The 72,089-nt window shown below is 35.2% G+C and overlaps 1 long non-coding RNA gene across 1 annotated transcript; it reads left to right on the forward strand.

Moving 5' to 3' along the window:
- The first annotated feature begins 13,408 nt into the window (after positions 1-13,408).
- LOC123479343 (uncharacterized) lies at positions 13,409-34,662 on the forward strand. The gene is made up of 3 exons (XR_006654931.2): positions 13,409-13,494; positions 33,109-33,257; positions 34,162-34,662. It is a non-coding gene; the product is annotated as an uncharacterized lncRNA (long non-coding RNA).
- The last annotated feature ends 37,427 nt before the right edge of the window (positions 34,663-72,089 follow it).

The raw sequence follows: 72,089 nt of genomic DNA on the forward strand, positions 1-72,089 counted from the left end.
CATGTGCCGGGATAGGAAGATTGAATGATCTAATGTGAAGAGCCACACTTCCTGGAGTTCAAGGTCTGTAGAATTACCAGGAAAGAGCTGGTGTCTTACAGACTGAATCCATGCGGCAAGCCTCACACCCTAGGCTCTATCTCCTGCTCCAGGAGGAGGATTGATGATGGTATTTAAGATCCCTCTGCTCTAGCATTTTTAAGACTCTTACAGTGCTCAGGTATTGGTTTAGTTTCCTTTACAGGTATGATTTGTATTGTTCTACTGCTTCTAGACTGGGACGGCTCAGTGTCTTATCTCTGTGATGTTTATATTTATTCATTCCAGTTAAGTCTTTTGATATTTTATGAGGATTTTGTTCTATAGTAGGTTTTAATACGTTTATTTCCCTAAAACTTGATCGATTTAGGTACTGCTTTATTATTTTGCCACTTTCATTTGTCTTTTGCACTTTTTTATTTAGGAAGTAGTATCCACCTAGTTTATTATGGAAGTTGAAGTACACTTGCTGACAAGAGACAATTAATTTAGTATGCCTTCATAGTACCTGTTATTTAACCAGAGAAATTAATATTTGGAATAAGATGTGGTTTTCTTTTCAATCAGCAGTTCTCTGTAATGTTTCCACTGCATAAATGTAATGTGCTTTAAAAATAGATTAGAATTGACAACAATTAGTCACATGTCTGAATTTTTGACATGAAAATAAAAATGGGCTCCTGTGCACAGGAAGTCCAAAATTCATCTCTCTTTCCCCTAAGGTTTTCTTTCCTCTATCAGTTACCAATTTAATATAATATTGTTGACTTAACCATGATGTATTTCAAGCTGAAGGCAGAATGAATTTTGCATTAATAAATTGTTTTGAGATGAATTCAAAGAGTATTTCATTATATAAGAAGGTTAGCTATAAAACATGTTTGGTGGTCTTTCCATCATTACTACCTGTGGCCCATTTGTGGAGATGGCATTTATCAGTATGACAGGGAATATTAAGCAAGTGATAGACAGTTATTAGCTGAAGTCCTGATATATTTACACCCTGGGAAAATGCACTTGGTATTTTCTTGCTGGCAACTGGTCTGCTGTTCATAATTTGATGGAAAATTGATTAATCACACATTTAACTCAATGCAAGATCTTCTGCACTGTAATAAATTATGGCCATTAATCAATAAGTACAAAGTAATTCCAAGAGTCTGGAGACATGCTGGTTTCTAATAGAAAAACTTGCACTTAGGCCTTCCTGCCAGTGACCACTTCATCTGAGGTATTTTGCACCTGCCTCAATCCAATTAGATGACATAATTAATGAACCTCAATGCTCTTGATAATTTGTTATACAAAAAAAAGAATGTTTTGGCACATCCATTAAAACCTGATGTACAACATTTGCAGAAAAGGAAAAAAATGGTGAATCAAGGCAACAGAAGAGCTTATGCTGAGAATCTTGGTGTTCAAGTGTAAATGTGGGAAGCCACATTCTTATTTCATGTTGGGTAAATATTCAATTGCATTTGTTTTAAAAAATCTAATTTTTTTCCATTTAAAAAAAGTGAACTTGGCCTGTGTGCAAAGTTTCATGCCATCTTGTTTCTTTTATGACAAATTAAATGGTATGATTAGAATAAGTATTCAGGAAGTATTGTTTTAGAGGCAATCTAATAAATGTTCCCTTGGTTAAGTATCAGTTACAGTTTTACATATCACAGTCATTCTGCACCTGTTTTATGCAGCTAACAATAGGCCTCTCAATAGATTTTAGTGAGAGAAAGGCTGGGAAGATAAAAAGAAAGCCAGTTGGCAGCTAATTCTGTCACTAAGAAACACCAGGACTAGGTTGTATTTAGAGACTTTGAAAAACAATTAGCTGTGGATTATAGGACTAAAGGCCTTTCCTAACTGTACCTGGAAAATACTTTGCCCATTTAATGCCTTCTAAGCTGTCACTGAGCTTGAACTTCAGTCCCAGTGATTAATGAAAAGCTGCAGGGCACAGCTAGAAGCTAAAGTCTCAATTATGAAAAAGCAGTAACTAGTTTAATGTGCTGATGCTTTTATACTTAAAGTGACAGCTATGAAAAATGGCAATATTTCCAATCATGCTTTAATAATTTATCATTAATTTATTGGCATGTCCAATGTGCTTTACTCCCACTGTTTCTTTTCTTTTTTTTTTCCTCTTCTGTTTCTTTTCTGTTTTTTCTCTTTCTGGGCTCCTGACATTGCCTTGCTGAAGAACACAATATGGCCTGGTTCCTTAAAAGCAGACCTTTCTTTTTGGAAGCTAGTGACTACAACCATAAAGTTTCATGTCTGTCTGTCTGTATCATCTATCTATCTATTATCTATCCATCTAATATCTCATCTATCTGTCACTTCTCTATCATCTCTCTATCATCTATGTATTTTCTAATTATAGCAATAGAATTTTGAAAAGAGCATAGCCTAGTGACCTCTGTCTACTTACAGGTTACTAACTGCCCCCTTAAATCCCGACAGACACCTTGAATTATATGCTTTTGGTTGTAATAGAAACTAGACAAGGGTGGGTGGAGGAATCAGTTTAAGTCTACCCATGCCAAAAGAAATCAATCCAGATGTGCAGACAGTGGACAAGTATAACCAAATTACAGAGCAGTAAACGAGGTAGATGAAAGACAGATTACATTTGTTTTGCAAGCAGTGTTACCAAATATTTTACAAAATTATTTAGGTTTAATGTTATATTTTTAATTTCAGAAGTAAATTGTTTAATCAACAGCCGTAGTCATTCCCTTGATATAATTTTTTAGATATTAGACTGTTTCCTATAATATGTTCATGGTATCTGACATAGCACTTGATGAGTAGACAAGAAAAGAAAATGAATAAAGTCACATATGTAGGCTGCTTATTAATTTCCATTACTTAAACTTCTGAAGTATTTTTTGAATATCCACTGTACACTCAAACATAAAATACAAAGTAAGTGAGCCTTCAAGAAACTTTCAAATCACAATTATATTTATGACTCTTTCAAAATGAGATCATAATACAACATTATCAAGTTTTATACAAGATCTGCATTGATTGTGACATATTTTCCAGTCTCCTCACATAAAATAAAGGAACAAATAAATATATGTAGTAGTAGTAGTAGTAGTTAAATTGCAACTGTCTATGATCTTCTGAATTTGGCTTTAAAAAATAGGTTAGTGATAGTTATGATATACTAGTAAATAGTATAGATAATATTATGAAATTACTTAGATTTATTTATTGTCAAGAGTTTTTTGTCCTTAATTTTTGAAAATCTGTAGTTATTAAATATATCTATCTATTTTATGGTAAAAATATTTATATGTCATAAGAAGATATATGACTTTTCAAAAAACATAGGAATTATTTTGGGAGCTATTATAATTAAAAAATATATTTCTTATAATCAGACAGTGAGGAACATATTTGTTTCTTTAATTACCACCAATCACGCTAGGTACCAGACTTCCAAGGCTTCAGATCACAAATTGGTAAATAAGTATAAGTGAGGTCATAAAACTCAAGTTTCAAAGCAGGTGGCAGTTTTGATAGTAAAATATTAAAGGAGACCCTTTTAACTAAAATGGGTTTAATGTACTTCCTACTTGTCTGTCCTGGTGGAAGTTCCGTTTTGACCTAGATGGCAGAGGTACTGCCCACCAGAGCTATGGATCTCGGTGTTTGATGAGCTTGTTAGATGTTATTAAGTCCAGTGACAGGAGTGGTACACATTGCTATTTCTTTGGTAAATAAGGAAGTATATTTGATCTGCTCCTGTAATCAAAGCAGATAGATGAAACCTCTTTATAGAACCCAGCTGATCAGAACTGTAAAAGTAAAACTGGACACTGGACACAATAAGCTATATACATTTCTTTAGATAAAAGACCAGAAGCAGAATTTCCTTTTGGGGGCAAGGATATTTAATGCCTTTTGAAAAAATAATTCAATAATATAATCACAAGAAAAAACTGTATCTCTTTTGGGCAATTATATTTAGTCATATTAAGAAGTACCTAGCAGTGTTTAATTTTATGTGGCATTGGGTATGTGTGGTATATGATTATTTTTCTCCATGAAAGTTTAAGAGAATATGAGCATCCATTTATTCCATTAAATACTACTCTAAGTCTATATAAATAACTTATTAGTAAGACTATCACTGCTCTTACTCTACACTAAACAGTACACTATCTCGCATGCTTCTGTGGATTTTTCTTTTTTTAATGGCCTAATTTTCATGCTATTTAACTTGTCTAATAATTACTTTCCAAAAAATTTCAAATTACTTTTCAGAATTATTCTAAAGTTTAAAGCTGATCATACCCTTTGTTATTATTATTCAGATCCATTCACTCAGCAAAATTTGGCTGGGAGCTTTGGTAAGTCATCGTTCCCCATCCTTTTCTCCAAACTTCTGTAAATTGACTAGCACACACTGGAAGGTGCCCTGGGTGCTGCCCTGTTACTCTTTGTATATGTGGATCCAGGCATCTGTCCACAGATATTTTCTTACTTATATATGTAGTTGCACACACACCATTCAACACATAAATACAAATACATCCCACACACGTATACAAACTTGCACACATATATACACACAAAACCGTAACACCTCTGTTTTGAATATGACTAGAATTTCAGTTCTTTAAGCAAGCCTATGAAACTTTTTTCCTTCTATTATAGTCTTCGCCTACAGAACTTAAAGTAAAAATATAAAAAGGTGACAATTCTCTGAATAGCTTCATTGCTTCCCCTTTGAGAAAAGGGAAGAAAGCATAGTAACAAGATAAATATCCCTCAGGTGGCAGGAAAAAGCTCTGGTTCTTTGGCCAAGGATGTCATGATCTTATCATGGGAATTTAGGAAGTTTTGGAATTTTCAATTAAACTGCTCCATCTAGGGGTAGTTTCCCCAAAGCTATGGGGGCATGTTGCCCAGATTTGTTTTCTCCCAGGTCAGACAAGGTTAAGATGTGGAAGCAGTGCCAGCAGCTTGGCCTATTAGATCCAGCTGTAAGATTTATCTTCTGCATCTGTCTTGTGGGGGCCACTCCACCAATTCTTTATGTTGATAGATAGTTCTTAACATAGCAGTTTTCCCCTGGGGTCTATCTAAACAATTATTGTAAGCTTCAATTTTAGAACATTTTTAGTTGACATCTTCTCAACATTTTATGTGGTCTGTATATGTGAATTTATGGCCTTTTTTATAATAATATAATGATAATGATGATAATGATTATGATCAGGGTGATTGTATGATTGCTGACATTGAGCACTGTTTCAATATATTTACATACATTACTTTATTAAACTAATAATAATGTTTAATAATGTATTAAACTAGTATATTAGTTTAATACATTTTTACTCCAACCCTATGAGTTAGTTATTATCCCTTTTAAATAGATGGGGAAACTGATGTATTAAGAGTTTAAATATCTTGCCTGGGTTTATATAACTGGTAAATGATAGAGATGGAACTTGCACCTAGGCAGTCTTTGCCCAGATTTTCCACTCTTAACTGCTATGAGATTACACATGTATATATATATATATATATATATATGTATATATCATATAATCTATATTATATGATATATATAATCTTCAAACTAGTATGAATAATTTTATATTTTACAACATGGGTAAAACATAACAGAAATGAGATCATTACAAAGTAGTTGCTATGATGAGGTGTCTAGCAACTGAAACTATTTTTTTTTGTATTTTAAAAACATTTTTTTATTGTTGTTCAAGTACAGTTTTCTGCCTTTTCCCCCCACCCCACCCCACCACCCTAGCCCTCCCTGCCTCCCTCCGCTGTTTCCACCCCCCTTTGTTATTGTCCATGTGTCCTTTATGATTGATTGTTCCTGTAAACCCTTCACCCTTTTCCCCATTATCCCCTCCCCTCTCCTCTCTGATCACTGTCAGCTTGTTCTCAATTTCAGTGTCTTTGGCTATACTTTGCTTGTTTGTTCATTCTGTTGATTAGGTTCCTGTTAATGGTGAGATCATATGGTATTTGTCCCTCACCGCCTGGCTTATTTCACTTAGCCTAATGCTCTCCAGTTCCATCCATACTGGTTGCAAAGGGTAAGAGCTCCTTCTTTCTTTCTGCTGCATAATATTCCATTGTGTAAATGTACCATAGTTTTTTGATCCATTCATTTATTGATGGGCACTTGGGTTGCTTCCAGCACTTGGCTATTGTAAATTGTGCTGTTATAAACATTGGTGTGCATAGGTTCTTTTGGATTGGTGTTTCAGGGTTCTTAGGATATAATACTAGCAGTGGAATTGCTGGGTCAAAAGCAACTGAAACTTTTATACAAAACTCTGTCCAATCATAGTCTTTCCTTTCCACACATAACCCACTTAGCATAAATTCCCCATCTCTTTCTGTTTTTTAGGATCACATTATTTATTTTTCATTTAACATCACATGCCCAATTCCTTGTCTCTTGATTACAATAGAATGGAGAGGGGAAACTCATCAAGAATTTCATGAAAATGTGTTTTGGGATCTGCTCAGACTCTGGAGGCCACCATGCTTTCATTTCTGTACATCCATTGGATTCCCCTCACTGTTCTTTATCCTATTTCTTCTGCCTCATCAAACTACATCACTTGTACATGAACATACTACTTTGGAAACTAGCTGTTTATACCTGTGTAAAATATTATGTCCTTCTGGACACCCATTATCTCAAATTTCTAATCAGCTGCATGCCTAATTTTTGGAAATTTTCACATGTTTGAGTTTTGTCATTTCATTCTTGGTTCTGGTACAGCAATTTTTTTCTCTTGCTTTTAGATCTCTGAGCTAGATGCCAAATCTCCACAAATTTATACACCACCTAATAGTTTAGTATATACATGTAACAAGCTTTAATTTGAATATTTATTTTTTTAATTTTATTGGTTCTAGGGAGAGGGGAAGGGTGGGAGAAAGGAGGGAGAGAATCGTCAATGCGAGAAACACTGACCAGTTGCCTCCAGCATACGCCCCGACCAGGGATCGAACAGCACCCGACAAACTGAGCCACACCAGCCAGGGCTAATTTGAATATTTTATACAGTTGTTTCATCAGCCAATTTGATATGTTCTCATCTTAAAAAATTGTCTCATCTTCATGTTTTATTCCATTGTTTTACTTTTCATATACTTAAGAAATTTAAAACTCTGGAACATAATCAACAGAAGAAAAAAGCAAACAAAATATAACCACAGACATTGAGGTTAAGAACAATCTAACAATAGCCAGGGGGGAGTGGGGAGGGGACAATGAGGAGAGGGGATTACAGGAACTACTATAAAGGACACATGGACAAAATCAAGGGGGATGGTGGAGGTGGAGGAGGAAGGGGGGTTCAGCTGGGGTGGGGTGGAGGGATGGGGAGAAAAGGCATACAACTGTAATTGAATAAGAATAAATTTTTTTAAAAAAGACTAGTATGTAAGAAAACATTGTAACATTTTAAATATAGTATGTTCAGTAATAGAAAACAGTCACATTCCTTAAAAATTTCATATTTTCCAAAATTTCTATCTTAAAAATTCATTTAGGAGGGGAAAAAGGAGGTAGGAAATTGGAAGTTTTATACCTATAGTAAGATGACTATATTACCTACATAATTTAGAATAGTAAAATAGCTTGTATTATAGAAAACTAAAATAATCAGAAAATCAAATCTGGAAAGTAAAAGAATGTCAAAGTACATCTGGACAGGACCAAAGTCAACGGGTGTATACACCACCGAAACAAAAGCGGACCGCTGCACGGCCCACAACTGTCGCAAGTGGACCGAAAGGCAGTGCTGAGAAGGTGCTTAGCACAATGAGTCAGATGTTTACTCCTCTGCGAAGGAAAACAGCTTGTTTAAAAAAATTGCTCTCAACATTACTTGATGATTGCCATTACATTATAACCAATTGTGGTCCATATTGCATTTCTTAATTAATTGATTTAACATTTTAGAAAATGATTGCTGTTGGTTTTTCACAGTGTAATAGAGCCAGCCCTTATTAGTTTGCAAGTTGATTGCTACATTTTCAGGAAATCTAAGAACCAATTGTTAAATTTAGCCATTGTTAAAATTTAAATGATATAAACTTGCAAATAAATCAAGTAGTAAATGTTAAAGATTCACCACTTCTTGATTAGTTGCTACATTTTACTATTACCTATTTCTTGAGTTTATTTATTTGTATTGCATCTGTATGGTGGAAATACTATAGAATGGTGTGCTACTGCACATCTCTCCAACTCCACGGTCACTGATATCACATTGCTCACTTGAAAGTGGCTAATATAAAAGTATTTACACCACAGAGATTGATAAACCCTGCAGATGAAAGCATCCTCAAATCCACCCACTGCACCACCATCTAGAACTGGTTGTTAAACATTGCCCAGCACACCATGGGCTTTCATACAAATTGAATTCATATAATTATATTTTATCTTAGTTTGAAATTGATATTTTCAACTTGCATAATAAACATTAAGAGGAGGTTTGTTAAACTCTAAGGTCAATAATGTTTTATTTTTAAAATAAAAAGCAATAATTAGAATTAATAGATATACTTAATGCCTATGGTCAATCAACTAATAGGTTCGTAGTCAGCAGAAAATGCTGAGTTCTGTGACATTCACTGCAGTGGAGGCTCCATTAGAAACAACTGCATGTAAGTGTTCAGTTTTATCGCTTAATCTTATTTAGCTGTTTCTATTATATCACATAAAGAATTCATTCTGGAGGATTTCTCCCAAACATAAATGTCCAATAGAGTTTGCTTTTCCTTAGCTGTTGGACAGTTTTATCTCACACAAGCTATGAATTTTGTCACCTTTAATTTGACAGTCAAAGCTTAAAGACAAATATCCAACTCCCTTGAACAACTGCCCCAAACCTCTGATCTATATTTTCATGTATCAAGTGTAACCTGGCTTTAGTTTACTCTTCTATCTTTATTTTCCATTCTATGCTCTTTACTTATAGTGGACATATATGAAACTGTCTGAATTGTATCCGTAGATGGGAACTTCCCTTTCTCCACAGCTTCATGGATCTACCTAACTAGGCATAAACCACTCTCTTGGCCACAGGTGATTGAGACCTGACATAACCTGGGCAAAATGAGTCTCCTTTCTTTGGTTTGGGCCTGGGGAGGAGGGAGGAATGTCTATCTCTCTTAAAGGAACTCTAGTGAAATTAAAAGTTGGTGCATTTGATGACGACCTGTGCTACCTGAACCAAGAACAAAGGGAGGCAGTCAATTGTGAGAGAGCAGCATGGGGCAGATGCCTGGCAAGCCCACAGTTAAGACATGCCGACAGAATGTGCTGAGCACGTTTGTTTTGCGTCCATTTGGTCCTGAGGCAGCACTACATCCCTGTCCTTAAATTCTCTAGGCCGTCCTCAAATCCTCATGACAAATTCTGTTTTAAGTTGTTACTTCTAGTTGCTTTCTTTTATTTGGAAGCAGAAAGATTTCTGGCAACATGATAAATTTTATTCTGTTATACATATTTTTAGACACTCTGCTTACTGGTAATGAAGTAGGTATAAGTAAGTAAAATATTTATAATCAGTGCTATATTAGTCTAATATTTTATATAAAAGAAGTTTTCCAAGTGATATTAAGGGAAGTAAGTGCCTTAGGAAGACAAACCTAGGTATTTCTCAGTGAAGTGCATGAAAAAATTCTATTTTGCTATTACAATAAACAGGAAAATGTTTTTGTAATTTGGCTTTGTGAATCAAAACCTTACAAATTCCACCTCATCCCTACTCCCATAACTCCCCCCGTATGTTCTGATGTGTTGTATTGGTTTTCTATTGCTGCCATAACAAAATTACTGCAAACTTAGTGCATTGAAACAACAGAAGTTATTATTTTGAAGTTCTGTGGGTCAGAAGTCTGTTATAAATTCCACCAGACTAAAATAGAAGTGTTGGCAGGCTGTGTTCCTTTCTGGTGGCTGTAGGGGAGAATCTGTTACTTGCTCATTCAGGTTGTTGAATTCAGTTCATTGCCAATACAGACCTGAGATCCCAGTTTCTTTGCAGGCTGTCAACTGAGAAGTGTTCCCAATTCCGAGAAGCCATCTGCATTCTTTGGCTCATCACCCTCTTCTCTCTATCTTTACAGTCAGCAAAAGCATGTGGACTCCTTCTTACAATGCATCCCTCTGACCCACTCTCCTACCTCCCTCTTCTGTTTTTAGGCTTATGTGAGTAGATTGGGTTCCCTGGGATCTTGCCATCTCAAACTCCTTCACCTCACCCACATCAGCAAAAATATCTTTTGTCATGTAACATATTGACACATAACATATTCACAGGTTCTAAAGCCTCAGTCATGGACATCATTGGGAGGGGCCGTTAATTCTGCCATACTCACTGTATTTCTATTTTCCCATACCCTTGCATCATAGTGTGGATTTTTTTATTTCAGCCATATGTATACAAGATTCCCATATGTCATATCCTGGTATTGACATAATGCATCATTATGCCCAATAAAGCTGATTCTAGCAGTGTTGTGATTCCTTTACCTTATCTGCCCCTTCTGTATTTCCAGCAGTGCTTATTGGCACTAAAGTCCACCCTCTCGCCCAACCTGGAGATTATTCCTCACCACTGTTTACTAATTAGAACTTGCTAAATCTATTTGCTTCTTCATCCACCATCCTTTCAAATCTGTTCCTTCATCTTCGTGTTGTCTCAGTTGATACCCTCATCCCCTCTCTCCTGAAATATGGAAACATTCATACTATTCTCTCAGCCCTATGTTTCTTTCCCATTGTTCAATACATTCCCAGCTGTTTTTCTTTAGTATAACTCTAATCACTTCTTTTCTTAGATAGTTTGATGGCTTTTTATAAATAGTGAGAATTGTCTATGACAACTTCTATATATTTGTTTATCCTCAGCTTCCTTTTCCCTTTCTCATACTCTCAATCTATTTATAACCACTTACTGCAGTTCCCTTTTTATTTGTGCACATACTGTTGCTTTTCCCTTCAAATGATTCTTTCCCTCTTCCTGCTTCCGAAACCCTATCATTGTCTTGGTAAACTGTTGTTCCCTTGCTGAGACTTAATTTAAGCCTTCTCTGCACCCTTCGGCAGCTTTCTCATACCTTCTGCACTATGGCTGTACTTTGTAGGTATCTCATTTTAGCATTCTTTATAAGCAAGAGATATTTTACTTTTTTTTAACATGTGTATTTTCTTTGTGGATTTTACTCCTCGAGGTTAGTTAGCATGTTTTTTCATCTTTGTTTACCAAAGGTTGAACATAGTGTTCTGTACACAGATGACACACAATAGTGCCGACTGAATGGACCTACAAGAGTAATAAAATGTAAAAAACAAAATTTGGAGATACACACTTCAAATCCAAACTTTTAGCTACTTAAATCAATGTTTCTCTGGAAAACTAAACAACCCAAAATTTCGTATTTTCCTAACAGTAGAATTTTAGCACTTGAAAAGATACAACCTGTTTTGTGGATGAAGTTTGAGCACCAAATAATGTCAAGGTTCCTGAACATTTTAAAATTTCTGTATAAACAAGGCACCACCCCTAAAGGATTCAGGTATTCTCAGGAAGCCCATTTGGTAAGCTTGTTTCAGGATCATTTTTTATGCTTTTTCCATACACCAGTTATAATTAAACTATTCACAGGTGTAATTATGTGGCATAATAGAGTAGATAATGCATAAGGAACTGTGTAGAACAAGTTTTAGATTTGTACTTTTTCCAGGCTCTGTTAGAACTTCATCTGTCCCGGCCACCCAGTGAGCTGGCCAGGAAGAAACTGCCTTTTGATCTCTTTTATGAAATGACCTTTGAGGGCAAAAATAGATGAGAATAAACCTTAAAAGTTCTGTTATAAATATTCTGTTTGGCATTATGTATCTTTCCAAAATGCCAGAATAAAACACAACTGGAAAGGGTGACTTTAATGTCTCAGACATATAAAGCTAAGCCCACGATTATAATTGCTGATAATGTGCACTGGTCAAAAAACTTGCAACAGAGCCCTGCCTCCCAATTCCCTTGTCCGGGGGCCAGTGACAAGCAAGTAAGGAAACTCCTTCCACAATTGTCTACAATACCAGAGCTGTGTTTTGTTGTTTTTTTTTTTAAGAATTATTTTAGTGTCCCTTTTGCACCATAATCCTGTTTTTGCAGTCTGTGTAACCAGCCAATGCTCCCATCTGTCATTAGGAGCAACATATGTACTCAGAAGGGAGAAACAGTTCATGTTAATGATGCCAACCTGTTCTGTCCTCCTTTAATCAGAAAAGGCTTAGTGAAAGCCTGTATAAAGGCTGCAGGTGAAAACAGGCTATGTGTCCCAAATGTAATGGGTTCTGAGACTATTAAAATATATTTTTTTATTAAGACTAGACACAAGAACAGTGACTGCAGTGAAACAATGATAGATTTCTCTTGAAAAAAAAAAAAAGATGGAAGGAGGATTGTTTCCTTTTTTTCAGTGTTTAAATCTTTGAAATCAGATTAACCAGTCCACTTAACCATCACTTAGTTGTTCATTCAGCAAACACTTACTGATGACCTACTATGTGAGAGGCACAAGAGGCCAGAAATAGAACAAGGGTCTAAAACTCTCCACACTAACTGATTTATGCTTTATGTTCTTCACTTTTACAGCTCAAAGTTTCTATTATTATTACCACACACAATGGCTGAATTTTCTTTTTGTGTATTTTTTCATCTTTAACTTTTCCTAGACATGGCCTCTATTTTAGTTTATTTTTTAACCAGCCTCCTGTCACTTTTGTTTTTTGAAGAGAGGCCTACCAAATATAGACCCTGGATAGCACTATCTCAGAGAAAGCGACTTTCCTGATGGCTTTACAGGAGCGCTCTGTGGTGATCTTAACCTAGATTCCTCATCCTTGGTTACAGAACATAAAACCTGGTTACAGGGATTCTGTGGAACACCACATGCTCCATAAACCAGGGCCTGGTTACAGGGATTCTGTGGAAGGCCACATGCTCCATAACCAAGGCTGGCTCTGTAACCAATGGAGTCATGACCACATAACAAACCCTTATTGGCTGAGGTAAAGTTACCATAGAGGTAGCCTCAGTCTCACCCCAGGTTACCATAGAAGTAACCTAAGGCTCACCCCATTGGGTATACAGAAGTAAGTTACTATAGAGATAACCTTAGTACCAAGAACACATAACATACCTACCATAGTGATTGCTATGTTACAGCCTATAACAGAATTATGTGTGTAAAAAGTAAAAACACTTTATGTAACAAAGTTATATAACAATAGGCTATATATTAGAAGCTTGGACAATAAAGATTGCCTTTGGCTGTTTGCCTCTGGCCATTCACCTTCCCTCGAGAGTGGTGTCTTATTTGCAGCTCCTCAGCGCTCAGGTGGAACTCCAACAACGTTAACCACAGGTAAAATGGAAGAGTCCAGGCAAACATCATTGGAACACCCCTGTGAGGATGAAGAAAGTGTTGTCAGGCAGAAAGTTAATGTGATATTAAGGGGACAGTAAAGACCAGAAGTGTTTTACATGACTCTGCACAAGTATTTAGAGAAAAAGTAAGGCCAAAGAGCAAGTTAATCATTCAGAATATAGGAGATAAATGGAAAAAAGAAATTTTGAAATAGAATATAAACTTATGGATATACTAAAGAAAAATGTAAATACTTGAGCTAAGAAAAGATGACACCAACTTCAAGTTCTTTCTCTCTCCCCATCTCTCACCCCTCACCCTCTCTCCCTCTCTTGCTCTCTCTCGATGTGTACCAGTAAGGAAGGTTCATGCAGTTGGAGGAATGAACAACAAGTAAGGCTGAAAAAGAAATGAAGGGATAGAGCAAGAAATAGGCAAATGTAAGATAAAGGTAAAAACTCCTATTAAAAAAAAGTTAAAACATAGGACCTATGAAGTCCCTTTCCATAGAGTATAGCACATGAGTCAGCCTGGCCTATCTAAAAAAGGCTTCATGTTTTTTTAGAACACGTGCACACATGCACATAGGCGGAAGGAGCAAATTTGGAGAAAGCTTATTTAAGAAACCTATTCTATGTTTTAATTTTGAATGAAAAACTAATAATTTAACTTCCAAAAAGGTTAGATTTAATAAGTGTATAAAATTTTAGAAATATCTTAAAACATTATGAATTCTAATCTATAATATATAAAATTATTAAAAAGGAAATAACTACTTATGATTTTAATTTGCTAAGTTACTAAAAATGTCATAAATGTATTAACTCATTTATTTCTAATATTATTGACATATTCTTTATTGAGTATCAATTAAATGTCAGAGACCTTATTCATACAATTTCTAGGAATAATCAATCTGTGATGTCATTCTGTTACTGGTAGACAGTCTGCCCAGAGTGTCGGAGAGTCTCCTCATTGGCCAGGATAGTGGCAAGGGGGAGGTTCTCACACTGAGTGTGCAGAAACATAGGGATATCAATAGATAGGGCCCAAGCACAAAAAATTAGCAAGATAATTGGACAGAAAAATGCTCTCTTACAATTCCAGTACCAGATTGGGGGCATGACAAGGGGAAGGCAGGCACACGCACCACAGAAGACAAAATGGTTCAGGGACAGGTGCTAGACCAAAGAGGCCTGTCAGGTTAGCCTGGGGAAACAAGGGATTGGTTGGGAGGTGGACCCACACAAAGCATGTGAAAGTTTTGGAAGTTGATTGGTCATTTTGAGAAAGCACCTGGCCCATCCCACACATAAGCTAATATAATCCTGGGGGAAAAAAGAAGGCTCTCTCTCTTTTGCTAGTGGTTGGATTGCTCATGACCTGGACTCACAGGGAGTACTTGCCTCTTCTCTTCTTGGGCCATGTGGCCTTAGGAGCCATGCAGCCCATAGCCTCCAACAGGGAGCCTTTCTGGGTATATCTTGCCTACCTAGTGATGAACTAGCAAGTGCTTTGGTGCTCTTTCACCTGGGAACATGCGGCCATGACAGCCTGTCAGCCACATGACACATTGGCCTGCGAGCTCTTCCTCATTGCAGGAGGGAGCCTGAAATGAACAGCAGCCAAGAACAAGCTAAAGTACCTGGATGGGGACTATGACTGTTTAGAAGGCTCCAAGGGACTGTACTTTCAATTGGAGCTGGAACTCTGGACACTGGCTTTTGTCTTGTTCTTGCTGAGAAGATGGACTTCAAGACAGAAGTCCATCATTCTCCCAGATCACATACCACCTGAATAAAACCTCTTTCTTTTTGTACCAGCACCTGCCTCACAAGTTTTTCTTTTGCGGTAACAGGAAGCCAAAACTCCATTTTTTGGTTTGGTTACAATTATTCTATCTTTTATATGCATTTACATATACTACAATAATTTGTGATACCTACAGAAGTTCAATATTTAGGGTCCAGCAGAAGTAATGCCTGCTTGAGTATGGTTGGTAGGGTAACAATATGGGTGTAATAATTTATAGTTTTAATTTGAACACTTCACCTAAGATGTCATATGTTGTGCTTGAGTGTGATATTGTTATGTTACAGAATTACATGCTTATAATTTTGTAATAAAGGATTTTGTAATACAAAGGGGCATTATTTGTGCCAGACTCTGTACATCTAGGCTTTCATTTTTTGTGGCAGTAACCATATATTCTACAGAAGATACAAGTTAGCTTCTAAGTATTTATTTTTTCAAAGTGTTTGATAGGTTAAAAAAAGAACAATAGAATGTTAAAACATTTAGCACAGGCTATTTACTATTTATTACTCTATTTTGAAGCAATGGCTATTGCTAGCATTTTAGTAAATATTATTTTTTTCAATGAATACCCATATCTATTTTTTAAATTCTCACCCTAGGATCTGTTTGTTGATTTTTTTTTTTTACAGAGAGAGAGAGAGAGATTTATCAGTTGCCTTTGGTATATGCCCCAAATTGGGACTGAACTTGCAACCTAGGTGTGTACCCTGACTAGAGATCAAGCGGACATACTTTTGGTGTATGGGATGATGCTCCTACCAACAGAGTCACACAGTCAGGGCTACAAATGTTTATTTTAAAAGACCCACACCATACAATGTATGCTGTTTGGTAATATTTTCTACTCAGTATGTCATGGACATCTTTCAACAGCAAATAAAACAATGGTTGCTTATGTTCTATATTTTCAAATGTGGATTCACATTATGTTGGCAACTTTCTTCTTCCTAACTGCCATGTTCTACATGTGTCTAAATATCTCCTTAGGCATTTTGGGACTGTATCATGCATGTTTAAAATTTTGTTACATATTGCTAAAAGTTGCTCAAAAGATTGTATTAATTTATGCACTCACAAGGAATATAGGAAAGTTTCATTTTTCCTGAACTCTGGACAATTACAGTTATTTCCATTATTTTTAATCTTTGTCAATTTAATTTGAGGAGAAATGTCATTTTCCACATAAAGTTCTAATTTTTATGTCTAGTAGAAAGGCTGAACATTTTAATAAATTTATTGCTCCATTCATTATCATCATATTCCTTATTTCTATATACCATTCAACACTTCAATTATAACTCTTTTGTTTTTTACTGAGATGCTTTTCCAGTTTGTGTCAATTTGCCAGAAACTTTATATATTAACAATTTTGTCTTTCTCATATATTTCAAATGTTTTCCACAGAAAAAAAAATAAAACTTTTGTTTTCAGTGAACAAAATAAGCCCAACCACAGTACAATAGGGAAATTATTTTTTTTCAATTCAAATTAATCTGGAAGGAAAAATGTTGAGGTAGGTGTTCTACACTCTCTTTTGAAATAGATTTCTGTAACATAAAAATTTATTATTTCCAAGATGCATTGTCATTTGAGGGTGGTCAAAGACCAGTATTAATTTAATTTCTTATGCCATTGGTAAATAACAAACTGTATAAAATATTGGATATTTTAGAAGTATTTAGAAACAAAGGACATAACCAAAAGAACTGGAGTTCAACATTTGGAAGACTTAATTGTCAGTTTCATTTATGCATCTGATTTTGGATACAGAATGAAAACCTTGATCCTTAGATATCAAGGTCAGTCCCCCGATAGAAATGCCTACCAGTTGTCCTTTCTCCAGGACACCAATAATCCCTAGCAATCAGATCATTGATATCTGTTTGGTTCCTGTGCAAAATTTTACTTTGCTTCTTCCAATGAATGAAGTCTTTCCATTCTGTTTTTATCTGTTGACAGCAGAAAATATGTCTATAGTTTATTCACATAATGAATGGGGTGGGAAATTAATTCTATGGGAACTAAGATTGTTTAGTTTGTCATGAGACATCATTGACATTTACAGCTTTTTCCCTTTTGTGCTATTCCAGTACACTGTTAAAAGATTGTGTCATAAATCCAAAAGCGTATTTTGCAAAGTTCATATCTGCATTTGCTACCTTTAATATTAATAGGAGTGTATCTTTAAAGTGAGTAAATTGAGAAAGTGGCTGAAACTATAGTTTATAAAAGAAGATTAGTGGGTTTAATATGCACTGGAGAGTAAAAGAAAAATCTTATTACTGTATGGAGAAATTACCTCATAAAGAAGCTAATACAGCAGGCTAGGGAGTAATTTTTAACAAGGTTTTTATGATGCGCAAGTGTAGGCAAGTTAATGAACTTATCTTTCTAGTTATTTTCAGACTGTAACGATCCTCTTCTTTTCTGGTTCTTGTGCTTTAAAAAGTAAAATACATTTAATCACCTATAATAAAACTAATTCATTACTTTAATAAATCAAGTACAATCTTATACTGTACACTTAAATGGTCTTGCAATAATGCTGGCAACCAGGTCAGGTGCTAATGTTTAGCATGGAACCCAGCAAAAGGTAACCATGGAGCTTATTTATTATTTAAATTAAAATGTCTCATTTTGAAAATCATTTTGGGAAGATTTGACTCTCTTTCAGCTCTTGGATACAGGAAGTAGAGACAAAAGAATGAGAATTATTTTACTTTAATAATCACATACCTTTTGCAGTATGACCATTTAGTCTCTGTACTACATGCCACACAAACAATCCTGAAGAATTGTACTTTCAACAGCAAAATAGCTTGGGTTTGGGGGTTCAGTAAGTCCAGGATGCCTGTTGGTGAAAACCTTGAACAGTTAAGAATTATTTAGGAAAGCCATGTCTATATTTTTCTGTTCAAAGCAAAAGATTAACTTCTAAATTCTCACATTAATTTTTGAGAAGCTTTCTATGCTGAAACTGTGATGAACTTATGAAAATAAAGTGAAGGGAAATGTAAATGAATTTTATAAATGATGGGAAAATAAATCCCTTTGTAATATCTAACCTAAATCAGATTTATGATAACAGGCTTACCATCTATCACCCTAAATTTTAGTACATAAGGCATAAACACACACAAAGTAATATCTCATTTTAATTTTAACTTTTCTTCAATATTGGGATACTAGTAAAATGATTCGAATTGGAACGCCAGTGTAAAATCTTAGATGTGTGACACTTTCAAAGCATTACCAGGCTTAGATAAAATACTCTCTCTTAGACAGAGTAGGTGCCCACTCTCTCCTGATTGTATCAGGCTGATAACTCAACCTTCATAGCTCCATTTAGGGTCCTCATACTCTGCAGTCAAATACCGGTTGCTAGGGCCCCTTTACAGTAAAGGGTTGAATGTCACTCTGCTGGACATTTCTTATCTTCTTTTATTTTCCATCTATCTCAAAATCAATACTTTTCTTTCTCATACTTCTTCTTTGGTACTTTCTCTGCTAAATCACAGTGGGTCATATTGAATTTAGGTAATTCATGCAGAGTGCTAGTCAACTGACAGCTTAACAATTACAAATAGTAAAATGCCTACTTCTTTCTAGCATTCTTGTATGGTGCTGGCCATAGTAAATTCAGGCATGGCTGCAGGCTGATAGTGAAGGTACCATATTTTTATCAATGTTCTTTAAGGTGTCTTTAAATTATTCCATATAAGTAGTTGCCTACTCTGAGTTTGTATGAAGTTGGCTTTATTTGGTACATGTAATAAAGCTACATGTAATAAAATATACCCATGTTTTAGAGAGTTGTTTGTGTCACACAAAATAATTTGCAGAACGCTTTGTATAATTGAATATATATTGTTAATGCACACTCTATGTGCCTGTGTTTATTTCAGACAGAACAAGAATGCACTCACTGCACATAAGAGTCCACTGTATGTATGTGTTCTGTCTAGGGACTGGTTCTTGAGTTGCAGAAATTAGGTCTCTAAATCATATCCAAATAATGGTAACCACCCAACCCAGTTTTCAAAGATAATAAACTGATATAATTGTAGATTTTCTTGATGCCGAACTATTTTTTGTTATGATGAAATAATTATGCACTAATGAATTCTTCCATATTGAGGGGTTTCACTCCCAAATTAATTCTTGGTTGTTGTAAAGAGTTTGATAGATTATATGTGCATTTCCCCAAGATCTTAGTAGATCAGTCACTAGTGTGGAAAATGTCACAATAACCCAGAAGGCAGTTGGGAATACTTGATATCACTCTGGTGATTTGGTTAGATTACTGAATAGAATCTCACAGCGTGGGACTAAACTCATCACATGTAATACCCATCCTTATATTGTAAACCATTTATCTTGTCTCTTTATCTCCCCAGGTCACTCCTCTCAAAATCTTTAAAACCATTGTCCTTGTCATTCTTCTTGTGTTTTTTTAAAGAATTTATTTATTTATTTTTAGAGAGTGGGGAAGGGAAGGAGAAAGAGAGGGAAATAAACATCAATGTGTGGTTGCCTCTCACGTGCCTCCAACTGGGGACTTGGCCTGCAACCCAGGCATGTGCCCTGACTGGGAATCGAACCAGTGACCCTTTGGTTCACAGGCCGGCGCTCAGTCCACTGAGCCACACCAGCGAGGGCTCTTCTTGTGTTTTAAAAAGAATGAATACCTGTGGGATGTTCTTTTTCCTAAGTCAGACCCCCCCCCCCCACCAGATCCCATAAGGGATAATATATGCACAGTGGGAGAGCTGGAAGAAAACAGGTGGAACATTGAAGAGTTAGTAGGTGTGTGATCCACACCTGACCATCAGTGGAATGGAAATGGAGTTGGTCGCTGTCCTTTGGCAGTGAGGATAAGACTAAAATAGATCTCAGCCAAGATAGATAAGGGCACTGGGTAGTGAAATTTGATAGAGTGTAGAGTCACGTTGGCAAGAAGACACTGTTCAAATATCAGAGAAAGAAGTGCCTGGTTGTCAGATCTCCAAATGCCCATTTCAGGTCTGGTGCTTGGGACTTCCTCTGTGGGACTTCATTAGTAAATAGTTTAATTCTTACATAAAATGATTCATTGTTTTCTTAATTCAAAAGCAATTAATATCCTAACTTGTGGTGTTTAGGTTTTAAAATTTTTCTTTCCTCCCTTTTTTCTCTTCTCTACCTTCTCACTTTCCCACCTTCCTAAAGCCCTTCCCTCCCTCCTCCTCCCTCTTCATCTTCCTTCTTTCTTTCATTACTTCCTTCTTTCCTTCCATCCTTGCCTTCTTTTCTTTCTTTCTTCCTTCCTTCCTTCCAGTCTTTATTGTCTTCCTCCCTCCCTCTCCCTTCCTCCTCCCTCTTCCTTCCTTCCTTCCTTCCTTCTTTCCTTCCTTCCTTCCTTCCTTCCTTCTTTCTTTCTTTCTTTCTTTCTTTCTCTTTCTTTTTTTTTTCTTTTTCATTATAAGCAGTACCATAATTGCCACTTAAGGTAAATTCTATCAATACAATATAAGAATCAAAATATATTTAAAAATCAAAAGCTTTTAATAATATTTTAAAGGGCTTCACAAATATTCTACCAACTATATATGAGTACTTATTTTTTCATTTGTCACCTAGAATGGATATTATCATTTAACAGTACTATTGGCAATTTAATAGATATAATCTTAGTATCAGGTAGAGCACTCATCAAAACTCAGTATTTCTCAGAAATGTACTAGAAATTTCTACAATGAGTTCCAAGAAGGGAAATCATATTTTTGAGGAATAATTTTACATTCTACTCCCTTGTGTTTTCCTAGGAGACTTCAGCAAGTTTCTCTATTTCTTTATGTGACCAAAAAAAATCTCAGTATGAAAATTTTAATGTGCTGTTTCTCTAGTCATTAAAAACTCCTAACCTATGGTCCACTTTGGCCTTAAAACTAACTAATCGGTTTTAGAAATTCCCTTTTCTTTTATGTTCTTTTCTTGGACAGTGGAGTCATCAGAGGTCTCTGATTTTTTTATTGTATTTACTTTTCTAGATGGTGCGCTATGTACAATTTAAAAGTTGGTAAAAAAATTGCAACTGGATATAAGGACTATAGTCAGCTGATGTTTTCATTAGTGATTGTCCACAAAGACAACAAATATCTCAGAGGCATTTCAGGCTAAACTGTATGCCTGTATATACATAAGTATGTGTGTATTTTTGGCAAAAGTGAGGATAAGGGAATAGTGAATAAAAGTGAATAAATGATTATGTAAATAAAAAACTCAATGTGAAGTGTTTTTCTTTCTTGAAAAATAGTGTGCATTTTTGCCTTGTAATATTTAAATAAATAAACAAAAACTCATTTGTAACCTTTTGACATTCTTTGGAAAAGTGATTTTCAGATTCCATAACTTCATTAACTAGTCCTGCTTAAGCAATGTGCTATTTGTACTCTGCTTGTCCAACTCTACAAAGTCCGTGCTGTTCTCTAGTCTTTCTTTGTCCAAAAGCACAGTTAAGATCCTGCTGAACATATCAGCTCCTGAACATGTGGTACATGTTACCTATCTTGTTTTTGTTAATGTATTCCATATGTCCTTGGTCCATGTTATGAACAGTTTCCTTTATCTATTCTATTTGTTTCTATTTCCTATTGTTCTGAATACAGCCATTTTCTTATATGTTATTTGCCACTGAGAATATTTAATATAAATGTTTTCCATTCATAAATTTACATTACATTTAAATAATGATGCTTTCAATAAAGTTCAAGACAACAGAGGGCTAATCCTTCCTAAACCATATGGTATAAATATCTTAACTCTAAATATAAGTTTTAGAGACAGGTATTTAATCAGCAGGGAAATGGTCTATTTAAAATCTGTTGCTCATACAGACACCAAGTAGCATCACACATTATCATTTGGTATTAGCTGTTTGGTATTTGGAAAACTTTTTACATGGCTAATTAAACAGGTAAGAATTACAAAGCACTTTACAAACCCATTTATTAAAGCAGATTTTCCTACAATGTGTCTGGACAGAAGGCAAGTGGAAGATGAATGTATTTTTACACAAACATGGAGACACCAGCCCTCGGCTGTAATACAAACTGCAGATGAAGGTTGCATACCTTTCATCTGGTAAATGAATGCTCATCTCAAAGTACTGCTGATTCATTAGCTGGCCTGCAAAATAATGCACCCTCTTAAGATGTAAAGAAGAGAAAAAGAAGTCTAAACATTCTCCCTCTATACCCTTTCTGCACCCAGAGGTTTATGTCTAATTAGGTAGGGCCAGAATCACTCAGCTGGAGCTGTCAGCCTCCATGGTCACTGACTGAAGCAGCTTCCCAAGCAGCTTTCAATAATGCTAAGAAATCTGTCATTGAAGATGCAGCTGGAGAGAAGACGTGTGTAGGATTGACTGGCATTGCAGAGCTTAAGACAGTTCATGCAAGTGTACTTGCCGTTCTGGGGAATACCTGCTCCCTTCCCCCTCCTGATAATCCACAGTATGCCACAAAGAGAATTCTGGACTTGGAATTACATGGGGCCCAGGGGGGAGACTGGGACATGCCATGAACTACAGGAAACTCACTTCGCTCTAATTTTATACAGCAGCTAAGTGAATGATAATTTTTATTCTGCCTTATTCATAAGGATAATGTGGAGATAAAATTAATACTGGGCATAAAATATTTTGAAAGTTTAAGTGTTGTTCAACTTTGTGCTTTTCTCTGTATATATTATCTGCCATATGTATTATATATATACACACACACATATATATATATTTAATTGCCATAATTGCCAGTTAGGGTAAATTATCATAGAGAGATATATGTATATATCTCCCTAATGATTTATGTATATATAAATAGTTTATATATATAAGTAGTTTGTGTATATATTGCATATATATATATAAAAGAATCAATAGTGTATTTTTTAAAAAAGTTCTACCTACACATGGTATTAACATGTTCGAAGAATGTTTACTGGACAATTAAAATAGCAATATTTAATGGTGGCAGGAAAGTGCAGCTTGGTTGCAAATATACATAGAGTAGCATGCCAAGATAAGAAGACTTTATTTTTAAAGATGTGGGAAATTAATCAATGCAAACTTATACTTTCTAAATCCTCTCTGCATGCTCAGAACAATTCAACATAATTAATAACCCACAACACAAATGCCTACCTGTCTGCTCAGCCTAGTGTAATTGAGGAATCAACTGTCACAATGAGACAATTAGGAGTTTGGAAGCCTAAGAAGAGCTTCAGTAGGTCCTCTGTAATGATGAATTCTTGACCAAGCAGAGTAACAAGATCCTGACACCTGTTTAATTTAGGGGCTACTTGTATTGTTCTTGGCTACGCCTGCAAAAAGAGAAAGATCAGAAAGTACGACCTATGTCTCTTTTCCAAGAACTTGCTCTCCAGTCCTAAGAATAGTTAATCCCCATCAATTGTTGATCTCCAGCTCTCTCATGGCCGTTGTAGCATGAGTCCTTTCCTTCACTTGTCCGGAAGATGTTTCTATTTGTGTATTTGTCTTTGTTACATTCAAAATTTCCAAAAACACATAGCTATTACATCTGGAAATGACACCTCTTATTAGAAATGTAGACACTTGAAAACAGTTATGGATTTCAAAGAGAAATCACAGGAAATTTGTGGTTATTGGAAAGCATACACAGGAGGGAAAAGGACCTGCCATCCTCTGGCCAAACAGGAACCTATTTAAGCAACATGTTAGTTCCATTTCGAGTGATAAGTTAAACTGCCCTTAAGTAACCAGGTCACAAGGTTAGTAGAGGTCAGTTATAGTTGAAGAAGAGTTTTGAATGTTCTGAAGTAGAAATCTCCTTTCTTTCTTTTAAAAACAGTCAACAAAGGTGCATATGTCTACTGTGTACTTGTAATAAATCTAGAATTTTAAAATGTGCTTATGTGTTTTAGGCTCAATTCTTGCCCTGTAATAGTCTCTTTACATTTTCACTTCAAGACTCACCCCAAATAGAAACAATAATGTAATTATGACAGAGAAGCAGAAGCAAGGGTAGAATAGAAACATTTCAAAATAAAACTTATTTCAGCAAATGAAATGTTTTCTGGTACATTAATGGGCTATCTTACAAAAAAAGATGGAAATTTTCATAGTAGTCCAGAAGGTGGTACATTTAGGCATTTTCTATGTCCATTATGATAAATGTGTGTGAACAATCGGCTTAATTTGGACAAAGCCTATATAGTTTGGGGTATTCAGCACATTTCATTTGTTGTTAATATCAACTGAATGACTAATAATAAAACAAATTTTGTTAATCGGGGAGCTTGTGCTTCTATTTCAGTTATTCCATCACCTCTTTTCATACTGCCTTAGTACTGTCATTTTACCACCAGAATGAAGTGTCAAGTGTGTGCATGATTGTAAAGGAAACATAATATTTAGGTTTTGTTGTTGTTGCTGTTGTTGGATGTTGTGGCAGAGGTGGAGCTCACAGAGTATGAATAAATAAGTAGCAAAAATAAGTTGAGGAAACATGAGGTGAATTCCTATGAAATCAGGCTTTATCATTTAAAAAGGGAGAGCGTTGAAAATTATAAGCTGTTTTTTTCTTTTGCTTTTTATAAATATGACTCCAGCCAGTTATGCAACCATCTGCCCAAAGCTCTTATGTGTAGAGATTAGGTAGGTTGCTTCTCTTGTCTGATGGCACTCAAATAAAAGAACAAATGCAAAATAGGATTATGCATCAAGACAGTTTCTTCATAACCCAGGCTATTGGCTTAAAAGAGAATTTTCCAAATTCCTTATTCTTCCATTTAGCATATCAAAAGCTTAGCACTCAACTCTCAAAACTTTTGGTACAGAAAATATTTTCTTTAGGCCAAAGACACCAACGTCAGGAGGCTGTGCTGCTGAGTAAATAAAGGCTGTGGTTGAGGACAATTTAAAGAAGAACTCGTCTCCCTTGGAGGAAATGGGAACGAATCGAGAGAGAAGGAAAAGAGAGTCAAGCCGTCATAAATCTAGGGCTGTAGCCCGGAAGAGAAAAGTTGGCTAAATAAGACAGGATAAACTCAATGACAGGAATGTGCTGGGAAGATGATTTGAAGAAATCTTAGTTTATTTAACCTTATGCAAAAAAAAATATTGCTCCCATTTTTTATGTCAGTAGTACCATTGATTGTGCAAAGATGTACATATAAGTTTTAGTACTTAGTACAGTCCCTAATATATGATAGATAATAAAATAAAGTTTGATGAATGAAGAAATAATCAGATAATGTCACATTAGAACACAAGTCTTCTTGTATATTATGGGTATTTTTCCTAAGTGACCAAAGAGAAAAATGTAATGTATCCTTTTGTTAATTTGGCAATATTTACTCTGAAAACAAAAATGTATAGTATAAACAGTATTTATAGATCAGCTTTGAAGAATAAATGTGATGATAAGGCAAGTTTTAAAAAATAAGTATGCCAAAGGGAATTTTGAAAATTATTTTTTGGGAAAAGAGAGGATCCTTATCTCTTCAAAAACAGGAGCATCTAAGGAAAAAGCCAATGTCCAAACTTCTGTTACTATTCTCATCTGATGCCCATCTCCCAGCCTGGGCATTGATATGGTTGCCAAAAGCTGAGATCGTGGATGATTCCAGGCTATGCTGTGTGCATCGTACCGGTGTTTCATGAGCCTTTAATGACAGCCTACTTCCCGACAACCTGCAAGAACAGAAAAGAATAGAGCAGAATTATAATGTAATTCAGTGGTGCCTGTACTATAAGAATAAAATTTAAAAGCAAGCAAATGCACTGCCAAACAGATTTTCAGGAATTTTATTTAATCCATGAGATGATACTGGCAGTAGGAGTGCTTATGTCTACGGGTTTACTTTGTTTTCTTCTGCTCCCTCCTTCTTTTGTTTACTCAGTTCTGATGAAGCAAGTGACACAGGGGAGTATGGTGCAAAGTGAAGTAAGGCTAGGACAGAATGAAGTGTTAAAGGTTTCTTTTAAAAATTCATTGGGCATGCACACCCAACATTACAAATCAATGACCAGTGCATGATGTACTTCAATCACAGAAATGAAGAAGTGCATTAATGGGTGTCAAAAAACAAAATAAGAGGGCATCATCCCACAGCCAACAGCCCTGAAAAATGGCAAAATTCAACTGTGAAAGAGTACTTGAAGATCCATGATGTCTGCTCCTAAATGTTTTCACTGCAAACTACCACATCAAGTATTTGGCCTTCATTGCTGATGCATAATATGCTACTCATTTTCTTGTTGTTGTTGTTGTTATTATTATTATTTGTGAGGGATCTAGAAATAGATATTGAAATAAAGGAAAACTTTGGTTTTTATTGTTTTTCACTTAAGTTTAAGTCTTCTTTATTTGAAAGGAATAAATTGTATTGGCATAACAGAATAGATTTATGAAAAGGAATGTTAAATTTAAAGCATGTTTTGATGAAGTCCCATTTGTTTATTCATTCCTTTATGTCCCTTGTTCTAAAGGACATAGTGGTGAAGATATTGCTGCTTGGAATATCTGAGAAATTCCTGCCTATGTTCTCCTCTAGGACTTTTATGGTGTTGTGACTTATATTTATGTCTTTTATCCATCTTGAGTTTATTTTTGTATGTGGTGTAAGTTGGTGGTTGAGTTTAATTTTTGCATGTAGCTGTCCAGATCTCCCAACACCATTTGTTGAAGAGGCTATTTTTACTCCATTTTATGCTTCTGCCCCCTTGTCTGTATTAATTGACTGTAGAGACTTGGGTTTATTTCTGGGGTCTCTATTCTATTCCATTTGACTGTCCTTAGCATGGCTAAAGAAAATATCAGCAAAATGAAAAGGGAACCAACCATATGGGACAATATATTTGCAAATGATACTTTAGAGTTTGATCTCCAAAATATATAAAGAACTCATATGACTCCACTCCTGGAAGACAAAAAAAAAAAAAAAAAAAACACTTAAAGAATGGACAAAGGACCTGAACAGACACTTCTCCAAGGAGGACATACAGATGGCCCATAGACATATGAAAGGATGCTCAGCATCACTAGCCATCAGAGAGATGCAAAGTAAAACCACAATGAGATACCACTTCACAATGGTCAGAATGACCATCATAAACAAATTAACAAACAATGAGTACTAGCAAAGTTATGGCGAAAAGGGAACCCTAATGCACTGTTGGTGGGAATGCAGACTGGTGAGGCCACTGTGGAAAACAGTATGGAATTTCCTCAGAAAACTAAAAATGGAACTGCCCTTTGACCCAGCAATTCCGCTGCTGGGATTATACCCTAAGAACCCTGAAACACCAATCCAAAAGAACCTGTGCACCCCAAATGTTCATAGCAGCACAATTTACAATAGCCAAGTGCTGGAAGTGACGTAAATACCCAACAGTAAATGAGAGGATCAAAAAACTATGGTACATTTACACAATGGAATACTACACAGCAGAAAGAAAAAAAGGAGCTCATACCCTTTGCAACAGCATGGATGGAACTGGAGGGCATTATGCTAAGTAAAATAAGCCAGGCGATGAGGGACAAATACCATATGATCTCACCTTTAGGTGGAACCTAGTCAAGAAAACAAACAAGCAAACAAAATATAACCAGAGACATTGAAATTAAGAACAATATGAGAGTAACCAGAGGGGAGGGGGAAAGAGATAACAGGAGGAAAAAGAAGAAGGGTTGTCAAGAAATATGTATAAAGGACACATGGACAAAGCCAAAGTGGTGTGAGGTGGGGATGGCTGGGATGAAGGGAAAATAGAGACAACTGTACTTGAACAATTATAAAAAAGAGGGAAAAAAAAAGAAAAGCAAGCATGTATAGGTTTTCCATACAGGAGAAAGAGGAGTTGAAGGTGTGGAGATTTATGGAAAAATTATAGATGACAAATAGAGTACAACAACATGGATTACACAGTCCTTGTTGCCCTTCCCCACCTGCACCTCCTCCCATGTAAGACTGCTTCATGCACTTGTGACACACAGGACTTCATATTTGTTTTAATGCTCTGTTATTATCATTCTGCAATTCTTAATTTTATCTTTGCGTTTATGTGTTGTGAAGTCTGATGAGACAATAGAACATGCTCACTAACAAAAGAAATATGTACAATGTATGAGCCCACCATTCCTTGATGCCTTTGTTTGCTATGCCACTATAAGCGGAAAACTCCACTGGACTCAATTATGTGGGGGTTTAGTGAGGTCAAAGTGGATACAAGATAAGTATGTTGTGTTGACAACTGAATAAGTGGAGGGTGCTCATACCCGCCAAGAGCCATCTTTTCTGTTTTTAAACCAGACTTACTTCCAGCATAAAAAAAAATTAAAAAAAAAAAAGAGGGCAATAGCATTCGAAGAAAAATGAAGGACCAAGGAACACAATTGTATCTTTTTTACTTTCGCTCCCCTGTGTTAGCTAATCACTTACACTGAAAAGGATGATATAGATGGGAAGGGAAAGATAGGGCAGCCTATATAGTTCCTTTCCACATAGTCCTTCTCCTTAATCCATTAATAAAAGCTGAAGGTAAAGAGTGTTGGAAAAATGTGCTGTGTCAAGAAGGTTAGTAAAAGTATTTGAGTTAGTTTTGAGCAGCATTTCCACTGTTCTGGTAAGAATGAAATGCATATGTAATAATGAGCTCTGAAATACAAATTGTGTCATTTTGGCGATTCTGCCTACAAAGTAAATGTTTTTATATTTGCATTTAAAAGTGGCATTGCCCAATAAAAAATAAATGGAAAAATATGCTAATGATTTAACATTGTAATTCAAAAATTTTAAGTTAGAATGATATTAAATAACAAGTAAAAAAATCATGAAAAATTAAAAGACTGTTGAACAAAGGAAAAGATCTTCTATATAAGGATCTCTAATGGCACATTTTTTCTGCTTTTTGAACAAGGAGTCACAATTTTATATTGTTAATGGGCCTTGCAGAATGACTCTGCTTCCATCAACCCCTCTGACCACTGCATGCAATCATTCTATTTTACAAATACCGTAGTTCTTTCTTACCTCCAGTCCTTCCGCCAAACTTTCCCTCTGCTGGAACAGCTTCCTCACAGCCTTTTACCTGGGCCAGCTTCCTTCCTGTCTGAGGGAAATGTCACCTTGTTCTCTATTGCTACTCCCTGCTTGTCTTCCAGCATTTATTAGTTATAATTATTTATTAATTTTTTAATCTACTTTTCAAAAAATCATCTTCCCAATTACATTGTAAGCTCCCCAGAGAAAGGACCTATAATCTGTTTATTCACTAATGTGTACTCAGTATGAACAGAGTAGGCAGCCAATTAATATTTGTTGAATGAATAAATTAATTAATGGAATTTGAATTGAAGGACCTTTGTACTCAGATAATGAGGAATATAGCATATCATCCTAGAGAAAAGTTATTTCACAGATTGTCTTTCAGTAGAGTTACCCAAAAAAGTCTAGCATGCCCAATTAAACATAAACTTTTATTTGATGAATCCTGTATCTCATCCTATCTTTTAACTAGCTTAGCCTGGCAACCTTACCTTAAGAAACAGTTGTGAAAATGTTTGAGTCTTTAAATAAAGTGTGAGCATGATACTAGCACAGTGTGGTAGTTTAAACCTTGTTTTAGTTGTGAATTCACTTAGATATCTGATGGAAAAACTAAACACATTTTTTCTGGGGGGAGGTTTACAGACTCTCTAAAGCCCATCCTTGATCCCTCTTGCTCTCACAGTTCCTCATCTAACCGATCTTTAAATCTCCTGAATATGCCAAGGACCACTTAGTTCAAGTCATTATTTGTCATTTGGATTAATATAGTGACTTCTTCAATGGTGCTACCTTAGTCCCTACCCCCTTACTATTGTATAGCTTCTAGAGTTTTCAGTCTAAAGTGCATTTTATCCTTCTTCTCTCCTATTTAATCTTATCACATTACCTATAAAAAAGTCTTTACAATGACATAGTAAATTTTGACTCTTGACTACTTGGCAATAGCTCCTTTTTACAGTTTCCCAACTCTACTGTATTTGGTGAGCTTACTGTTTGCTAATTCTAGGATGTACTCTCATTCTGTTTGGAGAGAAAAATGTTTTCCTTGATCCTTTTAGGTTCCCTTTTAGGGTCTGAAAATTAGACTGAAAAACAAAGACAAATCAACAAGAGGAAAGCATACAAATTTATTTAACATAAATTTTACCTGACATGGGGAAATTCTTCTGGAAATAAAGATCTGAAGAAACAGTTAAGGCTAAGTATGTTTATCCTAAATTTGAGGAAGAGTTCACTGTGGTAGAAATATGACAGGACTGTAAGAAAGTGTTATAAACAGGGGAAAGTTAGTGGGCCTGTTTGTCAGGATTCTTCTCAGTGTCCCTTTGTCTTCAGAGATAAGAGTGTTCTTTTCCCTGTGGTACAGGGAAGGCACCTCTCTCATGAAGGGTTTATGGGGAAAAGGAGGGGAAAAATGTCAGAGTGGACTTCCTGCTTCTGCCATTTTCTCAAACTCCTTCAGCTTAAAATATGCAATGAATCAAAGTGCCATATTTAGGGGTAGCATTTCCTAAACTCCATCATTCTGCCAAGCAGCCACTGCTGTGTGAAGTTTTGCCTGAATCCCCTACTCAAACTTACCTCCACCTAAGACTGACTCAGTAAATGAATGACCCATCTCAGTAAGAATTGTTTACTCATCAGTGGTTTTCAGTAGTCCTTGTAATACTTTTATTTTTCTAATCCTCACCTGCAGATATATTTATTGGTTTTAGAGAGAGAGGAAAGGAGGGAGAGAGAGAGAAACATCTATGTGGGAGAGAAACATTGATTTGTTACCTCCCATATGTACTGTGACTAGGGACTGAACTTGCAACTTTTTGGTGTATGGGCAATGCTCCAGCCAATTGAGCCAACCGGACCAGGGCAGTCCCTGTAATTCTTGAAGCAGTAGCTCTCATTCAGCTTTATATCTTTATTGCCTGCATCATGGTTAACATATAGTGGTACTCAATAATGCTTTGACAAATAAATAAATGTTTACATGTATTTAGTTATTGTCATTAGATATACCTAATCCATACATATTTTACTTTTTTGTCAACAAATCAAAAAGCAAATGGAAAATTACACAGATATTTACAGTGGGCCTTTGTGGTCTATTAAGGATTTATTTTAGTAAGACATACCACAACAAAGACAATTTGATCAATTCTTAGCACTTTACTAAGTCCTAAGCTTATAAATAACTGTGAAGATCTGAAAGGTATGGCCCACATTATTTCCTCATGTAAAAATACATAAGTAAATACAATTTAAGAGAACAAAGTGATAATTTTTATAATATATGAAACATCAATAGATAAATACATAATTTTTTTTGTTTTCTACATGTTAAACTCTACAAGATACATGCTAATCTACTAAAAATAGTTCCAGTTGGCTTATGATAAAAATAAAAATAACTTAAATAACTTAAAACTGAATGTGAAGCCAGTTGTTTTTATCAATAGCAGAGTTCAAAAGGTGTGAATGTAATGACATTCTGTCAATATCACCTGCCTTGTTCTAGAAGGCTGTTCATTAAACAAAGCTATAAACTCTCTGTCATAAGGGTTATGTGTGGTTTTCTAATTAAAAGTTGCTTTTAGTACACAAGTAATTCATAACTACCTCTCATTATGAAATTTTAGCAATTGCATGTATATAAGTTGACTGTGAGCCATCTCTCCTTAGAACCCCCTCACACCCTCAATTTAAAATGCCCTTCCAAGAGGTAACCATAGATAGCATTATGCTGCCTGACTTGGAATCTTTCTTCTATTTTACATATATATTTATGTCTAACTATAGTTTTTTACACAAATAAAATTATATTACACACACCTATCTGGAAAATTCATAATGAAATCTGCAATAAACATTCATGGGCTTTCCTTTTTTTGATGAAAAGCAATATAATTGTCTACTGGACAATGCATTTTTCTTTCTCCCCCACCTTTCCCCACCACACACTACTGCCAGGATAGGGTTGACCCACCCATGATTCCTGGGTAGATCCTGATTGGTTTAGCTGATTAGAATATCCTCCTCCTGGCTACAGTGACTAGTTTCTAGAGGCACTCAAACCCATCAGAGTCAATGAGAAAGAGGGTGACATGTGAGAATTGAGAGAAGCTATTATAGTTGCTTTGTAAAGTCTTGGATTACGTCTTTCTCTAGGCTAGACATGGTTTTTGTTTCTTTAAAAATAATCAGTGAGGCAGAACTTCAGGACATCATTGTTCTAATAGGTCAACAAACATGTTACTGGTTGCCAAATATTGCCTGTTCAAAATATACAACACTAAAATATTATACTCTAGGTTCGGTGTGTTCTCTGTGAGAGTTCCTATATTTTAGTATTTCCAAGCAGAACTGGCTACCTCTTGTTGCCCAGCACACATGCCTATATTTTGCAGGCAGCATGTGTTTCTTCTTAAAAGGGTGAGGGGCATTTACCCTCTCTTATGAACCATTAAGGTAAAAATAATTGACAGGGATAACATCCAATCAAAACTTCATTACCTAATTTGAGATGAATTTAATGAGTTAGTTCCTTCTCTAACCCTTGTGACCAATATTTAACAACAAGTAGGACTTATGGAATGAATCTTTCCCATTGGAATTATATGTTTTATTTATCACAAGCTCATGAATTACTTTTTCTTCCAGAAACATATCCACAGATCTTAGGATGACTTTCGTAAAGTTCACATTATCCCTCACCTTTTAATACAGGAAAAAAAATTATTAAATATCTGGAGAATATAAAGGGAACTTCAGGCTTATAAAGAATATGATCAAGTGCTTCTCAGAGAATACAGAAAAGCCAATTTCTTTCATAAGAGCTACCAGAAGAAAGTTCCTTTCCATTGGAAATGATCCAGGTGAGAAAGGATGTGGTCTTGTTGCTCTTAAGACTAACCCACCTCAACACCCATCAGGCTTTGAAACGTTTTTTATTTTTACTTAAGCAGTTTGAAATGAGTCTTTGTCAGTTATAGCTTAGAGTCCCAGCTAAGAGAGAGCCAGTGACAAAGCATGATTTCTTATTTTCGAGGAGTTTATATAGTATAACAGTAGAGTCAGATACAGGGATAGAAGACAATAGTTGTTATTTTGGCCTTTGTAACATTTGAGCAGTGCCTAAAATAAGTGAGAGATATGAAGGTTTATTGACAAAAATCATATTTATTAAAGGAAGAGCAAAAAAGTCCCAAGCAGATCATGCTTGGTATATTCCAATTACAACAAGGCGGCCAGTATTAAAGAAGTGAGGAAAGAAACAAGGAGAGTGTTAGCCACTGAAGTCAAGATATTTGCCAGGACCAAACCACCTAAGGTCATATCATCTATTGAAAAAACTTTGGGTTTTACTCTGAGTTACACCAGAAGGCACCAGGGTTTTTTGACCAGGTGGTAACATGATCAAATTTGTGTTTTTCAAGATTATTCTGCCATTAAGGTAAAGACTACCTTAGAACGGGGGCAAGAATGGAAATAGTGAGACCATTTCAGGGAGTATAATAACAATTCAATGACCAATAATGTGGCTTGAACACACACACACACACACACACACACACTCCTCTCATTATGTACAAATGAACATTTGATCTCAAAGCAGATAAATGATACCAGGATTGATTAACTGTGATACCTTGTAGAAATTGTATCTTCCATTTCATCTGCAAAATAGAGGTAATATTAAATTAAAATATAATTTGTGAACACAGAACTATATCTAACCAAATTCTTTGTATGTTTATTTCCCACCTATCATCCCATCAGGTATCCCAGATATTCAAGATTGAAATTATTTGCCTCTAATTTCTCTACCATATCACCATATTTGAATGAATGGACACTGTCATACACTAAGTTACCACTTTCTCCCCCCAATATTTTACCCAGACCTCTCTCCCTCCACTCTCCACCATGCCATTTAATTGATAAACAAATCTTAAAAGAACCTATGCACCCCAATGTTCATAGCAGCACAATTTACAATAGCCAAGTGCTGGAAGCAATCTAAGTGCCCATCAGCAAATGAGTGGATCAAAAAACTATGGTACATTTACACAATGGAATTCTACACAGAAAAGAGAAAGAAGGAGCTCCTACCCTTTGCAACAGCATGGATGGAACTGGAGAGCATTATGCTAAGTGAAATAAGCCAGGCAGTGAGGGACAAATACCATATGATCTCACCTTTAACTGGAACATAATCAACAAAAGAAAAAAAGCAAACAAAATATAACCAGAGACACTGAAGTTAAGAACAATCTAACAATTGCCACAGGGGAGTGGGGAGGGGACAGTGGGGAGAGGGGTTTACAGCAACTACTATAAAGGACACATGGACAAAATCAAGGGGGAGGGTGGAGGTGGGGGACGGAGGTGGGTTTGGCTGGGGTGGGGTGGAGGGATGGGGAGAAAATGGAGACAACTGTAATTGAATATCAATAAAATTTTTAAAAAATATTTGGAAAAAAACTCAAGTCTTAATTCACAGCATTTATGCAACATCTATATGTCACTTTACCATAATTTATGTTTTTGATGTCTGAAGGCTGGGTCTTTGTAAATAAAATAGCATGAGTTCCTATACTTGTTTTGGATTTGTTTTAATTTAATTTTTACTTTTTCAAAATCATGTTTGTTACCATCATTACTGTGGACTAATTTTTTTCTTCTTCTGCAAGGCTTTCCTTTTATTTCATTAGACTTAGAAAATGAATTCTCAGCCATTTCAGCATTTCTGGTTCCACTTTTTTACATATAGCTTCTAACTTTTTTTCCATAAAATGTTTATCTACTGAATATTTACTAATTATACTAAATGCATACTATATAAAAATTATCTTCGATTTTGTCAGCGTTGTAGAGTATTGACCTTCAACATTGAAAAAAAAGTGTTCCTGTATCTAAATTTCTTTCTCACCTCTACATTTGAACAATGATTCAAATAGCCTTATGAGTAATTGGGTCTTCTGTACAATTAGAACTTTCCCCTGTATTATAATTTATAGTATGGTTGAATTGAGCGACACGTAATGAGTCATTTTACTGAGGCTTTTAAGGAAGTTATTTCTGAAGGTCTGCCTAAGAGGGTAAAATATGTCTGAATTAAAAAGAATGACAGGCTGCAATCAGGACTATAAAATAAAGGTGCTCAGTAAGCAGCCCTATTATAATCAGAAAGTGAAGGAAACGGATCTCTGTCTTGTGTGCAGAGGCAGAGGAAATGATGAATACCTTAGGTAACTCATTCTGTGCAAAATCAATCTTTCACTGTCAATTTTAAATGAACTAATTTGTTCACAAATCTGCTCAGTCAGTTTGGAAGCATACTCTGTTCCTTCATATTAGCAAATCCTTTAATCTTGACTAGTCCACTGAGTAAGAAATCTAGAAATGTGTTAATATGATTGGACATATGTAGTAGGATAAGAATTGATTCTTTTAATTAGTGTCTGCTCAAGTTAGATTCCCTTTCTTGGCTGAACTATTGACCCACTAATATATCAAGAGATTATTTTATGATGAACATATATTCAAAGTATGATTTAACTCTTTCTTTATCAGTCACTACTGTATTAAACTTTCTAGAAAACAAATCCTTTATTTCTTTTTCGGGAAATGTTAGCTTTATGTGCTGTAATATGGAAAATATAAATGTATAAATATATGAATGTTAATTCTTTCTACTACAACATCATCTACAAATTGTGCTTTGACACTGTTCTCACTGTTTGGGAAATCCAAATTGTTTATAAATTTAATTGTCACATTAAAACAAAATGGCATTGTAGAATAATATGAGAAAGAAATCTAAGAAGTACTGTGTGAATATAAGATTTTGTTAAGAGACATGGAAATAAGATGTATGTGGCTCTCTTTCTGTTATTTTACATATATTGGTAATTACTGAATAGGCATATACATATTGATTCAGAAAGGAAGCAGTATGGAAATTTTGTGTAGAAAGGATGGTTATAAAACCTAAAAATATATTTCAAACCTATTTAGGTTTTGCTTAAATACACTAAAAACTGTATGCTTAAATAAATTATATCTGACAATGATAGAAGAAAACTGTTGATGAAAGTGTTGAAAACCATTGTATACATTTATACACATATTCTATAATTAAAAAAAAACATTAAAAAGATTACCTATTATAAGTATTGTCAAGTTGGCTATTTTATCCATTAAAATTGTGTCTTTGCTTATAATAGAGGATAAACAAAGTGCTAAACAATGAACTTGAGAGAAGCTATGTTTATATTTTTACATATACTATGGTAAGAAATTTGGAAGGAATAAATGCATTTAACTCATTCAGCAAATATTCATATTACATCTTCTGTGTGCAATGTCCTATACATGGAATTTTATGGAATTTCAAAAGCTAAAGACATAGTCAGTCTCTGACTTAAAAGAAATTTTAATTTAAAATTTAATCTCAGAGGCTATGCATTATTTTAACATGAAAGGCAGATGTACATTTCTCTACCTGTATGTAGCCATTCCCATCTCACTTGTGACAAATCCATTTTTTCATTTGGTCTAACAAAAACCTTTCAGACCACTTTTTTTCCCTCTTTTTAAATTGAATTTATTGGGGTGACATTGGTTCACAAACCATACAGATTTCAAGCATACAAGTCAACAAAACACCATCTGCACACTGCATTCATTGTGTGCCCATCACTCAAAGCAACATAACACAAACTGCAAATAATTTTTACTCAAACCATAATCTAGAATAAACGTTAACTGTTCTTTTATTTAACAACTATTTATTTGAATATTACCACATACCAGACATTAATTTAGGTACTCAGAATGTGAACAGCACACAAGCGAGGGATTGTCCCCAATACCGGCCTTTGGCCCACCTCCCTCTATTCCCTATTCTCCTTTCTCTCTGCTTATGACATCACAATCTTATCTGTGTCTATATGTAATGTATATTATATATATAAATATGGTATATTATGTCATATGTAAAATATATATTATATCATGTAATATATATAAATATAACACACACATATATATAGTGCTTATTCCCTTCATCTTCTTTCATTCAGTCCCCCAACTCCCCTCCCCTATAACAACTGTCAGTCTGTTCCATGCATCCATGCATCTGTTTCTATTTTGCTTATCAGTTGATTTTGTTCATTAGATTCCACGTATAAGTGAAACCATATAGTATTTGTCTTTCTCTGATTGGCTTATTTCACTTAGCATGATATCCTTAGCATGATATCCATCCATGCTGCCACAAAGGGTAAGATTTCCTTCTTCTGCTTTTGACCAAGTAATATTCCACTGGGTAAATGTACCACAACTTTTTTACCCACTCACCTACTGATGGGCACTTGGGCTGTTTCCAGATCTTGGCGATTGTAAATAATGTTGCAATGAACACAGAGGTGCATATATTCTTTCAATTTAGTGTTTCAGGATTCTTCGGATATACAACACATCCCAAGAAGTAGAATCTCTGGATCAAAATGCAGTTCCATTTTTAACTTTTTGAGGTAACTCCATACTGTTTCCACAGTGGCTGTATCACTCTGCATTCCCACCAACAATGCAAGAGAGTTTCCTTTTCCCCACTTCCTCACCAACATTTGTTTCTGGATTTATTGATGATGGCCATTCTGATCAGTGTGAGGTGATATCTCATTGTAGTTTTCATTTACATTTCTCTGATAGTTGGTGATGCTGAGCATTTTTCATATGTCATGTCTATTGGAAATCTGTATGTTTTATATAAATATATGTACACATATATATCGATGTGAGAGAGAAACATATAGGTTAGTCCTTGTATATGTCCTGACCAGGGGCTGAACTCAAAACAAAGGCATGTGCCCTGACAGGATATTAAACCTGCAACCTTTTGGTTTATGGGACAACACTCCAACCAATGAGCCACACCAGCCAGGGCTGTATGCCTTCTTTGGGAAGTGTTTATTCAGATCTTTTGCCCATTTTTAAATTGGATTGTTTTTCGTTTTGGTGTTGAATAGTATAAGTTTTTATATATTTTAGAAATAACCCCTTATCAGGTATATCATTGGCAAATATGTTCTCCCATTTAAAGGGTTCCCTTTTCATTTTGTTGATAGTATCTTTTGCTGTGTGTGATCATCTTTAATTCCTGTTATTCTTTCTTACTCTATATCCAATTCAGTAGGGTATACTATTTCCTCTATATTAAGTTTTGTCTAGAATCAAAGGGTTTCACCTCCTTCATAACTCCCTCATTGGTGCCAGTTACCACCATCTTTCTCTTGGATATTATATGGTCTCTTAATTGTTCTTCCTGCTTTGGTCTTACCCTTACCCTATTCCACATAATATTAACACACTCCAGAGTGATTCTGTCAAAACTTACCTCAGATCCTATCATCCCTCTGTTCAAAACCTTCTAATGTCTCTCTATTTCACTCATTACAAATGGCTAAGTACTCACCATGGCTTATAGGTCCCTAAAGAAACTGCCTTCTCTTATTTCTATGACATCATCTCCTTTTCCTCTTATTCTGTTACAGTCACATTGGCCTTCCAGCTATTCCTCAAGCACACCAGGAACGCTGCTGCCTTGGGCCTGAGGCTCCTGACATACACAGCAACATGATTAACACTTGATCCTCTTTCAAGGATGCTCAAGTGTCTCATTCTCAAGGAAGCCTACCATTACAACCATATTTCAAACAGCAAGCTTCAAGCCTGCAATCCACATCTCCCTTGCCACTTTTTGTTATATTTTTTAGCACTTATTACTTTCTAACATATTATATAGTTGACTGATTTATTATAGCTGTTGTTTATTGCCTGTCTTCCTAGAATCTTTTGTGTGTTGTTCATATTCCGAGTACCTAAATTAATGTCTGGTATATAGTAATATTCAAATAAATATTTGTTAAATAAAAGAAGAGTTAACATTTATACTAGATTATGGTCTGAGTACAAATTATTTGTGGTTTTTAACAGTGTGACTACTTTGTATTATGCTTATTGTACAATAGGCTTAATATGCAGTTTCACCTTTTATTTCTAAAGATATAATATGGTTTTAATTCTAAAGCATTGTCATGGTTCTCCTGATGTCTGTATTGGCTAGTAACCATGATGCTATAGAATTAACCAATTGTTAACAAATTTTTTTTATCTGTTGGTGTCATGATTTTTTGATTTATGGCTATAAACTCACAGAGCTCTGCACTCTAAACCTTTTGTTTTGTTTGTTTAATGATAGTTGCTGCAATTATGTCTCACTTGCAAATAATCCTGAAGTAAAAACTATTGAACAATCTGTCGTTTACAAATCAAAATTTTCCAAGTGTTCAAGTTACATAATAAAAAACCTCAAGTATTTTACAATGTATTTAACTTCTTTATTCCAAAGTATACTTTTACAACTATACTCTAACTTTTAAAATGTATTGATGGTTACTATTCTTTAAGATTACATGTTTTATAATGTTGCATAAATGCTGTGAATTACTTGATTGAATATAAATTGTTTTTTATTGGTGCTAATTAATTCATTTTTGTATGTTTTTATTTATTATTGAATTTATTGGGGATACATTGGTTAATAAAACTAAATAGGATTCAGGTTTACAATTCTGTAATACATTATCTGTATATTGTATTGTGTTCACTACCCACAGTCAAATCACATTCTATAACCCAGGGGTGTCAAACTCATTTTCACTGGGAGTTGCCTTCAAAGGGCTGAATGTAATTTCAACTTCTTAACAGTTCAGGAGTAGTTACATTTATACAGTCCTAAAATTATTTTGGCCCTTTGAAGGCAACTGTGAGGCTGATGTGGCCCCTGGTGAAAATGAGTTTGACACACCTGCTATAACCATTTAGACCCTATGTCCTCTTCTACCTCCACTCATCCCCCTTTCCCTCTGGTAATCATACTGTTGTCTGTGTCAGTGAGGATTTTTGCTTAAACCCTTCACTTTTTTCACTCAGCCCCACAACACCCTTCTCCTCTAACAGCTGTCAGTCTGTTTTCTATCTGAGTCTGTTTCTATTTTGTTTCTTCGATTATTTTGTTTTTTAGATTCCCCATATAAGTGAAATTATATGGCACCTGTCTTTCTCTGACTGGCTTATTTCACTTAGCATAATGCTTTCCAGGTTCGCCCATGCTGTTGCAAAGGGTAGGAGCTCCTTCTATTTTATGACTGAGTAGCATTCAATGGTGTGAATGTACCACTGCTTTTTTATTCACTGAAATATTCATGGGCACTTGAGCTGCTTCCAAATAGGGCCTACTGTAAATAAAGCTGCAGTGAACATAGGGTGCTTATATTCTTTCAGTTAGTGTTTCAGTTTTCTTCAAATATATTCCTAGAATAGAATTGCTGTGTCATAAGGCAGTTCCATTTTTAAATTTTGAGGTAGCTCCCTACTGTTTTCAGCAGTGGTTGCACCAGTCTGTATTTCCACCCACAATGCACAAGGGTTCCCTTTTCTCCACATCCCAGCCAGCACTTGTTATTTCTTGTCTTTTCGATGATAGCCATTCTGACATGTGTGAGGTGATATTTTATTGTGGTTTTAATTTGCATTTCTCCGATGATTAGTGACATTGAGCATCTTTTCAATGTCTACTGGCCATCTGTATGTCCTCTTTGGAGAAGTGTCTATTTCAATCCTGTGCCTATTTTTAAATTGGATGGTTTGTTTTTTTGGTGTTGATTTGTATAAGTTCTTTATAAATTTTGGTTATTAAACTCTTATCAGATATATCATTGATAATATATTTTTCCATTCAGTGGGTTATCTTTTCATTTTGTTGATGATTACATTTGCTGTGTAAAAACCCTTTAATCTGATATAATTCCATGTTGGGAACCACCCTGCCTGGTTTCAGAAGCTGTAACCCCTCATGGCTAAGTCTGAGTAAAAAGACCTTGGGACCATGAGCCACTAAGGAGACAAAGCTTATCTCCCTGGCAGGGGTGCTGCCTCTGTCCACTTTCACTTCACCCTGCTTGGCTCTGGGCAGATGACTAGTTAGCCAATGATAGGTAAGATTCCTCAAGAGAGGGGCGACCTAAGGCAGGCACGGTCATAAAGGGGGGCCCTCAGGGAAGGACTTGGAGGGCTACAGAAAAAGGGGGTGATGGCCCCTCACCCCTCAGCTTTGACATATCCTGAGTCTTCATTCTGTCTGCAAGAAGTCTCCTAATCTCTTGGCTGCCTTACTTCCCATGCCCGATTTAAGCCTGAAACCAATGCCTTAAGCCTGAAACAATGCCAGAAGTGGGTGCGGCCCTGTGCTGGAAAGGGCAGGTTCCCTGGGCCAATCAGGCCTAAGAAAGAATGCATAATATCCTATGAAATCTACTTTGCTAATACCCTCAATTTAAATGATAAGTGTCCAAGTATGAAATGAGTTTGTTTCCTCAAAGTTTTATGGCCCTTTACCTATCTTACCCTGACTCAAAATAAGTCCTCAGAGTTCTTTGAATGTTATCTATTGTTTGATCATTACTGCCTAACAATGATTGATGAGCTTTACGTGTATACCCTGTATTCCTATGCAAATTAAACCCAATAAAGGCCCATTGAAGAAAAGGCTCCTGGCCCTTCTCCTTTGAGAGATCAGCCACCTTTCCTCCCCAAGCAGATCACATATTGGGTAGACTTATTCTCATCCCTGGCAGACAGTGAGGAGCTCTGTGGGCAGAGTGCCCCCACCCCCAACAATTCCAGTTTTTTTTTCTTTTGATTATCTTGGCTAAGGAGATATATCAGAAAAAAATATTGGTATGAGAAATGTCTGAGATTTTACTTAATATGTGTTTTTCTGGGATTTTTATGGTTTTACACTTAAATCTTTAATTAATTTTGAGTTTATTCTTGTGTATGCTGTAGTAAGGTAGTCTAGTTTCATTTTATTACATGTATCTATCTGTGTACAATTAGTCTAACAACATTTATTGAATTGACTGATTTACCCCATTGTATGTTCTTGCCTCCTCTGTCTAATATTAATTGACCATAAAGGTATAGGTTTATTTCTGGGGTCTGTATTCTGTTCTATTGATCTATGTGTCTGTTTTTATGCCAGTACCATGTTTTTTTGATTACTATGGCCTTGTACTATATTTTGATATCAGGTAGTATGATTATTCCAACCTTATTCTTCTTTCTAAAAAGTGCTATGGTTATTTAGGATTTTTTGTGGTAACAAACATTTTTGGAATATTTATTCTAGTTCTGTGAAATACACCATTGGTATCTTGATCAGAATTTCATAGAATCTATAGATGGCTTTGGTCGAATAGTTATTTTAATGATGCTAATTTGTCCTATCCATGAACATGGTATATGCTTCCACTTATTTATATCTTCTTCAATTTTTTTCTTCAGTATCTTATAATTTTCCAAGAACAGGATTTTATTTCCTTAGTTAAATTTATTTCTAGATGTTATATTGTTCTTTATATTATTTTTGATGTAATCCTAAGTGGGATTGTATTTTTAGTTTTCCTTTTTGATAGTTTGTTATTGGTGTATAAAAATGCAACTGATTTCTGGATATTTATTTTGAATCCTGCTACTTTACTAAATTCATTATCAGTTCTAGTATTTTTTGTGTGTGAAATATTTAAGGATCTCTGCAGCATGATATCATCTGCAAATAATGACAGTTTTATCTCCTTTTTCAATTTGGATGTCTTTTATTTCTTTTGTTTGTTTGATTGCTGTGGTTAGGCCTTCCAATACTATTTTGAAGGTGAATGGTGAAAGCAGACATCCCTATCTTGTTCAAAATCATAAGTAAAAGGCTGGAAGTTTTTATACATTGAGTATGATGTTAGTTGTAGGTTTGTCACATATGGCCCTATTGTGTTAAAGTATGTAGATATGTTCCCCCTATTCCCACTTTGTTCAGAGTTTTTATCATGTATCTATTGATATGGTCTTTTTTCTTTTTTATCTTTCTGTTTAGGTGGTACAAACAAACACATTTATTGATTTATGGATATTGTAACAACCTTGCATCCCCCAAATATTAAATACATCCCAGTTGATTATTGTGCATGATCTTTTTAATGTATTTCTGAGTCTTGTTTGCTAATATTTTATTGAGGATTTTAGCATTTTTGTTTATCATAGATATTGACCTATAATTTTCTTTCTTTTCAGTGTCTTTATCTGGTTTTGGAATTAGGATAAGGCTGGCCTTGTAAAATGAATTTGGGAGTCTTCCCTCCTCTTGAAATGTTTTGAATAGCTTGAGACAGATAGGTGTTAGTTCTTTTTTGAATGTTTGATAAATTCACTGGGGAAGCCTTTTGGTACAGGACTTCCTTTTGTTAGGAGTTTTTAAATTACTTCTTCAATTTCACTAATTATAATCTTTCTGTCCAGATTCTCTGATTCTTCCTGATTCAGTTTTGGATGATTATATGTGTCTAGGAATTTATCCATTTTATCCAGATTGTCTAATTTTTTTAAGCATATAATTTTTAGTAATATTTTCTTAAAATCCTTTGTATTCCTGTGGTTTCAGTTGTTATTTCTCCTTTTTCATTTCTAATTTTATTTATTTGGGTCCTCTCTCTTTTTTTCTTGATGAGTCTGGCTAAAGGATTTTCAATTTTGTTTATCTTTTCAAAGAACCAGCTTTTAGTTTTACTGTTCTTTTTTAGTTTTTTAGACTATTGGTTTTATTTCTGCTCTGATATTTATTATTTCTTTCTTTTTCTACTTATTTGGACTTTGTTGTTCAATTTCTAGTTCATGTAAGTGTAAAGTTGCATTGTTATTTGAGATTTTTCTTATTTATTTAGGTAGGACTCTAATGCTATCGATTTCTCCTTTTGGATTGCTTTCACTGTGTTCCATAGATACTGGGTTGTTTTGTTCTCGTTTTCATTTATTTCAAGTTATCTTTTGATTTTTTTCCTTGATGTCATTTTCAGCTCTTTCATTGTTTAGTAACATATTATTTAGCTTTCATGTCTTTTTATCTGTTTTAGTGGGTTTTTTTTTTCTTCTTGTGATTGATTTCTAGTTTCATACCATTATGGTCAAAGAAGATGCTTGACATGATTTCAAACTTCTTAAATTTATTGAGACTAGTTTTGTTGCTTAATATGTGGTCTAAGAAATGTTCCATAGGCATTTCAAAACAATGTATAATATGTTGCTTTTGGGTTAAATACTCCTAAGTTATCAATTAAATCCTTCAGCTCTAGTGTGTCATTTAAGGCTGCCATTTTCTTGTTGTTTACTATGACTTTATTACTGTCAATCTCTCCTGTTATGTCCATCAAGATTTGCTTTACCTGTTTAGGTGTTCTTATGTTGTGTGCATATATGTTCCCAATGGTATTCTCTTGTTTGATTGTTCCCTTTATGATTACGTAGTATTCTTTTTTATCTCTTACTGTATCCTTGGTTTTAAATTCTAATTTGTTGGATATAAGTATTGTTAAAACAGCTTTTTTCCTTTCCATTTGGATAAAATTTTTTTTCATCCCTTTACTTTTAGTCTGTATGCATCTTTCATTCTAGGGGGGTCTTTTGTAGATAGCATATATATGGGCCTTGTTTTATTATTTATTTAGCTATCCTATGTCTCTTGATTGAAGTATTTAAGACTTTAAAGTGATTACTAATGGGCATATATTTATTGCCATTCTATTTTTTAACACCGTTCATCTGCTTGTTTCCTCTTCTTCTTCCACTTTCTCTTCCTCTTCCCCTCCCCTCCCCCCTCCTTTCTTTTTCTTTTCACCTTCTCCTTCTCCTCCTTCTTCTTCTTCCTCTCCAAGAAGTCCCTTTAACATTTCTTGTAATACTAGTTTGATGGTAACAAATTCCTTTAGCTTTTACTTGTCTGGGATGCTCTTTATTTCTCCTTCAATTTTAGACGATAGCTTGGCTGGGTAAAGTATACTTCATTGTAGGTCTTTGCTTGTCATCACTTTGAATGTTTCATGCCAATTTCTTATGGCCCAAAATGTTTCTGTTGAGAAATTAGCTGGCAGTCTTATGGGAGTTCCTTTGTAGCTAACTAACTGTGTTTCTCTCAGTGCTTTTAAGACTGTCTGTCTTTAACCTTTGCCATTTTAATTGTGATGTTTCTTGGTGTGGGCCTATTTGGGTTCATCTTATTTGAGACTTTCTGCACTTGCATGTCTTTTTTCCTTCACCAGGTTAGGGAAGTTTGTTTTTTCCTACAAATATTTGTTTCTTCATTATTTCTGCAAATAGGTTCTTAATCCTTTGCTCTCTCTCTTCTTCTTCTGATAACACTATGATGTTGTTATGCTTCATGTTGTCCCAAAGTTCCCTTAAACTGTCCTCATTTTTTTAATCCTTTTTTTGTCGTTGTTCCAAATGGGCATTCTTTATCTATGTTGTCTTCCAATTCATTGATTTGATCCTTTGCTTCATCCAACCCACTTTTTGTTCTTTCTAGCATATTCTTAATTTCAGTCATTGTATACTTAATTTATGACTGGTTCTTTTTTATGGTTTCTAAGCTTTCTTTTCATAGTTGTGAGCATCTATATAACCATTGCTTTGAACTCTGTATCTGATAAATTACTTGCTTCCATTTCATTTAGCTATTTTTTTTTCTGGAGGTCTTTTATTCTTTTATTTAAGCTATGTTCCTTTGTCTCTCCATTTTTGTTTGGCTTTTTTTTTTTTTTTGGTGTGTATATGTGTGTGTGTGTGTTTGTTTCTACATTTGATAGATTTGTTATGACTCCCCGTCTTCATGGGGTGGCTTTATAAATAGGTGTGCTGTAGGGTTCAGCTGTGTAGTCTTCTGATCACCTGAGCTGGGTACCCCAGGAATGTCCCTTGTGTGAGTGATGTGTGCTTTCCTGTTGTAATTGAGTCTTGATTGCTATTAACCTGTTCATATGTTGGATTGATGCTCAGGCTGGCTGGCTGTGAGACTTTGATAATGGCATGTGAGTTGCTGTTCAGGAGTTGAGCATGAAACCAAATTTGCTTCACCAGGGTTTGGTGCCTGCCCAAATCTTCTTTTGGATATGCTTATAGGATCCTAGTCTCATGTTGTCTGAAGCTGGCCACTGGGTATGTTGTATCAGAGACTGTGGCTGTCCCTGGGCAAACTGTTTGGAACTACAAGTGATACATTTTTTGGCTGCCTCTTCTGGCCCTGGGTGCACACAGAAGGAGCAATCTGCACACTAAAGCCAGCTTTTATCTGCACCAGGCATGGGGGCAGGTCAGCAAGAGTGCCAAGGCACCCTAATATCTGCCTCTGCCTGTTTCCGCCTTCCTGCTGCTTGTTAGGTTCAGTCACTGAAAGAGCCTTTGGTGGTACTCAGTTTGCATGAGGTAGGTTTTCAGTGAGTCACCAGGTATGGGCAAATGGTATTTACCAGATGGATATTGGTTCAAACTTGGTTCCAGTGCTGGGTCTGAGGCCACTCAACAAATGTCCCTGGATATACTAAGTCTAGCTGCTACCCAGTGGGTGCTCACACACCTTTGTGTTCAAGTGAAGTTTCAGAGTCATGAGGGTGAGGTCAGCACAGTTTATCAGGCCCAAACAGACCAAAATTTGGCCATGTGAAAGGAGGGTTATGCTCCAGTTAGCCCGAGTCCTAGAGCCACACAGCTCAGTTTGTCCCAAATTCTTCAGGAAGGATACAGAGCTCAGCAGGGTGGGGCTACCATATGTGCTATATTCAGCAATCTCATTTCTAAAAATATATTTTTAGAAGATATACTGGCAAAAATGCAAAGTGATTGTTGCAAAAAACTATTTATATTGATACTATTTATTATACTAAGGAATGTATAACCTAGATATCAATCAATAGGAGACTATTGGAGAACTCTTCAATTACAGTGAATGAGGAAGTATCTTTCTACCAATATATAGTTTTATCAAAGATCTATTGTTAAGTAAAAAAGCAAACTTTTATCTAATAAAGTAGTAGAAATATGGATATATATATATTGTTTGCTCAAATTTTCATAAATATATAATAGAAAAATAACCCCAAAAGTTATAACAATTGTTACTTTTAGGGGGTACAAAGCAACAGATATGTCAACAAATATAGAAAACAAAACAATGGTCTATGCTGCAAATTTTCAACATACATTCAAATCATAAGAAAGAAAAAGCCAAAGAATCCAGTATTTATAAATTTATTGCTCTGATTTTCCACACAAGTGAAGTAATAATCAAAGTTATATAATTAATGCTTTTACTGTATATAAAAGAAATTTTGGCTGTGTATACTGGATTCACAAAAGGAAGAGGCATGCAAGATCTAATTGCAAACCTACATTGGATAAAGTAGTACTCCAAAGGATTTCAGAAGAAGGTTAGTCCAAGTTGTAGAGACTACAGCAAAGTGTGGATCGTGAAAAGCGATAGGTTACCCTGAAAGAAGCAGGCATACCTCAGCACTCTATTGTCCTAATACACAAACTGTATGGGAACAGGAAGCCACTGTCAGAACAGATTATGGAGAAACGGAATGGTTTCCTATAGGCAAATGTGTCACACAAGGGTGCATTTTATTTATTTATTTATTTTTCAATTTTTTTTCAATTTCACATTTTATTTTCTTACTTGCTTAATCTGTATGTATAACATGTCGTATCAAAAAAAAAAAAACTGAGCTAGACTCAGAGGAAGGAGAAGTAAAAATTGGTTAAAGAAATAACTTAAGATATCCAGATGACACTCTCTCACTGACAGAAAGCAACAATGATGTGATAGAACCTCTGATGAAAATGAAAGAAGAAAGTGCCAAAGCAGGACTTCATTTCAATATTAGGAAGACAAAAACCATGACTACAGGAGAAATACATAACTTTAGCATCAACAAGGAAGACTTTGCAATTGTTAAAGATTTTGCTTACCGTGGTTCAGTCATCAATTCAAATGGAGACTGCGGCCAAGAAATCAAAAGAAGGCTAAGTAAGACTTGGCAGTTGTGAGAGCATTAGAAAAGGTCATCAGGAGCAAAGATGTGCCATTAGAGACCGAGGCTAGCATCATGCACACTCTCACATTCCCAGTTACTTTGTGAATGTTGGACAGTGAAGAAAGCTGACAGAGAAAAAATGACTCACTTGAAATACGGTGTTGGAGGAGAGCTCTCCAGATCCCCTGGACTGCCCAGAAAGATAAACAAGTGAGTCCCAGCGGAAATTCAGCCTGAAACATGACTGGAGACAAAACAACAGAATTGAAGCTATCCTGATTCAGGCACATCACGAGAAGACAGGGTTCTTTGGAAAAGACAACAATGCTTGGAAAAATAGAAGGTGACATGGAAGGAGGACGACCAAGTGTGAGATGAGCTAATTCCATGCAGGAAGCCATAGGCATTAGTCTACAGGGGCTGAGCAAGGCTCTTGAGGACAGGACGTTATGGACGTCACTCATTCACAGGGTCCACATGAGCTGGAGCTGACTAAATGGCACAAAGCATACAAACTAGAATGAATAGGGCAGGGATGGAAGCAAGATTCCTGTTGTGCACTTTGTTGATAGATCTATGTTACTGTTTAACATGATTGACACAAATTTAAATGTAAAAATTCCCTAAAAATTGAAAAACTGAAACAGGTAAGCCTAACTTTATGTCAAATGGAAGAATAGCCACAGAGAGAAGAATTGCTTCAAGTATATTATGTTCCAAAAATATAAAAATCTTCAAATTTACTCAATATTTGTAACATAGATATTTTAATTTTGAAAATTTTATAGGCATTTTAAGAATAAATAAAATAATTATCTTAATACCAGTGGAAACCATAACTCTGAGGTATAGAAAACAAATAAAGTGAAAAATAATAGAAACTAAGTAAATCTATATAATCTTTAATTTGAAATATCAGTGTTAATTCAAATTCACGTTTATTTATGCATTTGTTTACTTATTTACTTAAATTCTTACTTCATGGCTTTATCTACTGGAAAACAAGTCCTAAAAACTCTGTAAAACTCTGTGCCCCTACCGCCCAAGTTGTGGTCTCTAAATATCATTTGCCACCGAAAGAAACCGAGGTCTAGGGTTCCTTGAAGAAATGATTGATTTTTACCTAAAAGTAAGATCTAAAACTATAAAACTTTTAGAATAAAATGCAGGAGTTAGTCTTCATGATCTTCGGTAGGGTAAAAATTTTTAGATTCAACACTAAAAAAAAAACCCACAATAAAATAAACATCAATAAACTGGACTTCATCAAAATTAAATAATTTTGTGCTTCAAATGACACCATCGAGAAAGTAAACAGACAACCCACAGACTGGAAAAAAAAATCTGAAAGTCATACAGGCAATAAAGGACTTTTATACAGAATATATAAAGAACTCTTACAACTAAATTATAAAAGGACAACCCAATTAAAAAAGTGGGTCAAATACTTGAATAGATATTTTTGCAAAGAAGATATATGAATTGGTTGTAAGCACAAAAAAAAAGACACTTAGCATCATTTATCATTTTTAGAGGCAAATCAAAACCAGATACATCACTTACAAAGAAATTAGCTTTAATAAAAAAGGCAGACAATAAAAACTATTGGCAAGAATGTGGAGAAATTGAAAAATTGGAAGTTTAGTTCATTACTATTAGAAATGTGAAATGTACCGTCACTTTGTAAAACAGCTTGGTAGTTCTTCAAGATGTTAAACATAGACTTATAGAATCAGGAATTTTATAACTAGTTATATACCCAATAAAAATAAAACTTGTAAGTACATGCAATAACTTGTACATGGATTTTCTTAGAGGCATTTTCCATCATAGCCTAACAACTATCAACACATGAATGGCTAAACAAAATATGGGATATCCATGCGATGACATGTTATTCAGGAATAAATAGAAATGATGTATGCTTGAAAAAAAGTAGGCATGAGTTCATGATGATGCTCAAAACAGACACACAAACATGCAATTAGTTATCAGGGATGGCTGCTTAAGCACCATCCTATTTTAAAAATTGATAAAATAGATAGAAAATTATACTTCTTAAATTGTCAATTTAACCTATGCAATATTTACTTATAATTCTGTCTCCATGAGATACAACTTAAAAATATTTTATATTAAGCCTAAAGTGTTAAAAAGGTATAGGTTAAAAATGTGAGTGTTTCTCACAGTGTATACAACTAAACCTCAAATCAACAAGGTTTGTCTTATATATGACATAGGTTTTAATATTGTAAATAATAATGACTTTTCCCATAAGTTTATTATTTTTGTTCTCCGAACTTTCCACTTTAGTTTCCTTACTTTGTAGTCAATGAGTTCAACCACACTTAAAACATATTACCCCTATGGAAAAAAATATTGAATGCTAACTGGGAACAAATTTATTCACACATGCATAGGAACACACAACTTGTGGAAGAGTTCTTTCCCCTTATATATAGCATTAATTTTAAATCTGAAGTTTTCAGCACTACGCTTTTCAAAGCCCCTGAAAAATCAGTCAACACCAGCAAAATATTATCATACCATTAACAAAGACATACATTAGATGAAAGCAAAAATAAAGTTTAATTTATACTGACTAGGAAAAACTGATAAAACAATGATCTCAATGATTTCTTGAACTTGAATACAACTGAACAGGAATTAGAACACTATGTTAATTCCCTCATCCTTAAATTTTGCTCACTGTTATAATAGCTTTAACAATGCATTATCTTTTCACAAAAAAGCATGTGTACATATGAATCATACATTTTTACATAAGGCTGTATTCCAACCCCCCATTTGACCTGAACCAATTCTGATATCTATATTCCAAGATTCAAAAACTCAGTTTCTATCTTATTGTTACAGGAAAACAACACAAGGGAAAGACCAGCAAGTGGTGGAACTGGTCAGTGCATCTGCCATCCCCAGGTGCTGTCCTGATGAGACCTGTCAGTCCCCGCCATCTTGTGCACTGATGCTGAAGACTCCCCCTGACCGGAGCCTAGTCATTTGCCAGGCTGTCCCTATCATGGGGAGTTACACAGCAACTGATCCTCATGCTCACTCACCCTGCTGTCAAAGCATTCCAATTTTTAATCGCTACATGACTTGTCAAATTCAATATGAACCACATGGCTGCAATGAAAACCCCTCTCTAATACTGAGAATGCCCCAAAAAGGAAAATTTTGGGAACACTTCCTGCCACTGATGACATTCTGAAACTAAGTTTGAGAAGTTCTTCAACTGCAATTTATGCTTACACAGTGAGGAACTATGTTGTTATCCTCTCTCAATAGACCACTCTCATTGAGCATATTTCCACGACGGAAGAGAATCCATCTCCCACGGCTAGGGAAGTATGTAGCCAAAATTCGGTTCCAGATCTGTCCACCACACCTGTCACTTCCTTACCTACTGGGAGACATTGTCTTTTTGGTTCTTGTTAGCTAAAAATGCTGGAGCATATTTTAAACCCAGGGATTGAACTTTATTTTCCTGAGAGTGTTACTTGAATCACAGTCTGTTATTTTTTTCCCCATATGAAGAAATTTGAATTTCTGTGTTTTGGGAATTAAGATAAAAATGAAGGTAATTTTTTATTAATTAAAAACAAATTATTTTACTTGCAGTTGTGCTTGCTTTTTATGCTATGTTTTAGGACACATTTAGAAGAGATATGCCAAGTACTGTTACCTACTTGGTCCTGGCAATTTTTTAAGATTATCCATTTATTTATTCTTAAAGAGAGGAGAAGGGAGGAGGAAAAACATCCATGTGTGAGAGAAACAACGATTGGTTGCCTCTTGCACATGCTCCAACTGGAGACCAGTCTGAAACCCAGGCATGTGCCTTGACCAGGAATCAAACTGGCAAGCTTTCGCTTTGTAGGACAATGCCCAACGACCTAAGCCACACCTGCACACCTGTCAGGCTGTGCAGATGAGAGTCCTATCAGTTAAGAGACACATCAGCATTTTTGTGGAAAAGATCTAATGATATATGTGAGAACTGCAGACAGACCTTTCTAATTCTGTAACATGCCCCAGTGTTTACTGGGATTGGATGAAGGAAAAAAGACTTGGAGGCCCCATGTGGCATGGATATCTTGGCAACTAAACCTGTCTATATTTGGCTTAATTCATAAAAAGGGAAATTAATTTCTATTCTGGTATCTCAGGAAATTTTTCAGAATATTGATTTGGGTGTCCTTTTACATCTTTATGTTCTGGATGCCATCAAACAGCAAAAACCTGTGATGAGTTATTCTTACAGTTCTGTTCCTTTTTTTTATTTTATTTTATTGTGGAAAGAACACAATGTGAAATCAACCCTCTTAACAAAATTTTAGTGTATGTTACTATTGGCTACAGGTAACATGTTATATAGCAGATCTCTAGAGCACATTTATTTTGCTTAACTGAAACTTTGCAGTCATTGATTAGTAATTTCCCATGAAGAAATTTATTATGGAAAGTGTGAGCTAAATGGTCAAATCCTATAAAAAGATGTGAAAGATTTCTTACTACCAGATCTTTAGCTGCCATGTGTCACAATCCCTCAAACTGGAGAAACCATTTCAAAGATTTGTGGAATCCAGGTTTCCATTAATCTCCTTTGAAATTGTTGAGCATGTTTCCTCTGCATACAATAGCTTGACTCTTGTCTTTTAATGAAGAGGCCAAAGGAACAAATTCTACCCACCACTTTCCTTTTCTGCTTGCTGTAGTTTCGTCCTAGACCAAAGAATATCTTGAAAGAGGAAATCTAAGCACATCTTTTAAAACACCATTTATATAGAACGTGAGTTTATTGAGTAGAAGTACTTACCCAAAGAGGACTATGGCTCCCCTTCAATAGACCTGGGCCTTTCATTAGTCTTTGTGTTCACAATAGGAATACAGTTCTTAAGCATGCATGCAGCAGATGTTAACTAAATGATTAGTAAATTAATTTTTTTACAAATGTATAAATTAATATATATTAGGGCAATAGAGAAACCCCATCTACATAAATTGCTATCCATTATGACTTTCACATGATATGTATGTGGACAGAATAACATCAGTAGTTTTACTTAATTTTAAAATTATTTCTCTTCATTCCATATTACTTCCTTATTATTTTTTATAAACTGGAATTGAGTATCACATAATATTATGACCCTTAAATTTTCTACCCGTTATTCTAGTTCAAGCCATATAAAGTTGTAGGGTCTTGCCAATTTATCAAAAGAAAATGAAAATATTTCATGCTCAATGAACTAAAAACTTAAAATATCTCTCATTTAAACTGAAAACTTAAATTGACACCTTTAAAAATGGAATCTTTTCTTTTTAATTTAATTTAAACACATTCCAGTAAAAAATAGTTTGATGAGATAGTACTAAGATTTCCAATTCTAGTATGAGCATTAAAAACTTAGTCACACTTGAATTGACTATTTTTCTTCATGCTAATAATAAAACAAATGAACTAATGATGAAATCACACTATTAACCCACACTAGTGATTACACTTCTACCTCAACTCTTTGTATATTTATTGCAATAATTCAATTTCTAGCATTTAGGGTTACATACTGAAGAAATTAAATTACATCTTTTGTCTTTCAGCATGGTTTTACTATTTGCCTAGAAGTGTTTTCTGCTCTGCCCAGACCTGTTTATATACTTGGGAAGCAAACTCCTCCCCTGTGAGCATGCTGACTTGTGGCATTGATATTGATTTAAAGTCATCCTGCTCCCATTACCTCACCTCCACCACAAATAATAACCTGTTTTACATCATGTGGCACCTACCACTCAACTCACCACCACTGAGAATGTTGGACATTGCTACAGAAGTATTTAAATTTGTTAGAACTAATTAGAACTAATTAAATTAAATTTGACTCCATGAGTGTCTACTGGTAATAACAGATGATGATAGACAGATGGATAGGAAGGGAAACTTCTTTGTTACAATAAAATTCTAACTAATAAATTAAGAAAGAATGATGGAATCACCATTTTACAACTATCAATGTAAAAATGAATAAAGAAAAAATAAACAGATGGTAAATCCTGGGTTGAGAGAGGCTAAATGAGATTCGGAATATTTACATCATATTAAGTATTTTTTTACAAGCTACTTATTACAATTGACCCTCATTATTTAATATTCAGGGCACCTTCTTGGTCACTCAGGGAAATGCACAGAGCGGTGTAAAATCTGAGTCTGCCAATGTCCACGCTCTCAGCTGAGGCTGAACAAGGCAACACTCTGCCTTCCTATTTTAACTGTCATACTCGGAACAAGTATCATTTTCGAGATGAACTTTTTGCATTGTGTGCTTCTGTTAGTTATTTTGATATTTCTTGGTTATTTTGCTGTTTAAAATGATTCCACAGCCTACTGCTGATGTCCTTTCCAGTGTGGAGTGTAAGGACATTGTGATATGCCTTACAGAGAAAATTCGTGTTAGGATATGCTTTGTTAGTCATGAGTTAATGCTGTTAATTTTTGATGTTAATGAATCAAAAATATATATTGCATAACATCTCTTTAAACAACAAAAATTTAACACTACAAGGTTATGTATTGATTGGTTGATGAAAATTTTATATCTAGAAGCTTACAAAAATGTAACCTAGTATTTCTTCTGAGAACAACACTCACAATTTGCAGCAACTTTACAGAATATAACTACTGTGAATAATGACACTCAACTATAATTTCCAAAGGAGAAATAATAAACATACAGTGGAGATACTGGACAAAGCTTTAACCAAGTAATCCAAATTAATAATTAATAAGAGGCAAATGGACAGCATGGTCTACCAGTTTTGATATTCTCTAAAGCATATAACATTCCCTATTTAGTATTCCAGCCCAAAATGTTAGAAAGCTGAATTTAATATTGAGGAAACATCAGAAAGCTCAGGGAGAAAAGCAGTCTATAAAATACTTGGCCTACATTCTTCAAAAATGTCCACAACTTGAAAGTCAAAGAAAGATTGAGGAACTTGTTCAGATTAAGTTGACAAAGAGAAGTATATAAATGCACTCTGCAATTTTTCCAAAAATTCTGTACCAGAAAAGAAGGTATAAAAGACATTAGGAAAATGGACTCTATTAGATAACAGATTTATGTCAGTATTAAGTTTCCTGATTTTGATAATTATACTGTGTATACATAATATTCTTGTTCTTAAGAAATACATATAAAAGTGACATGGTTAAAGAAGAATGAAGTATGCAGTTTATATGCTCAAAAATTTCAAGAAAAAACAGCATGTTTCTATCTATCATCTCTTATCTATCTATCTATCTATCTATATCATCTATCTATCTATCTATCATCTATCTATCTAATCTGTCATCATGTATCGGGGGAAAAAGAGAGAGCACAAAAGTAACAAAATGTGACAAATACGTCAATCTGGGTAAAAGGAATTATTTGTACTATTTTTGTTACTTTTGTTTGCTTATAATGATTTCAAAATACAAAGTTTAAAAAAGGAGGAGGATGAAGCTCAAGAGGATGTGCTCTCACAGGAGTCTGGAAAAGAGGAAGTCATTGGCAGTGTCAAATGCTACAGAGGGAAGTAAAAATTTGGATTTAGATTTGATTTAGAAGCAGGGAATTGCTAGTGATGCCAGTTTCCATGGCTTTGCAGGGACAGAAGCCTGTCTGTTGTGGATGGCAATAAACTGACATGTGGAAATACAGACAGTACAATCTAGCATTTTAGCTGCAAAGAAAGGAGAGCAGTATGGTAGAAGCTGTGGTGAGAAAAGAAATTGTATTTTTTGTTTGTTTGCCTTCAAATTGAAGAGGTTAGAGGATTTGTAAATGGTGATGAAGACCCACTTTTGGCCATTGAGAGGGGAGAAAAGTTGAAGACAAATGGGAAGGAAGTAATACATGAGATAGGGAGGACACTAATGAAAAGTAGGTGATGGGGTGAAAAGCACAGATAAGGTAGGAGGCAATTATGAATTTAAATTATTTGACTGGAAAATGGACCTTTTAAAAATTTAAGCAGTATTATAGACATCTTTCAGACTTTCTTAAGAAAAGTCTTTTAGCCCTGGCTGGTGTGGCTCAGTGGATTGAGCGCTGGCCTTTAAATCAAAGGGTCAAGGGTTTGATTCTCAGTCAGGTCACATGACTGGGTTGTGTGCCAGGTCCCCAGTAGGGGGCACATGAGAGGAAACCACACGTTGATGTTTCTCTGCCTCTCTTTCTCCCTCCCCTCCCCTCTGCCTAAAAAATAAATAAAATCTTTTTAAAAAGTATTTTAATTTTTTAAAAAACTTTTTATTATAATAAAGAAATAGCATATTAATGTACAGAACAGATTTTAAAATTAAAGGAGCTGGAATGTTTTCAAATCTGGAAAAAGAAATGATTTATCTTTAATGTTATTATATCTTTAAAAATATAAGAATGTTAGTCACAATCATACGTCTTAGCAACTTTTTTTTTCTCTACAATATCTTGCTTGTGAACACGTCTACTCTTCTAATTTTGTTTTAGTTTCAGGCCCACATTTCTAACTGCCTTTAGGGTTTCTGCATTTGGATGTTTCCACCTAAAACTCCACAACCTGTACTTTTTAAGTATATTTAAAAACTTTTTCAGTATCCGATAAAGGTGAAAAATAACATGGAACATTTAAAAATATTTTCACAGGCATGATTTGTTTTTCATGAATGAGTAATTTCATTATGCATTCTTCATTCTTCCAGAAGGACTGGGCAGGTGCCCAGCATCCCAGGGAAGAAAAGTATCATGTTTAATTTTTTTTGCTATATTCCTAATTGAGGTAGTAGTGATTTAGTATTTGGGGAGTAGCCAAACAAACAAACAACACTGCTGTAAACCTTTAAATGAGATTTAAAGTCTCATTAAATGCTAAGGTAATAGCTAAAATATCAAATTCATAATTAAAATATTCCTCTTTGAACTTGAGCTGAAATTAAGCAAATGGAACTATTTTGATTGCCCCTGACCATAGATAGACTAGCACGAGCTCTGGAAGAACCTCAAGTAATATTTTAAAAACTTTAGGTAGATTATGGGATGCATATACTAATCAGTAAAACAGCTCTAAAGAAAAATGATAAACCTGAGTTCAGTATTTCTGTTTGTGTGGGAACAGAAGGGACCTGTAGGGAGAAATAAAAAAGAGATTGGGGTACAGGAACAAACATTTCTCTAGAAAAAGTTAAAATCTGGATCTCCTTTTCTGTATTATATACCCGAATGTAAGTTGACTCCTAACTCTCTGTTCATTCTTCTGTTTTGAATTGTTGGAACCCAAGTCATGTGACATTTACTCCACGGTTTCTTTGTATGTTTAATTTTTTATTTTCTTTGGATAAAAGCCCATGGCAACTAACTTGACTGGAGCAACAAATAACAAAAGCTTTTAAAATCTCAGAATCTATGAAATGTAAAGGAACTAGATTATTTTAGCATTAATTTAGAATAAGGTATGCTTTTTAGAAAAAGTTCTATTTAAATTTTTTACTCTGGGTCATATTCGAATGGACAGTTCTCTGAAAAATTGTTATAATATTTTTGTTGTTATTTTTCTGTGATTATAAAAACACCTATGGATAGTATTATTTTTGCTTTTTCCAGAGGGATCTAGTACTACTAACATTTGTGAAATCACTTCAAAAAGACATTAACCGCAGGAGACAAAACAGCAGTTTTAAATATCCAAGCAGATCCACCAAAACAAAAATTCCATTCATAAAATAATGGTGCTTTGTAACAAGTTCATTTGACTGTGGAAATTTGAAAAATGTGTTATTGCTTGGGACATTTTAAAAACCATGATGTGAAAAAATATGGTGTGAGTTGTAATTCTTTCTAATTAAAAACCAGGCAAGCCCTTAGGTAGGAGTCACAGTGAGCCGCCCTGAATTTTTCCCAAGCCTAACAAAAGAAGGAAGGGCTTGCCACTGCTTGTGCCTGCCAACCGTGCATTGTTCAAGGACTCAAAATAAAGAGGCAAAGGGGTCAAGGGTTAGGAGCTCGTATTTCCACTCTACATGACCCTGTCTCTGGGCCAGGGGTGCTCTTGTCATATATTTCTGAAGGTTTCTCAACACAAGACTCACCCCCACCCCTTTCGGGAAACTACCGCGTAGACTGTGCTGATGATTAATGAAAAGGGCTCACAGGAGCCCTTCTTAAACTGCTTTAGACAAAAGGGTCCTCAGCCCGAAGGCTTCAGAAGAATACCTGCAGACACTACTGTCTTAAGAAAATAGTGGAAATATCTGTGTTTTCCAGCAATTCAACCTTTTTTTACAGCATATCAAATAACCTGATTAATGGTATGCCACTTTCTATTCTGGTTCCAGGCTGTCACCAAAATACCTAAACTTTCACACTTCATGTAATCAGTTGATTTTCACATTACTTTCATTACATCAGAGTAGGATTAGGTGACTGTTGGGCTGAATCCTGAAATTTTACTTAGTCTACAAATAGTAGAAAATTATAATCATGTTCTAGCAAATAAAATTTAGATATATAAGATAATTTTAATTCAAATCTGACAAGTTAGAACATAAATTATTACTATTTTTCTGGTGCAACTATAGATACCTAAATAAAAAGCACACACAAATACTTCATCAAATTTCAAACTTTGTAATTATCACCTTCTCACTGACCACCTCGCTAGAAATTTCTTGAGAGGTTATCAAACATAATAAAAATCCAAAAGTGATTTTAAATACTTAATTTAAATACTTAAATAACAGTGAAATTAAACATGCTGTGGCTATTACTTTTTTCTAGTGGTTTAGGACAGTGAAATAAGACATAGGTTCTAGTTCTAAGAGCTATCAGGGGTCCAATTTCTGGAAACCCTAATGCCTAATGCTTAATCTACAACTGAACTGATTAGGACAGTGTTTCACCATTTCAGCCCTGTTTGCACTAATGAGCCTACAGAAATAGGAATTATCAGTTAAAGCTGCTGTGAAGTTGCTCCCCTCACAGTATATTAGCCACATGACTTTTCTTACTATCTTACAATTCAATATAGCATCTCTCCAAATATGTGGCTTCTAGTTATCACAGAAATTTCTTGTAAAAGAATGAAGAAAAGGAGGCGAGGCCATATTTGTCTACAGCTATGAGAGTAAAATGCCAACAGCCCAAATTTGTCATTTTAAATAGTGTTTTCTATCAAATACCTTCGCTCTTTCTACATGGAAGCTTATAGAAATATACTTTACCAATGCATCTTTCTTTTCCTTCCATGTTCCACGCTTACGGGCTTCCCAAAGCACAAGTTCAGACTTTCTGGCCACTGAAGTGCAAATCACACCTATGAGACTGTGAGGCGATTCTGACCAAACTGAAAAGAAATAGGAAAAAAAGTAAAACACCTCCTTTAATTAAATTTCATTATATTTTAAATATAGATAACTAAGAGCCTTTGTTTCTGAGAGATATAATACCCAGGTTATTAAAAAGCTGATAGAAAGAGAAGGGTTGACACATTACACTTATAAAAGTAGAGAAAAAATAAATGGTAAAAAAATTTTTTTCAAAATTGTTGAGAAGAACTCTGCTTATTTACAGGGGGCATTAATCAAATTTAAAGTTTCAGTTCATGTCCTTCTTTTCTTCTGAAATGTTCCTCTGATTACATCCAATTAAATGCTTTTTCTGCCTTCTTTGCCACCCCATTCCTCCCCCACCATTTTTCCTGACTCCCCCACCCCTCCCCTGTGTCTCCTTCCCCCTCGTATGCGTGTTGTAGGTTAAATGAGTGGCAGTGTGGCATGAGGGGTAAGAACCTGAATGTTTCAGCCAGACTGTGCTTGGCTCTGACACCTGGCTCTCTCATTTATCAGCTGTGTGAGCTCAAATTACTTTACCTCTCTGTGCTCTGTTTCTGCGTATGTGAAGTAAAGATCGTGATGCCTACACTATCGGCTCGATGAATGGGTTAGATTGTTAATTTATGTAAAGTATGGAACATAGTAAGTACTATATTATTACCAGAGGCATTTGCATGAAGGTGTTTCTCATATAAGGCAGGGATTGGGGGTTTTTCTTTTTTCTTTTTCTTATATTAAAATTCCCTGAGTCACCTTGTGTAGTGTCCAGTAGTCATCGCTCTTAAATAAATATCAAATGAAGGAAAGAACAAGTGTATACACTGCTATGATTAGAAGTTCTGGCATTTAATTCTCTTAGGTGGACAGAATAATTGCTTCACTTTTTTCTCCGCATCCATTTCCCCAGGGCTCTCACTCAGCAGCCTGTCTGCAGCCTGAACCTAAAGCTGGAGCATGACTTTTGAAGTAGTTGGACCTTCTGCAGAGAGGAGAGGGTCCACTGGGGATTCACGTGAACAATCTAGTATGTCCTAGTATGTTTCTCTATGACTTTCAATATGAAAACCTACAATGTTTCAAGATCTTGGAACTGAGTCTATGTGACATTTATATAAGTAAAAAGGGATTTTACTTTAAAGTTATAAACTTTAAATTTGGAATCTAAATTACTTGTTTCTTACAAAGAAAGGGCTAAAGTTTTGCACAGAGGCCAAACAATGTTCACCTTTAGAGACAACCTTTAATTCTGCCAGAGAAATGACTATATGGGTGTTTAAATTTGAATGTAGACACAATGTCAGGTGGTTAGATTGCTAATGTTGGTGCCTCCACTGGCAGTCACTCACATGACATTCATCGGTGAACCCCATCTTATTCATGTGTAATAACCGCTGCCTTGACAGAATTAGATAAGCACCTGGAGAGATTTTTTAAAAGAAATCTGTTCCCATTATCTGCAAACTGTGAGCACCTTTGCTTTTAAGTACTCTTGCTTTGCACAATATAGGTTATTAGTTTGAATATTCGAATTAACCAGTTGTTAAAAATGTGAGGATGGGAAGCTAAATGCCAGTAAATAAACAGAAGAAATACACCATTTCCACTGCACAACCTAGGGCTGGCAGCCACTGGCCACAGGAGTTCATAAATGAATATGGTTCTAGAGATCATTTTTCATTTTAAAATGCAGTTGCCAGCAAAATTTCTATTTCATGTATTAGCAGCAACTGATGTCAACAATTAAGGAAGACCATGATAATTATTTGACCAACTACTGGCTTATCTGAGGTCTAAACAAAATACTTTTCATGAACACAGCTTTGCAAACATTAGCCTCTGTTTATTTGTTTGCCTTTATGACATAAACATTGCTGTATCATACTATAAAAAGGAGCTCCCCACTCAGGAAACCCAAGGTAATATCATCTAGCATTTTGGCATTCTCCTGAAGAATTAGTGCCTAGGGGAGGCAAAACAGAACATTAGTGAGGATTAATAGAATTTTTGAGTAAGCCTTCTTTCTCCCTCCTCTCTCTGCCCCAGCTTTTATGTGTTAACCTACAAATTATCTTAACACGTTGTGTGTGTGTGTTAAATTATTAAAAGTGGTGTATTTTTTTAGTTTCTAGCAAGTAGATTGTTGATGATGTCTTCACATTTTTTCCAACAGCCACACCATATTTAAATTTCTATAATGTTGCTACGGTTTAAATTCCAAGTAAATAAAAGATATTGTAACAGGGTGCAGCCAAGAGGGGAGCCCAAATAGGGATTTGTAATGGGGTCCAGAACTCAAGGTGTCCAGGAAATATTAGAAAAATATATATAGGATGTCCTCACCCCCACAAGCCTGAGCTGGGGGAAGGGACACATGGAGCAGGGCCTTTGAGAGCTGCTTTGCAAAGCAACAGCTGTGCAGCTAACCTCTGGCATGGTCATTTAACATATCTGTAAACTTTAACTGGTTTCATGGATATGTTAAATAGCTGTGGCCATGCTTTGAGCCAGGGAGATGGGAGTGACTTCCACCCATGATGTAACCGGGAGGCAACTTCCCCTGGTTACAGTGCCTGCGTGAGAGCTTGGAGATTATTGGCTCCATGCAATGGGGCCACACCTGCCCAGAATTACTATGGCAGCCCAGTAAAGCTGGAAGAATATGGGAATGCTGGCAGGTGTAACTGATTGTAGGAGGAGTAGGAAATGGGGCTGCAGAGGAAGTCTGGTGTGGGGATTTAAACCTGGGGGCGTGCCAGCCATACCTGGGAGAGGACCACGTGGCTTTGGCAGAGAAGGGGGAAGAGGACCACAAGGCTTTGGTGGAGTAGGGGGAGAGAACCAGGACACTTTGGCAGAGTGGGGACCCCATGGCGGCAACACAGCTGACAGTGCTGGGAGCCTGAATCCCGGACTTCTACTTCTTTTCCTTAGATACAGTACCCCAGACTGGGCAGAGGGAGAAGGAAGGACTGTGTGCATCTGTGGGTTTTCTAAAGGACTTTAGTATTTTAATGAAGACATTAAGTCATTACTCTAATTCTGTACAAATTTTAAATAAATAATTCCTTTACTTTTCACCAGTTTCTGGCATTGAGAGACATCTTTCCTCTGGCAGCAGGCAAGGTGAAACTAGTAGGGGGGGGCCCCAGAGAGAAAGGGGGGATCCTTTCAGTAATGGTATATTGTTCACCACCATCCCCATCTGTTCTGTAACAATATGTCTTCTTTAAAATGTATTTTCTCCAGAAACATAAATTTAGTAGTTTTCTGACTATGTCAGAGAATATTTAAATCATTGTCAAGCATCTCTGATAGCTGATTAGAGATAGATTGGCAAACTCTTATAAAAAGAGTTTTCTGTCATTTTCCAAACAGTGTGATTTTTGCGGATGACTTGTCCATGTCTGAATCTAAGAAATAATGGACTTGAACCAGATGATTCTGTTAGTTACTTCCACTTTGGAGTCATAGTAGACACTGCAGTGGACAAGAAACCCGAGGCCCTACCTCTTACAGTGGAACTGGCGCTCAATAGTTGAAGTTGGAGGGAAGGATGGGTTTGAGAATGAATGTATGTGACACACAGCACTCTGCATAAAGAGCATCCAATGTAAAACAAAGTCCATAAGCCACACAGTTCTGATGAGGTACCGTCTCCAACAATAAGTTCATTTTGTAAACTGAAGTCTGTAGACTCAGGCACTCCAACACCTTATGCAAAGGTGGCCATAAAATGGATTGAATAAACAAATTTCTGGAATCATTTTTACAAATTTGGTAAAATGAAGTCATTTTCATGTCCCATGTTACCACTGAAATAGAATTATCTTTATGTCTTGCTTGTTGATAGGGTCACATTCTGAAGGTACATTGTTTTGGTTGTAAATTGCTCAGACAACCAGTGATATTACAAATGTTAAAAAAATTATTTTTAAATATATCAACTGTTGTCCTTAGTTAACCATTCTATGAGTTATCTCATTACTCCCTCTCACACTAAGACTGGTAGAATTTTTTTCCCTAATTTAATTCAACCAAGCCACACTCATGCAATTTCTGATTCCCAAGTCTTTCAGTTAGCTGCAGAACAGAAGTTCTTGGTTAAGTTAAAACTATTATACACGTAAGTTGCCATAAATAACAATTCTTTGAGAAGAATGTGGGTCATAAACATAAAGAATATAACATAAAAGACAGTTTCAAACATATGTTGCTTCATTTCTGTTCAAATAGTCTGGATAGCCTGTTAAGATGCTTCAACTTCCTGTAATAGAGAATGAAATGAACATTTTTCTACAAAATGCGTCCCTCTTGGTTATTTAATGTAGCAGAACAATAGCAAAATAAAATACCGGCAGAATATCTGATAATTTTTTTATTGAGAAAACAGGGAAGTTAGGATGAAATGTAGGACTCTTCAAGTTAACAGGAAAATACACTTACAGCTTTTCAGGCCCACCTCAAGATCCTCTACCATTTATCAAAAAATCTCTTCAATTTTCAAAAGCCCTCTAAAGACCTCCTGGGACTATAAACAAAGGCCATATTGTATCCTTGGCTGAAGCTTGTTAAGTGGCTCATGAATAATACTAAATGCATCCTCCCCATAAATCTACTTGATATAGGACTACTGTTATCCAGCCTCAAACTTCACTGACATTCATCATAAACTTGGGAGATGGGAGACTTGCAACATGCATCCAAATAACTGCTTCCAACAGCCTGTAGATGTGATTCTTTTGAACAGAAAAATTACAGGCACTTTTTGTTGTTGTTGTCTTTAGTGCAATGAGTTGGAAACACTTCTAATATTCTTTGAACTGATCTTTCAGAACAGTAATTTAAGGTAATGAGTCACTGGAACTTACATTTACAATGGCATTTCATTCAAGAGTATCTGAAAAGAACTGTGTTGTAAAGACTATTTCAGAGCTTCTGGGCTTTTTATTTAACCTTTTTTTCTTTTTAGAGAAAACCACAAGTAATGTTTTTAGATGTCTATGCAAGTTGGCAACAACTAGCAGGTGTTCTTTCTAATGAACAACCTATTTTTGATGATCTATTTGTGGCAAAATTAAGAAGAAATAAATGGCAAGTAGGACCTGGTGCAACTCAGAGATGTCTCCTGTGGAGGGGAAGAGGAGGTCTAAGGAGAGATCACATATTTAGCATCCCTCTGCGATTAGCAGGAGTTAGTGGTAAGTTCAATGTCACTTGAATGAGCCTTACTCATCTTTTTGTGTTAAAGTATGTTTATCATACTGTAAATGTTTATCATACATAAAACAATATCATTTCAACAGGATAATGATTTATTTAATATCTCACAATGGACACTTGATTTTCAGGGCAAGCATAAACAACATGGACATTTTCAGACAGTCAAAGAAGTAAAAGATGGTGTTAAATGTGTCTCATCAGCTGTCCTGTGATTTAGACCTACTAGGGAAATGCTTTAATACCTACATAATAAGGATGTTGTGGTTCTTTCCAGGAACTATAGATAAAGTTAAATTTGCTCTTCAGGTTGTTAATGTTTGCATAGAGAATGTGACTTTCTGATTGCCTCAATCTAAGTACCTACTTACAGTGAATGTTAATCAAGCTATGGCTTTTTGTTTAGACAGATGTGTATCAGCCTCCAGTTGTATATGCAGATAAATTGTGTTTAATTCTTCCAGAAGTCAGACAATGTAGTTTGTCTGCTTGTCCATATAGTATAAGCTAACTATAACATTTTAGAGTAAAACAAAGGTTTCACAATTTAGTATGTTCTTATTTTAATAAAATGACAATTTAAAACCTCTGATAGTTAAGAATGAGAACTTTAGATTAACCAACTGAAAGTTAGTTTATTGCTGGTATTTATAGACCTAGGGGTGTAGGAAGTTTAGGTAGAATTAATTAAGAACACATTTGAATCATGGAGATATTATTATTATTTCTTGTTCACTAAGACAATTTATTTATAAATGTTAAAAATTATACATTATTTATTTGGATGAGTGATTGAAAAGAGGACTACTCTCAGTTCAACAGAATATAATTCTCAGGCATTTCCCTCTCACTGACCATGGGTAGTGAATAGTACTTAATTTAAATTACAAATCTATAGCGTTTACATAACTCTATATCCAAATATCTTTTAGAAAATTGAACACTTGTTTTTAATCAAATAACTAATAGAATTATAAATTAAATAGATAAAACAAATTATAGAATCATAAATTAAAGAACCATAATGTACCCTCCAGCTCCCTTTCTCCCAAAAGAAACCTTGTCCAGGGGAAGTCTTCCAAACTTGTGCTCGTGGGCAATGGTGGTCATATTTTGCATCACTTGCCAAGTATGTCAAACTTGACATACAGTGTCAGCTGCACTCCAAAAGAATAGACTACTCTGTTGATACAGCTGGAGCAGGATATGCTTTTCTTCCTACAGAAGCAATAGTTTCTTTATTAAAAATAATAACACTGTGGAAGATAATGTCCCCAACAAACCTAAGGTGTATTCAGCACATATTTGGATAACAGCACAGCAAAAACAAACAATGCTCTTACTGCATTTATCTCCTTAATATTTTTGTGAATGCATGTACATGTACAAGTATATGTGTGTTTATTTACATTGTAACCTTTGGTACATTATCTGCCTGGAAGTTGTGATGATATCATTAAGAATGCTTTAACTGGGTAGTGTTATTTCCCATCAATAATAGCTAATAATTGACACTTAAAAAGTTCTTTTTTTGTTAGGATAGGGGATGGCTTTTTTTTCTGCAAAAGTCCGATAGTGAATATTATAGGCTCTGAGGCCATCTAGTCTATGCAGCCATAGACAATACAATAAAATCTTATTTGTGGACACTGAAATTTAAAGTTGATAAAATTTTTACATCACAACATATTGTTCTTTTTTCAACTACTTGAGAATGTGAAAACTATGCATAGCTGGTGAGATGAACAAATCAAAACCAAGCACCAGACTGGATTTGTCCAGGGGGTCAGTTTGCCAAGTCCTGACCTGGAGAAATGTTTGGACAAATATTTATTCTACAGTTCAGTTCATTATAATATGTTAATTTTGGTGTACTATTTTGTTTATCTTGAATAATCACTTTATATATTTCTTCATATTGAATTTTAGAGATTTTAATTTTTTTTGATATTGAAGAATGGAAGATGTAAACAATGAAGAAAGATGAGGAAATACTCTCTTTGCAGTAAAAAAAACAAGAAGGCAAATTCACCTGAATTTTTGTTTTTCCAAAGAAAAGCTGTTTTCTAATTCTTGACTGAATCTCAAGAATGATGTCATAACTTGGAGACCTGGAGAAATGCAAAAATTATACCTTCCCTAAAGTGGTCATTATCGTGTGCTTTTGTTAAAAAAATTACATAATCTGAATAAAATGAAGTGCAGACTAGTACTCAGTACATTATTTCTAAAAGTGTAAAATTGAAGTAAAAGTTTATTTTTATAAAATAATATTAAATTTGATTAATATGTTGATATAAAGAGGTTCTTAATAATTAGGTAAAATCATCATGAGCATTGCTACATTGTCTCTAGAAGGAATTCTTAGTAACTTACTGTTTTAGCTTAATGCCCTTAAAAATTCATTTTCACTGACTGGATATTCTATCATATAAAGAAGTGAGTATTATTTTTTATAAAGGTAAAATAATGTTTTGTGGTAAAATTCATAAAAGGTAGACTATGTTAAAGATGCATAACAAAATATTGATGAAAGTATAGGATTTCTGGGTAATTTTCAGTAATGCCATGTGGGACAATGTGTAGGCATACAGTTGAAACTATAAGCTGATAATCATTGAACTTGGGTGATGGGTCCATAAGTGTTCGTTATGCTATTCTTTCTTCTTTGATATGTTTAAAATTATTGTGTGTGTATGTGTGTTTGTGTGTAGTTTATATATATATATATATACATACATATATATATATGTATGTATATATATATACCTTCAGGTCTTTCTTATAGAAAGTTTAATAATAAAGTTTATCTTGGCTTTCCTTATTCATGAACAATAACTTGTTGAGACACTCATCTGCATTTTGCTTTCACAGCTGAACATATTCTCTTCTTGCCCATTCATCAAAAGAAAAGAGCAGACAGCATTAGAAAATATCTGTCTTAATGAGATATTTGAGCTGGATTGTCTGGTGAAAGAAGTTCCTAGGGTTAGAAGAAGCAGAAATGGAACCTCCAGGTCCCAAGAAGGATGCTAAGGAATCACTGAACTTGGAGAAGACCAGGTGAGGAAAATTTGGAGGTTCTAGTACTTTGACCAGAGATTGCTGCTGGTGGCAGAATGGTCCTGAGTCCAAAGAGTCTGTGGTCATTCAGGGGAACCATTGCAGGCTATCTCTGAGGCAGAACAAACAAGAGTTGTTGAATCTGAATAGCAGAAAGAGAAATGGCCGTGATGGCCACCGCCATGATTTGAGTCCAGCATCCCCTGACCAGTTCTTTAGGAGACCAAAATGAACCCCATCTTAAACTGTCATAATCCTAGAAGGAAAAGAGGGCCCTTTCAATCATAATTATTACTGGATTTCCTTCAAGCCACCCAAGTCGGGATCTTGGAAAAGATTGAATTGCTTTAGAAAAGAAAAATGTTATATTTATTTGATCCAAGTTTCATAGAGAAAATGTTTTAAGAGCTACAGGGGGTTAAGTGGTAAATATGAATTATTATATATTGAGTCAATTAATAAATGTGTACCATCCATGCTGTCACAAAAGAAAAGATTTCTTTCTGCTGAGTAGGACTCTATTGTGTAAACGTACCACAGTTTTTTGATCCATTCATTTACTGATGGCACTTAGGCTGTTTCCAGCACTCGGCTATTATAAATTTTGCTGCTATGAACACTGGGGTGCATAGGTTCTTTTGGATTGGTGTTTCAGGGTTCTTAGGGTATAATCTCAGCAGCGGAATTGCTGGGTCAAAGGCCATTCCATTTTTAGTTTTCTGAGGAAATTGCATACTGTTTTCCACAATGGCTGCACCGGTCTGGATTCCCACCAATGGTGCATGAGGGTTTCCTTTTCTCCACATCCTTGCCAACACTTGTTGTTTGTTGGTTTATTAATGATGGTTATTCTGACAGGTGTGAGGTGACATCTAATTGTGGTTTTAAGTTACATCTCTCTGAAGGCTAGTGATCTTGGGCATTTTTTCATATGTCTATAGGCCATCTGTATGTCCTCCTTAGAGGAGTGTCTTCAGGTCCTTTGCTCATTTTTTAATTGGGTTGTTGTCTTCCTGGTGTTGAGTCATATGCATTCCTTATATATGTTGGAGATAAAATCTTTTTCCAATGTATTATTGGAAATATGTTCTATGATATAGTCATTTCCCTTTTCATTTTGATGATGGTTTCTTTAGCTGTGCAGAAAATTTTAATTTGATGTAGTCCCATTTGTTTATTTTTTTCCTTAATTTCCCTTGCCCTAGGAGAAATATGGACAAAAATATTGGTATGTGAGATGTCTGAAATTTTACTGCCTATGTTTTCTGCTAGAACTTTTATGGTGCCATGATTTATATTTAGGTCCTTTATCCATTTTGAATTTATTCTGGTGTATGGTGTAAGTTGGTGGTCTACTGTCATTTTTTGCATGTAGCTGTCCACTTCACCCAACACCAGTGATTGAAGAGACTATTTTTACTCCTTTGTATGCTTGTGTCCCCTTTTTCAAATATCAATTGACCATAGAGACATGGGTTTATTTCTGGGTTCTCTAATCTGTTCCATTGATCTATGTGTCTGTTCTTATGCCAGTACCAGACAGTCTTGAATGCAGTGGCCTTGTAGTGCAGTTTAATATCAGGTATTGTGATCCCTCCAACTTTGTTCTTCTTTCTCAGGATTGCTGAAGCTATTCAGGGTTTTTTGGGGGGTTTATATAAATTTTTGAAATATTTGTTCTAGATCTGTGAAATACACCATTGGTATTGGAATTCTGTTGAATCTATAAATTGCTTTGGGTAGTATGGATATTTTAATGATGTTAATTCTTCTAATCCATGAACACAGTATATGTTTCCATTTATTTGTATCTTCTTCAATTTCTTTCTCTAGTCTTTCTTCCTGATTTTAAAGCATGAACTTTTTTTTCTTTTTATGTCCTTCCCTACCTCCTTTACCACCTTCCTTCCTTTATTTCTTCCTTCCTTCTACCCTCTCCTCTTCATCCTCCTCTTTCTTCTACTTTTACTTCCCTTAGAAACTATCTAGATATGTTCTTTGATATAAAAAATGCACAGAAGAATCATTCTCAACCTAAGTATGCTTGTTAGAATTACTTCTGCAGAATTTTTAAGAGCATTTGTCAAGGTGCCAATCCAGTTCCAATTAATCAGAATCCTTGGGGATTGATCTCAGGTGTGTGTACTTTTATAAAAGCACACTTGACTTTAAATCATTATTTTAAACTTATTGATACTTTTTAATCTATAGGATGAAATATTTCTTTTTCTCCAGGAAGTTTTCTTCTATGATATCATTATTTGTCTGATTTCTCTTTATTTTTTCATTCTGGAATGCCTGTACTTTAAGCTCGATCTTCCATTCTTTCTTCTCCAAACTTAGTTTTCTTCCCTAGTGTTCTGATTACTGTACTTTTTAGTATTTTACCATTAAAAGTACATTTGAAGTACACTTTTTTAACTTAAAGATAATGATTCTGATAAGATTGTTCTCTTTTGTGAAAAGATAGTTAAATTACAATTCCCATCGCATAACCAACATTAAATTATAACTGAGAATTATTGTGTCACTATAGTTGCCTGCCATATAATAATCCCATATTTGATTGAGACTGTATCAATGAAACCTCTGGTATCTGAAGGTGTTTTTACATAGTGGGGTGGAGGTTGTGTGGTGATACCTTACCCCCTATAAGTTATGTGTATATAAATTACTGGGGAGACTCCAGGGCAGGACTGTCAGAAGGTTAATGTTTTCAGGAATTTTTGAGACCTTGTTAGAAGGAATTATCTTGTAGGTAGAGAGAAACCAATTATACAATTGATTGTGGAAGAAAGTAAAATGTGAAGATATTTAGTTTACCCTGTCTTCCTTACTGACAATGCTGATTGATTTCTTCATGTTTCCTTTTTCCCCAATATACACACCATTCATCCCTAAGGCACTTAATCCAGAACCAAAATAAATGGAGACTGTAACCATAAACTTTTAGTGATTTTGAGAGCACAAAATTCAAAGCATTCAATACACTGACATCCAAAAGGCAGGAAAGATTGATTGATATCACAATAAAATGTCACTGTTCTAGAACAAAAAAGGATATGGAATTCATAATGTGGCCTTGGCATATGAATGACTTATTATCAACTTCTATGGCCTTGGGACTCAGTGTCCAAGGTTTTTTCAGTGATTAAAGGACTCTGTGACCAAACTATTGCTATTTCAGCTTATGGAGAGGTAGTACTCTCAAGCAATAAATCTGTCAACTTTTATGTAGACATTGGCAAGTATCACAACTTCTGGAGCAGCTTTGTTACCTTCAGCATCCTTGGCTACAGGTTGAACCAGCTTTAAAATTTAAAGAACAGATCATAACACCAGCTGATGTGCATGAAACAGCCCTTGGAGAACCCCATAAATAGATGAATGGGATTTTGAGGGGGGAGTGAGAACTTTCTAAAAAGAGTTAGAATGCATATTTAGAGCAGTAGTATTTATTTTTTTCATCAGTATGACCTATTATTGTAACCCCTGGCAGCTAGAGCCTAAAGAATCACAAGTTATACTTTAAAAAGACCCTTTTCTTTGTATTTAAGATTAGGTCCACCTGATACACACAGGAGATAAATTTGGAATAAATTTTAAATTTGGAATAAAATATTAAAGACCAAAAATGCCTAAGCATGTAAAATTTATTAGACTGTTAAGGAAAATAATTATCAATAGTCAATAAGTCATTGTCCAGATTTAAACATAGCTTTTATCATAGCTTACAAAAATAACGAAGAATTTCCCCAGTTCAGACTTCAGAGTCTAATTCTGCTGTTACCAGAGGCAGACACGGAAGTCCTCCTAGAAACCTGGAGACTGGTGGCCCATAACGTTTGCTGGTTTTTATGAAAATTAGTTTGATACGATGCACAGTTGAAGAGCAAAGGGGTTTTCTTTACTTGATGAAAGCAGCAAATTCTGAAATTATTCACAGCAGGTACAGATGGAAGATATGGCACAGATTTCAAAAGATATCTCACATACTGGTAGCTTTTTTGCTGAAACATTTGTTTCATTTATTTATCTCACAGCCTTTTTTGGGGGGGAGACAAAGAGTGAAA

Source organism: Desmodus rotundus, chromosome 2, assembly GCF_022682495.2.
Source record: "Desmodus rotundus isolate HL8 chromosome 2, HLdesRot8A.1, whole genome shotgun sequence".
Lineage (NCBI taxonomy): Eukaryota > Metazoa > Chordata > Mammalia > Chiroptera > Phyllostomidae > Desmodus > Desmodus rotundus.